Raw genomic sequence first — 71,651 nt, 5'->3', positions numbered from 1 at the left:
AACAAAAAGTCACGAAGCATACGGAGAAACGGGAAAATATGGCCCCTTCAGAAAACGTCCCTGAGAAAGACCAACCTCAACCAAAAGCTAGCAGAAGGAAGGAAATGATAAAGATTAGAGCAGAGATAAATAGAGGAGAGAAAACCAATAGAAAAAATCAACAAAGCCAAAAGTTGACTCTTTGAAAGATAGACAAAATTGGCAAACTTCTGCTAGATTGGCTGAGAGGAAAGGAGGGAAGTCTCAAATTACTAAAATCCGAAATGAAAGTGGGACATTACTATTGATTCTACAGAAATAAAATGGATTATAAGAGAGCGATATGACCTACTGTATACCGACAAATTGGATAACTTAGACGAGATGGACAAAGTCCTAGAAACACAGGGACTACTAACACTGACTCAGGAAGAAAAAGAAAACCTGAATAGATACATAACTAGCAAGGGGGTTGAATCAATAATCAAATGTCTCCCAATAAAGAAAATCCCTGATCTCGATGGCTTCACTAAACATTTCAAGAATTAATACCAATCCTTCCAAAACATTGCAGGAAACAGTTTGGCTGCTCCTCAAAATGCTAAACATAGAATTACTATTTGACCCAGCAATCCCACTCCTAGAAACGTACGAAAAAGAATTGAAAAGAGGGGTTTCCCTGGTGGCGCAGCGGTTGAGAATCTGCCTGCTAATGCAGGGGACACGGGTTCGAGCCCTGGTCTGGGAGGATCCCACATGCCGCGGAGCAACTAGGCCCGTGAGCCACAAGTACTGAGCCTGCGCTCCGCAACAAGAGAGGCCGCGATAGTGAGAGGCCTGCGCACCGCGATGAAGAGTGGCCCCCGCTTGCCACAGCTAGAGAAAGCCCTCGCACAGAAACGAAGACCCAACACAGCAAAAATAAATTAATTAATTAATAAACTCCTACCCCCAACATCTAAAAAAAGAAAAAAAGAATTGTTTAAAGAGCTGAAAAGATGGTCTCAGCTACTTGTATATCGATGTTCACAGAGGAATTATTCACAAGAGCCAAAAGGTGGAAAAACCCCATTTGTCCAAGTGTCTGTCAATAGATGAATGGATAAGGAAGATATTGTGTATACATACGATGCAATATTATTCAGCCACAGAAAGGAGTGAAGCCCTGACACTTGTTACAACACAGTTGAAACTTGAAAGTGTTATGCAAAGTGAAATAGATCAGACAATAGAGGGACAAATATTGTATGATTCCAAGGACATGAGGTACCTAAAATAGGCAAATTCTTAGAGACAGAAAGCAGAGTAGAGGTTATTGAGGCTGAGGGCAGGAAGGAATGAGCAATTCTTATTCACCAGGTACAGAGTTTCTGTCTGGGATTATGAAAAAGTTTTAGAAATGGATAGTGGTGATGATTGTACAACACTGTAACTATAACTAACCTCACTGAATTATACACTAAAAATGGTTAAAATGGAAAATTTCATTTTATATGTATGTTACTAGGATTAAAAAAGAGTAAAAAATAAAAGTAAAACAATAAAAAACAACCCTCTCCACACGCACAAAATAAATGATTAAAAATCTAGAAAAAAATAGCAGTGAATATTTGTCTGATCTCTGAATAGGAAAGGTCATTGAAAGGATAAATCCAATAAAAGACTCGTGAAGAGAAACAATCTTAGGTTGTCTAAATATAAATGAAGACTTCTTTAGTCCCCCAAAGGACATACAAACAAAATGGAAATGCTGATAGGAAGACATTGAAAATTCAATAACTATTTGACAAAGTGTTAATCCTTAAATCACAGTGTCACATAATTTAATAAAAATCACACCACACCCCACAAAATTCATGGGCAAAATAAGATAATTCACTAAAGAGAAATCAAAAGTATTTAATAAACATTTTATACGTTTTACACAAATAATAAATGAGATGATTGCCTGCTTTATCATGAGAACATCCAGGACTGGTAAAAGTTTGCCAGTTTCTCCAACAATTTTTGAATGCCTTTTGATTGTTGTGTACCAAAGAATGTCCATAAGTTTTAAAAACGTAATTTCGCTTCCAAGGAATGTACCCTAAGAAATGTTTTCCTAACTGCAGAAAATGTTTTATGAACAATTATATCCATGTCAGCACTATTTAAAATTGTGAAAAATGGGTAACAGATTGAACAATAGGGGAATATTTTTGGAAAACTCCAGGTCCTCATGTTCAGGAAAAAAGCTGGAAATAAAATTGGATATCACCTTTACTGAGTCCATACTGTGTGTCTTGGGCTGTTCACAGAGGGACAAGGGGAAGTTTATTAATAGCAGCTCCTACTTATTGAGTGGCCACATGCATGCTGGGGGTGTTACAACTCGACCAAGTGAGCACACGGTTGCCTCTGTACAAAGGAGGTAACTAAAGGCCAGAGAGGGATGTGATCCAGGTCCCAAAGGTACAGAGCAGTGAACTTGGTGGTCAACCCAAGAGTCTTTCAGACAGTACCACGCAGCCCTGTTTCCAAAGCAGTACCTAGTGATGGCATTCCATGTGGGAAAATAGATGCTCCACTCTGTGACTGTGGATTATGCCCCAGATGTGGCCGTGCTCTCTCCCGGGCGAACGTTTACCCTAATGCCCTTCCCACCCCTGTAGTACAAATATGCCAGCTTGACAAAACACCTAGATCCCCAAGCAGGCTTTTCTCGAGAGGCACGCTGGTCTGACAGGTTTCATTGGTGCCCAGATCCTATCTAGGTCTTGAACCCTCCTGAGGGAGGGGTGATGACAGAAAGGTGTGGAGGGATAATGTACTTGTCAGCAAAGTCACCCAGGGGCCAGGAGAATTTGCTGGCAGCCAGTTTCCTTGGCATGAAGACACACACACGTCTTCACTTGATTTGTACACAAAGTAACCAATGGGCCCAGCCTTTCTGGCCATGCATCGCCTTAATCAGACTGCAGATCACCAAGGTATTAAGACATTTTGGAGAAACTCAGACAACTCAGCCCTCAGGCATCTCATCTTGTAAAATTTGCGTGATGGGCCACAGCGGAATAATTTCTAAGGTTTCTCACAGCCCAGAGTGTTCAAGATCTTGCTTGCATAAGAGTTGGAAAAACATTTATAATTTAATGTTAAGTGAAAGCCAAGGATATAAACCTGGCTTCCCGGGATGGTCCCAAGTAGATTTAAAATAAACTATATTTGCATAGGAAATAGGATGGGAGAGAATTCTTATAAATATTTACAGTGTGTGATCACAGGAGATGTAAATTTTCTTCTTATTTCTCCCGTGGTTCTGCCTGAAGGGAAGACTGTGTAATAATGAACTTTCTCAACAGCAGCATCTTAGAGTAAAAAATGCTGAAGCAGCAACAAAGGGCAGTTTCTGATCCAGCTTACCAAGGAAGGCCATGGCGCCTGCGTGGACACTCATGATTTCCAAGATGCATTGGACCAAAGAGAAGGCGAGCTCTGGGCAGGCGATCAGGGTCTCCAGCAAGAATAACTCTCCAGCTTCTATCAAATATAATCAAATACGAAAGATATATTTGTATGAATAATTGTGGGAAAACATCCAACAGATATTCAGTGCAAAAACCAGATTGCAAAGCAGCATGCCTAGTATTACCTCACTTACGTAAAAATTATGCTAGTGTATTCTTGGAAAAAAATATCTAGAAAAATATATATACCCAAGAGTGATCATCTTTCACTTTCTAAGTCATGCATTTCTCCAATGCTTGATTCCTTAATGCATTATTTCCTAATCAGAAAAAGTGTATGAAATGAATATTTATTGTTTATGCTTTTCCTGTGCTTGTCTGATGGTGCTGCATCCCCATGCAGTGTATTGAACACTTTCCTCGTGCCGGGCATGGTATTAGGAGTTTTACCTGCATTAGCTCATTTCATCCTCACGGAAGAAGTAGGTAAATCGTCCTCATTTTAAAAATGAGGAACCTGGGACTTCCCTGGTGGCGCAGTGGTTGAGGGTCCGCCTGCCGATGCAAGGGACACGGGTTTGTGCCCCGGTCCGGGAAGATCCCACATGTCGTGGAGCGGCTGGGCCCGTGAGCCATGGCCGCTGAGCCTGCGCGTCCGGAGCCTGTGCTCCGCAACGGGAGAGGCCACGACAGTGAGAGGCCCGCGTATCGCAAAAAATAATAATAATAATAAAAAATAAATAAAAATGAGGAACATGAGGCTCAGACAGGTTACATAAAGATCCTAAGTTTTACCCATTTATTCACTCATTCTTTCATTTGGCGAGGATGTATTGATCCCCAGGTACTGTCGGGGGTTCTGGGTATACAGCAGTGAAAAGTTAGGCAAAGTCCCATTTTAGTGAGCGGACACACAATGAGCAACAGATAAATACAGATGGTGTTTCAGGTTATGATCAGAGCCGTGAGAAAAACAAAGCAGAGGATGGGGATAAAGAGTAATGGGGCCTGGGGTGGGTTCAGACACCATGGTTGCCTAATCTACATCCATTCTTTCTCAATTTATACAAATGAATTTTGTTAAGGTGGCAAAATGGCTCAGTGGAGGTGAATCCTCCTTCCCCCAAAGAAATGTGATTTGTTTAAGACAAGCATGAAAATTCCATCCTCCTTTGTAGTGATTGGTTTAGGGGTAGCTGACTAAGATTTAGCCGAAGAGATGTGAGAGGGAAGCCTCGTGTGCTAGCTTCTATGGAAGCTTCCCCCACCCCTATCCTTCGCTGATTAAAGAAAAGGGTCTGAGAAGTAGTTTCTGCCTTGATGATTCCTGCTTCCTGCCTTGAACCTGGTTGTAAAAGGATGTGAAGGCTGGAGCTATGGCAACCATCTTGGATCATGCATCACCACTTAGGAGGATAAAAAGCCAAACTATTGGGATGGCAGAACAGAGAGTTGAAAAGAGCCTGGTTCTTGAGGGCGTTGCGAAGCTACCAAATCAGACTTAGGACTGCCTACCTCTGGTCTTCTCGTTAATTGAGTTATTTAATGTCTGTATTGTTTAAGCTGTTACTTGCAGCTGAATGTAACCTAACTAATACAAGAAGTTATTTATTTTAGATAGAGTGTTGGAGGAGGGCTCTCTGAACAGGTGACATTTGAATGATGTGAAGAAGTGAGACAGGTTCTCAGCAGGTGGAACAGCAGGAACAGGTTGGTTTGTCCAGGATGGCAAGAAGGAAGGCCAGTGTGGCTGCAGCCCGTGGAGGTGAGGGGCAAGGCTGGCAAGGTGGATGGTGAGAGTGAGAGAGGTGAGAGCCAGGGTTGGAGAGGGAGGTGTGGACTGGACCCCAAAGGCCTTGGAGCCCTACTGTGGGTTTGGCTGTGATTCTAGGTGGCATAAGAAGCCGCTGGTGGGTTTTGAGTTCGGTGACGTGATGTGATTTATAGCTTAAAAAGCTAACTCCGATCACTGTATTAGGAAGACCAGTTAGGAGTGTTGCTGTGGTCCAGCTGTGGGACGATGTTGGTCCGGTCCAGGGTGGCAGCCGTGGAGGTAATGAGGAATGGTCAGATTCAGGATATGTTCCGAAGGTAGAGCCGCTTGGGTTTGTTGATGGATTGTATATGTGGACTGAGGAGAAGAGAGGAATCAAGAATGACTCCTAGGCTTTTTGCCAGAGCCATTGGGTGAATGGCGGTGCCAGATTCCAAGACGGTGAGACTGCAGGAGGGGCAGGTTTCGAAGTGTGGATCTGGGGTGATGCAAGAATAGCTCCAGAAAGGATGGGATTAGGGTCTGGCTCTACTTTTTTTTTTTTTTTTTTTTTGTGGTACGTGGGCCTCTCACCGCTGTGGCCTCTCCCATTGCGAAGCACAGGCTCCGGACGTGCAGGCTCAGCGGCCATGGCTCACGGGCCCAGCTGCTCCGCGGCATGTGGGATCTTCCCGGACCGGGGCACGAACCCATGTCCCCTGCATCGGCAGGCGGACTCTCAACCACTGCGCCACCAGGGAAGCCCTGGCTCTACTTTTTATACGAGATAATGTCACTGGTCTCCACAAACAGTGGGACTCATTTCAAACTCACATGCTCACGCCTGACCCTTTCTTTTTTTTTTTGTTTTGCAGTACACGGGCCTCTCACCGCTGTGGCCTCTCCCGTTGCGGAGCACAGGCTCCGGACGTGCAGGCTCAGCGGCCATGGCTCACAGGCCCAGCCGTTCTGCGGCATGTGGGATCCTCCCGGATCGGGGCACGAACCCGCGTCCCCTGCATTGGCAGGCAGACTCTCAACCACTGCGCCACCAGGGAAGCCCACGCCTGACCCTTTCTGTCATTTGTTTAGTGATCCTGTTTATCTCCATTGATTCAGATCTGGGTGTTTACCCTCTGAGCCAGGCCAGCAGCTTTGAAGAACTTGAGTTTCCTCTACTCTTCTTTTGATCAAAGCTCTTTTTTCTTTCTCCAAATGGTTGTCTCTGTATGGTTGGTGACACCTCCAGAGGATGAAACTGCTGGAATGGCCCAAATTCTAACCCGTTCAAAGATCAGTGGGCCAGCAGTCACAGGCTTCTCGATGTTTGTTTATACAGGGCTGAAGATACAACCTCTTCCAGAAAATCTCACCTGAGTCACCATCAGTTTCCTTTAAGAATCTGTAAGCTACTCCTGACCACAAGGAAACCCCAGTGCAGGCAAAGCATAAGAAAGTGAATATTTTTTTTCCAGAAAAAAGGAGGAAGCCCCAGTTTAGATCACTCAGACAAGAGAAGTTTTGTTTGTGTCAGAATGTTGTCTGTGGCCTCAAGTTTTCTCCATATAGGTTCTTAGGAGTGCAAGATGCCAGGGTATTTCATTTCTCTTTTCTCTCCTCTCTAACAAGCTCTCGGTCTGTAGGAACTAGCTAGCACACTATATATCTTTTCAATCACTGAGCTATAGGGAGCATTTTTCCAAGTTGATAAACACCTGTGGTACTGCTATTACATGACATTTGTTCTATGTCAAATCCCCTGCCAACTTTCTCTTGCACTGTCTCCTTGACTCCTTGCCAAAACCCCATGAAGATGTCATGGCTGTCTTCATCTTACGGATGAGGAAACTGAGGCAGAGAGCAATTAACCAACTCGCCAAGGTCACACAAGCTTGGGAGCAGAGGAGGTAGAATTTGAAGCCGGGCTGTGTGATCCTGGAGCCTGCACTTATTTTTTTTCTTGGCCATGCTGCGCAGCTTGCGGGGTCTTAGTTCCCCAGCCAGGGAGCGAACGTGGGCCCTCAGCCGTGAAAGCTCGGAGTCCTAACCACTGGACTGCCAGGGAACTCCTGAACCTGCATTTTTTTTTTTTTTTTTTTTTTTTGCGGTACACGGGCCTCTCCCGTTGTGGAGCACAGGCTCCGGACGCGCAGGCTCAGTGGCCATGGCTCATGGGCCCGGCCGCTCCGCGGCATGTGGGATCTTCCCAGACCAGGGCACGAATCCGTGTCCCGTGCATCGGCAGGCGGACTCTCAACCACTGCACCACCAGGGAAGCCCTGCTCTATGTTTTTTGATGAGGGGGGCTGGAGGGTTTAAAGGATCATGCCACCCTGCTGCCATCTTCCTATTCATCTCCTTTAATCTCTGGTATGCTCTGAAACCCCAGATAAAAAAGACGACGAAACACTGCACATTTCAGTGACGCTTTTATCTTATATTATAAAAGGCAAAAGGCTTGACTCTTCCTTGCTCACTTGTCTGCTGTGTGGCTACAGGCAAGCCTTTGAACCTCTCTGAGCCTTGGTTTCTTGGTCAGTAACAAGGATCACCCTTACTCGCTCACAGGAGGGCTGTGAAACAGAAATGAGACATTGTAGGGGAAATCTCATTTCAAGTTGTACAATTCACATCCTAAGGTATTGTTGTTATTATTATTACTGGAGATGTTGCAGTCTGAGTATCTGTGTATGTTGAAATTTGTGAATATATCAGCGGCTTTGGTCTCCGTGACTTCCGCCCAGGTCTGCAAGGGTCCATTAGCCTGAGGGAGGCTTCAAATTGTTACAGCAAGGATGTGAGACAAGAGTCAGTGTTTTGATGTGTGAGGGAAGATGTTCTGGAGTTCCCGACTCTGATGCTGAGAAGCAGGCTTTGGGGAGAGACAAAGGTAGATTCTAAGTTTCTTTAGCTGCGTTAGCACATCAGGATCCTAACTCTGTGGGCAACATCGTGAAGTTTTACTGTAAATCGGGGGCAGAGGGAATCCCGAGACTGGATACAAGGGAAGTCCATGCCACAGGGAAAGAAGATAAAGAGATGGTACATATGTCAGCCCGGGAATGATGGGTAGAGACAGGTCATCAGATGTGCACGTGTTCTGGCTTTCTACTTCTGAACCCAAATCCGGCAAGCATATTTGGATATTTGGATATTTGGAAGGGTTAAAGCTAACCTTTCCCCATAGTGCCGTGTATGCTGGATGCAGACCACCCTGTAGGGCGGCTTGGTGGCTGCATGAAAGGTGCAGCCATGGAACGCCCGGGTGGCCAAAAGATGGCCCAGAGTTCACTCTCCCGAACTTCCCGTGTGGCACAGAAGGAGCCACGGTCCTCACATGCCCGAGCGGGGGTGACAATTGTTCAAGTCAACTGCTGCTACCCTGCAAACCATCCCAAAACTTAGTGGCCCGAAACACTAACCATTGTATTATGCTCAAGGATTCTGTGGGTCAGGAGCTCAGAAGGGCACCGGGAGGATGACGTGTCTCTGTTCTATGACGTCTGAGGTCTCGGTTGGGAAGATTCAGATTTCTGGGGCCTGGAATCATCTCAAGGTGTCTCCACTCTCGTGTCTGCTGCCCGGAGTACCACGTGTGGCTTCTCCGTGTGGCTTGGACTTCCTCACAACACGCTACCTCAGGTGCACTTGACTTCTAACACCGCAGCACGTGGTTATAACAGGGAACATTCCGGTGAAACTAGGCGGAAGCTCGCGTGGTCTTTTATAACCTGGACTCAGAAGTCACATAACCTCACCTCAGCCGTAATCTATGGACCAAAGGAGCCACAAGTCTGCCCAGATTCAAGAGAGAAGGATAGAGACACCACCTCTCAATGGACAGAGTGTTAAAGAACTTGCAGCTTTGCTGTAGAACAGTCACAAGAATGTAGCTAAGAGTGTGGTGGGGAACTTACAGCACAGCAAGGTGAAAATGCCAGGGGAACCACAGGGCAAGGAACCAGGCTGAGGACCAACTAGGAGCCGGGGCCGGGGCTGCCCTGTACTGCTAGTAAGAGACAGGGGGTTCTTGAGTCAATGAGGGGAGAACCCCTGCCTCTTAGAGGCTAAGGGGAGGGGGACGAGGAAAATAAAAATATTTACTAATGTCTGTTTAGAGCGCTGTAAACTTCATAAGGGCAGGTACAGATATTTTAAAATGTGGTCACGGATTTTTAACCCTCCTCCCACAGAGTGGCGGGGTCTATGTCTTCTCTCCCTGAACCCAGGTGGGCTTGTGATCCAATGATCTCACCTGTGACCTACAGTAGGTGGGGGGATTGACACCACGGGACTCCTGAGATGAGGTCATCACAGGCCACACAGCTTCCCACTCGTCCACGGGGGCACAGAGCCTTGAGCCACATGTCGAACAGACAGACATTCTGAGGCCTCCACCCTGTGTGGAAGCCCAAGCCACATGGACAGTCATCCAGCCCAGCAACACACGACGGAGTGAAGACGCCTCCAGGGGACCCCAGCCTCCTGAGGCTGGCGTCACTCCTTAGACATGGAGGGGCAGACACCAGCCACCTGCTCTCGGCCCCGTCCAGGCTCCTGACACACAGAACCTCTGGGTAGGACCAAATGCACATTGCTTCACATCACTAAGTGTGGATGGTCAGTTACACTGCAACAGATAGCAGAACGGTGGGACACTTTGGCCAGCAAACCTGAGGTCCCGAATAGGGCTGTGACATGTCCGTGCCCAGGGGCCCTGCCTTCCGTCCAAAGCCAGCATCTTAGGTAGCACAGAGCACCCCTGCCTCAGAGGCGCCCTCCTCGGCGCCCCATTCCAGTGCTGGAGTGGGAGGAATGGTTCCCCCCAGGTGGGACCGTGTCCCGTGACATCCTTGAGTGCTTGCCTGGCCAGCTCTGTCTCCACGCCAGGTAAGATCAGCTTCCTGTCCACCCTGCAGCTAAAGCTTTGCGATTTTCCCCACCAGCCCTCTTACATGATAGACTTTACATTAAAAAGCTGCCTGAAGTCGGAGGCAAACTCTCCTCTCCTGACTTCTGGTGTTATTTTCACCATGACTGGATCCAGGCTTACGCGTCTGAAACGGAGTCATATGCGTGAAAAGAAGATTTCTTGACAGTACTGTACTAATGAAGATAATAGCTAACGTTTATTGACTGCCTACCATGTGTCTTAGTCCTTATTCAATCCTTACAATGCCGTTATGAGGCGGATGCAATTATAACCTATTTTACAGATGAGAAAACTGAGGCACAGGGAGGTTAAGCATTTTGTCCAAGGTTACACAGTGGCAACTAAGTTTAAACCCAGATAAATCATCAAATTGTATACATTAAATACATACAGTTTTTTTTTTTTTATAGCAGGTGTAGTTCAGTAAAGCTGAAAAAAGAAAAGAATAGAAAAGAAAAACTTGAGCCCAGGGAGTTTGGCTGTAGCATCCAGGCTCTGGTCAGCATCGGTGTAGCCCGACATCACCATCCAGCTGTGTGCAACATTTAAATTTTGAACTCATGTTGCAAAAGGACAATTTCGCTTGCTCACACAGCCTTTCCTCCACTCCATACCTTACTTAACTTCTTTCCCCGGAATCTACTTTGTTTCGTGAAGATAGTAAACATTCCACAAGACAGTACTTCAAAAGCTGTTTTTGAGCAAAAAAGTTCCACGACCTTCGTGTAGCCTCTGTTTCTCCAGGTACAAGATGAACTGAAGGAGACTATTCTAAAGAATCACTACATCCAGAGACTTGCCATGTTTATGAGTGTTCCCTGAAAGAAAAGAAGGGGCATCCTGATTAGGTTGTGGTTACATGACTGTGCATGTATCAAAATTCATACCACCGTATACCGAGAAAATTGGCTTTTACCATAAGTTAAAATGGTTAAAAATTTTAAATGAGAGGCTATAAGTATACGTACTGGTAAGTCAAAAGGAGACAAGGAATGTTCAGTCTTCTTAGAAGAGTCAGACCAGAAAATATGATGAATGTCCACTTCAGTCGTTCAGAAAAATGACAGCGTGTGCAAGTTATGTTTGTGTCTATGAGAGCCTTTGAGGACCTACCATTTCTCACCTGCTGAGGGTGTGGGACTCACCAAGCACCCTCAGGGATGGGTGGGCAGTCTGTGTGCATGGATTGCAGACATTTCCAAAATGCACCATTGAACAAGGAAAAAAATGATGCGGTAAGCTCTTTCAATCTATGTACAATCATGTCCCTTCTGGACCTCTTCATGGCACAACAGAGGAATGAATGGGCTGGTTTATGGTGCACGCTTACAGGGAAGAGAAAGGAAACACTATATATTTACTGAGAATGAAAGAAATATTGAATTTTGAAGAGCTTTAGGTCACTCAAATGGAATAGATATATCCGTATCACCATCACGAGAAAGATGCTCCTTTTAACTACATTTCAATGCCTTCCATTTATTTATCTTTCAAGAGTTTTGAGCTTCACTCTGAAAAAAATCCCGTGTTCTGTCAATAGACTAGGTCTATGATGACGATTTTAAAACCCACTGACCTGTAAATTCCTCATGGCTGGTGTTTCCCTGCATCCGTGGTCACTGTTGCTTGCATTTTGCAGGTGAGGGTTACTCTCATTTTGCTGGGTTGTTAACCATCTGTTCAGGGCTGGCTTAGGAGTGAGTGACAGGAGTGAGACTGGAAGGCTGCCTTCCTTCCACAGAACGTGGAGATTAAAATAAAAAGAGCCTGACAGAGGTTTCAGCCAGTTCCAGACCATTGCTTCTCCCTGCAGCGCCGGCTTTGAAGAGGGCCACCTCCACGGGAAAGAAATCATCGTGGGGGGCGAGTGAGAGGAATCCACGCAGCTTCCAGAGGAGCCAAGGTGAAGACACATTTTGCATTATAAGAATTTCTGCTTTCAAACCCCTCCTGGACACACTAAATAGCCCACCCAGTGAATGCACACAGGATGACCCTCATCTGTCCTGAAGATGAGATGTCACGGAGGGTGGAGAGAGAGGGCTGCAGCCCTTGGGCACTGGTGGCTGCAGACTCGGCCCCCAGGCCTCTCTCCCTTCCTTGAAAGCCGCGGAGATGGGCAGGGCTGCCTTCTCGGGCAGCCGGGCTGATCTCTGCTCACACATGCTTCTCTGAGGCCGGCAGCTGCCCCAGATGTGATGTCTAGGAACGGGTCCCAGGCAGCTGGTGGGACTCGCTCTCTGCCACTTCCATCTTCCTCGCTCTTGGATCCACGTCTGTTTCAGACACTTGGTCTTCTGCAGCTTCTCCAGAGCCAGACACCAGCCCTCGCCCGTTGGAAGCCGCCCCTGCCAAGAGTGAGGGCCTGGGCTGGGAGGGTGTGAAAACCTGGCCTCCCCCGAAGGCATCCCAGCTCCCCCCAGCAGTGACAGCCTCTTGGCCCGCTCCGCTGGCACGGCTGTCTTGGGGTCCCACCGGTTCATCGATTCATCACGTCTCAATGTGCCGTCGCTGCAGGCAGCACGATCTCTTGGCGCTCCACTGGGCTGCCGCATTTGGAAGTGATTTGGGACTCAGAAAGGCTGCAGATCGAGGGAACTCTGCATCGTTGTTCTCTTCTGTTTCTGGCCACCCACTTTCTGAGCCGAGAAAGTGGGATCCGGCCAAGCTGAGGCGAAGTGAAACGTTCTGAGGTCAATAAAGGTGGTAGCTAACAGGGTGGAGTGGTGGGTAAGAAACCTCTCCATCCTTCTCAGCTCACTGGGCTGTCAACCAGGACACGGGGTAGGTTTGGGGAGCCCTGCTAGCTCCCCCTCCCTGCCGCTCTGTCTGCCTGGCCTCGCATCTATCCTCCGTCTTGATGATGATTCGTCCTGAGCCCTGCAGGTGCCGGATGCATCTCCTGCTTCCGCAGACATCACCCTGATTTCTCGAGCTGGGACACCGATTTGATCTCCTCTCAGCCTAGAGACCAAGCCACGTTTCCCCTGCCCCTCCCACGAGCTCAAGCGTCCCTTTGCAGAATGTACAGGCCCTTTACACAGTTGAGGTCTCCCCTTAGGCCACTGTCCCCCTCCTCTGTTCTTCTCAAATCCAACCATCATGCATTTCCACTGCACCACACCAACTGCGTGTCAAATGCTGAGGTTAGCAATGACTTTCCCTAACGGTCCAGAAAAAACCCCATTTTTCACAGAGCTTTTCTCCACGACTTGGTTTTACATATGACTGTTGTTTGCTGTAGAGACCAAGTCTTTCGATCAATCATGCTTCCTCTCCGACTCCCCTCTCCCTGCGGTCCTGTCCCCCCTTCCATGTTCATCTGCCCACCCCTACCCCCCGCCCTTTGGTGGGCTGTGCTAACGGTGCAGCAGGAGGAATTTCTGGAAGGAGGCCAACTTTGGCTTCAGATCATTTCTCTTCAACACACACTGGCCTCTGAAAACCAGATTCTGTTTGTCATTTGGTTTGCTCTCCCAGCTTTGTGTCATTCCGATGGTAATGCTGATGGATTTCAAGCTTGCCTTGTAGAGGAACGCACAAGGTTTTCATAAGCACATTAATCGTAAAAGAAAAACTGTCAGATGCAAACAATACTCATATGACTGATGTTGTAAAGACACAAACTAACTCTTAACATCCATTCCCAAAGAATATTATCTTACAGGGGCCTTAGGTTGCTTTCAGCTCCCTTCAAACCTGTGTACCTGTATTACTAGGTTTCATGGCACCTAAGAAGCTTACTTTCCACACCAAAAGGTTGGGGATTAATGACATGTCTGCTCGTTTGCCAAGTCCAAATAATAGGTTTCTTATCACGTGGCCGTGTAAATAAGAGCATGATTACAAGAAACACGTAATTTCATTAGTTTTCACAAAATGTAATATAAGCAGTCCTTATTTAAGCCAAATTGGAAAATCATTATATTCCAAGACAAGGGACTCTGGTCTCCTTGACACACTAAACACTCATTAGCAGAATGAGATGTGCTGCCCAAGCTCTCTCTTTGGTGGACGCGTCCCCGGCTCACAAGCGCCTTTTCGGAAGGCATTTTCCCGTTTTGTTCCGAAGTTAGCAAAATGTGTGGTATGAATTAAATGTCTGATATTGCTGCAAACGTCATTGGGAAGGGTGCCAGGCCACAATCAAAAGTGAGCTGGTAGCTTGTTCTAATTTAATGGTGTTGAAGTGTTCCACTGTAATTAAGCATCTGAAAATGAAGTAGAAACAGTCATTAGGCTGGGCAATACAAAGCCACGAGACAAAAGAATATAAATTATTTCAGATAGAGGCCCCCAACGAGCATTCTGGGGTCTGAGAGAGGTCCTGCAACAGAGGCTTGAGTGATGACTGGAGTTCAGGGCCTTTGGAATCAATGAAGACAGACAGTTGATCTGGGGGTGCTGTGATCCCAGCCCAGTCGGTCAAGGTCAGTGTGGACCAGTACTTGAGCCGGAGTTGCGGCCATGCAAACCGACCCTATATGAGGATGAAGGGGGCCCTGAGGCTTTCACCTTCTCTGGCAGCCCTCCTGCAACCCAGGGCACTGCTCTCTGTGTAGCCCTAACCACGGTGCTGCGGCCGCTCAGGAGAGCAGGGTCTCTGTAGTATTTCCCCACTTTCAACCCAAGAACAGACTAGTGCGGGCCTTTCCCTTCATCTCCACGCCCATCCCTCACAGAGGGGAAAGGTCTAGAGTGGGCGTGGCCAGACAAGATGATGGCGTGTCCTCCAGATCACTCTCCAAAGCTCAGGAAAATACTGCAGACACTTTCCAGGGCTAAAGTACAAGGCCCAGACTCAATATTTTGTAGACCCACAACTGAACCATCGTGTTTAGCGGGCAAGGCAAACCTTGCTATGCTCCTTCTACAGATAAGCCAGCTGAGACTTTGAGAAATTCAAGACTTTCCTTGGGACACACAGCTGGTCAATGGCCGAGCTGGCAGGAGAACTTAGGTCCTCTGATTCCAAGTTCCACTAAACTTGTGTTTTATAAAATGCTAAGTTGACTCTTGGTAGTAAACAGTAAAATTTCTTGTGCTGCCCTCAGTGGTTTTTTGTTTGCCACCAAGTAACCTATTTCACAATAAACTGTCATTTATCCACAAGTTTGAGTAACAAAGACAGTGATGATTTGAGTTCTTTAGCTAAACTCTTTGAAAATATGATGAAAACAAAGGATACTCTCTTGGGAAAATATATATACAGAGACACAATGACACCATCCGTTTTAGGAGTTTGAGGACATGTAGCCAGGGACCTGGGACCAGGGATCTCCAGTTAAAAAGGAATGGATGGACAACTGAAGCCTTCAAGTTACCCCAAGTCTTCACTTTATAAATCACCTCCAAGAGTGTCCTCTACCAAATAGTTCTGAAACCAGGCTTAGCCAAATTTCCCAATTGCCTATCATCACCTCTCCTCCCACCAGCCACCTCCTCGGAGGGTGGGGGGGGGGGACACTGGTAAGCAGTCAACACTTCTCTAGGTGGTAAGTGAGAGGGGTCCAGGAGACCTTCAGGGCCTGGAGAGCCTACCGCCCAGAAGTCAGTTCTGGGAAATTCCGAGTTGGCTGAGTGTTAGGTCTCAGAGGAAGGATGAAGCCTCCTGAATTGAGGACAGTGTCTGTGCCCAGTGTGCACAGCCTAGGGGTAGGTGCGTACTCTGAAGGCAGATGCCAGGTTCAGATCCTGGCTTGGCCACTTTCTGGTTTGTGTGGCCAGGCACAAGCTGTCCTCTTTGTGCTTCAGTTTCCTCATCTGGACAACAGGGATGACGTGATGTCAGTTTAGCCTCATGCAAGATATATGTACAAATGCTTTGAACAATGCCTGGCCCGAGGAAGGCACACAGGAAGCTGCAGCTCTCACTATCAAGGCTAAGTAGGAGGAGCATGTCGGTTCTGGGTCATGTGGTACCGGAGTGGGACATTGTCACAACGAGGCAGCTGCCTTGATGCTTCAGCAGCCGGGGGAGGCTGACCTCAAGGTTTTGCTCATCAGTTGTGGTTCTTGTGTGGGCTAAACCTCCAAGTTGGCAATTCCTCCATGTTACTTGGTATATGTACCCCCAAATCCGCTCAGGTGAAGACTATTTCGGCAAAAAGGGCCTGTCTTCTTCGGAAGCACCCGTATCACCTTCTCTTAGCCCCCTGCAGCAGTTTATTTGCACTGTGTCTGTGTCTCCCAGTATTCAGTGCCACACCTGCCCCAAGGGCTGGGCACCTGGTTATAACTATCCTCACCTCAGAAGTTCAGCCCCCGAAGCAGCTTCTATTTCTAAGCATAGATGGAATGTTCCCTCTGAGCAGTTTTCTTTTGACTTAAAAGCACTTCATCTTCATTTTTTATTTTCTTTATAACACAGGAAGTCTTTCAACTCTTCTGAAATTCAGGGTTCCAGTTCTATTTTCAAGACCTGAATCATGAGTGTAATGCAATGCAGGTTATTCCTAGCTGGAAATATTAAATAACTTTGTTTTCTCAGCGCTCCAGAGACTGTTGGAGCCTCGTTTGTCATTGGGTACAGCCGACACCGTGACTTGGGCCGCTGTTTCTCGGGGGGGGGGCCCTTGTCTGGGGCAGCTCTGGTGTGGGAGTGGAGATGACTCAGGACAAGTCAAGTGCAAGCTGGTCTGACTGGTGGTGGGAGGACTCAGATCGCTCGAACTGCCGAGAGCCAGCTGTTCCAGGTAGTTCAGGAAGACGGACTTCTGCAGATGTCTCCATGGGGGCGCGTGCAGGTGAAGCCAAGATCAAGAAGGAGACCTGGGTATATAGAACAGATGGGGGTTGCCAAGGGGGAGGGGGTTGGGGGAGGGACGGAGCGGGAGGTTGGGGTCAGCAGACGTAAGCTATTATATATAGAATGGATAAACAACAAGGTCCTACTGTAGAGCACAGGGAACTATATTCAATATCCTGTGATAAACCATAATGGAAAAGAATGTTTAAAAAATGTATATATATGTCTAACTGAATCATTTTGCTGTACAGCAGAAATTAACCCAACATTATAAAGCAGCTATACTTCAATAAAACAAAACAAAGCAAAATGAAACAAAAGAAAGCAAAGTAGGACACCAAAGGGCGTGGTGCATGGTGTCGTTGCTGTATCTGAAACATCTGTTTCATTTTATATCAACATATCCTGTCCATAAGGTTGCATATCGATCAGACCAATAAGACGGGAAGGTCACGAAAGGATGGTGAAAGAGATACTCCAGCAATAATATACAATATAATTAGCTCAGCTGAACAGTAACATTTGGGGAAAACATGATAGGTTAAACAGTTTTGCATCGGACGAGAAAACAGACCAGTTCTTTAAGAAAGACAAATGGAGGGGAGGGTCCCGGAGAAATGCCCCCCAGGGATGTCATGCAGAGAAAACTGATGCACAAGGCTTCCGGGGTTCCTGTGGTGACTTGGTAATAAAGTCAAGAGTAGAAAAGTGTGCTTCATGTTACACGTACTTAGCCCTCCAATTTAGATACATATGTTGTACAAGAGCAGGAATTGTAGACCTGTGCATGATAGGTGAACAGGAAGTGGACGTTTAGGAAGAGAAGAGAATAGGTGGCTTTGGCTATTCTTTGGAGAGCCATCTGAGTTCAACCATGCCAGAGAACAAAACAATAAAAGGCTTAAGAACCATTCGAAGCGGACCACATTCATTTATTTTCCTGTCCCCCAGACCCTTAGGGGGGTTGAGAGCTATTGCTACCAACACCTCCTGCTTGTGGGAGGAGACGGGTGTTGAGGATGGGTTTGACAGTGTCTGCAATGAAAAACTAAGAATGCCAACTCTCACCAAACTACTGTTGTCTTATCAGATTCATGTGATGACCCAAGTTACCTCGAGGCAACCTTCAAACTGGGGGACATTTGGAAACCAAGCTAAGCTCCTGGGCTCAAGTGATTCCGTGCTCAGGAAATTCAGCAAATTCAGCAAATACCTCCTGGAAATGCTATGCTTTAAGGCCCAGTACGAAGGTGTAGAGCCTGCTCCCTGACCTTGAGCAGCTTGGGACCTAGCAGACAAGGGTAGGAAATGTACTGGAACACATCAAGTACGTTTGCTGGATTATGTTAAAGCCAATCCCAGATGCCATTTGATCAGTAAATATTTCAGTATGTAGAGTTAAGAGATGAGGATACTTTTAAAAAACAAAAACACAACACCATTACACACCTAAACAACTAACAATAATTTCTTAGCGTCTTCTAATATTTTGCCAGTGTTCACGTTTCCGTGATTGATCGATAAGTGAGTTTTTGCAGTTGTTTTGTTTGAATCACGATTCCAACAAAGTCAACCGTTTCCCCTGGTTGATAGATCTCTTAGGTCTCCTTTATTTAGTTTAATTTTATTTGTATCTATTATATACCCTTATTTCCCCCTTGCCATTTATTTATTGGATAAATGGAGTCCCTGCTTTGTAGAATTTCCCACATTTTAGGTTGGGCTAATTGCATCCCTGTGAGGTCATTTAAACAACCTTTATCTTTTATGCCCTGTAAGCTGGTGATGAGGTGATCCGATTCCGGTTCACTGCTTGGGCCCTGGGCCTCCGACTGCCCCCCAGGGAGGCACACAGGTCTGGCTGTTCCTCTTCTGTGATGTGAAGATTGATCACTGGGTTCAGATGTTGCCAGTCTTATTAATGGACAATTTTTCATTAGAGCCATAAATTTTTGAATTCTAATTCAAAAGACAATTTTTGAAGACAATTTGAAGAGTTTTTTTTGACAATTTTTGAATTCTAATGTGTTAGAAAGAGAGAGCTAATAGACTAGTATCAAAAATAGAGACCTCATAGAAGGATAAAAGGCAAGAGAGAGCCGGACGTGTAGATGATGTTTTTCGAACACACACAGCCCGGGCCCTGTGCTGAACGCTGTGGATGCGTGCAAGGTGCTGAGAGCAGTGTCTTGGGCATAACAAGGTTGCATAATAAATGATATTACTGCTGTTGTTCATTTGAACCACTTTACTCTGCTCCCTCCCTGTCTCCCTAAAAGGGTCTGGTGATCCAGGGAGAGGGAGGACCACCCGGAGGACACCCCCTGGGCAGAATGACCTGGGTGGCCAGAACTGTGAAAGGGTGACACTGAGCAGGGCCATTTGTGGAAGGGACAGGTAGGTTGAGCTCAGGGGCTAGACAACAGTACGGCCAAGCAGGTATTTTAGAATGAGTCTCTGGGCAATCGCTTGTCCACAGGGGGTGACAAGAGGCCAAGAGTGCAGGTAAAAGGCTTCAGTAATTGACAAGCTAGGAGTTGTCAGGGTTCCTATGAGGGGTTCCTTTACCAGGTGACCCTCTGAAGAAAGACAGACCCACACCTTCCACCATACACTTGGGTTAATGCCCATGGATCACAGTTTAAGTAGAAGAAAATGAAGCTAGGAAAGTAGCAGATGGAAGCATGGGGGAGTTCTTTATGTCATGGAGGAAGGAAAGCTTTTCTAAGGGTGCCACAAAGTCCAGAAGATTAAAAAAAACCAACAAAACACAACAGAGTAATCTGACTCCTAAGAGTCAAGAGCTTCTACATGAAAAAAAATCACCATAAGCAAAGTCAAAAGACAAGTGAGAATCTGGGAAAAAAAACATATTATACCATGTGGCGTGTGGGATCTTAGTTCCCCGAACCTGCACCCCCTGCATTGGAAGCGGGGAGTCTTAACCACTGGACCACCAGGGAAGTCCCTCTGCTCAATATTCTGTAGCAACCTAAATGGGAAAAAGCATTTGAAAAAGAATAGATACATGTATATGTATAACTGAATCACTTTGCTGTACACCTGGAACTAACACAACATTGTTAATCAACTCTACTCCAAAATAAAATTAAAAAATTTTAAAGTAAAAACAAACAAAAGAACCCATATTACAGATAAAGTGTGAATCTTCCCAAGATGTGAAGATTTCCTGGAAACTGAGAAAAGGGCCAATAGAAAAGACTTTTCACAGAAAAAGAACCACTAAAGGCCTGAAACATGAAAAGATGTTCCATTTCATTCCTACGAAGAGAAATGCCAACAATAACTGTAATAATACCCCAGCCAGCCCCTAACAGATGGGCTGAAAAAGTTGCCCTTGGGAGTGCAAAATGGTAGGACTCCTGTAGAGGACCATTTGGCAACATTTATCAGGGTTACAAATGTATGTATCCTTTGGCACAGAAATTCCACTTCTGGAATTGATCCCACAGATGCATATCTGTGTGCCCACAAAATAGCAAAAGACTGGACACAATTAAGAGGCTGAATAAGCACAGTACTGAGACGGTGGAAGCCTACTCGGCTGTTAAAAGAAGGGCGTGAGGCCCTCCCTGTGCCGATATGGAAAGTTTTCCAGGGTGAGTGAAAACAGTGACGTGCAGAACAGCGAGCCTGGCACGCTGCCTTCTGTGTAAGAAAGTGGGGTAAGACCAGGTGTTCTTGTTCGTGTTTATTTGCATAAAAGAACACAAAAACACCAGATAAAAGTGGGTCCCTGTATATTTCAGGGGGGGGGGAACAGGGCAGGATGTGAGTGGGAACAAGAGTACTTAAAGGGGACCGCTTTAAACCTTTTGGGAACTCGAGTCATGTGACTGTGTTTTTGTCAATAGATAAAAAGATAGAATGAAATTTTAAAAAGAGTGGTCCGCCTGAGTCACTGCTCACTTTGCAGCTGACACCCCCTTCCCCTATACCTGCTCCCCTCCCACTGCAGACCTGGACACAGCACACTTGTGCCTTGCCTCCCATTCCTTCTGCAAGCTCACCCCACTGGTTCCTGATCACCTGCACTCCAGAGGAGACTGAAGAACAGTTGTGGCCAGAGCAAACCAGCAAGCTTCTCTGCTATCCAATGGGCTGAATTACACCTTCTCCAATAAGATCTGAACCAGCCTTGGGGAGGGGGACCCTTCTAAGTTTGTCCTTCTTTGGGTATTCTCCCTTAGCCCTAGAATACCGTACACAGTTTCCTTCTAGTCATTCTTTTATCAGAACTTGATAATTCTTTATATTAAACTTAACCTACTGTGTGGTTCCTATTCTTGATTGGACCCAGACCGATACAAGCACGGTATACATTTTATATCAGTTTTAGTTGACATACTGGATATGACCCAATCAAACTGACAGCAAAAAAAGAAAAAAAAAAGAAAAAATGTTAAGAAGAAAATAAAGGGAAAAATTGTTAAGAAGGAAATAATGGAGACAACATAAAGTGCAAAATATACAAGTTAAAATAAGAAAGATGTTCTGCCATATGTGGGGCAGAAGAGAATTAGAAAGATTAAATAATCGGGTTGACTTTTCTAGCCAGGTTAAATGCAAATAACTTTAGAGGGCTGATTCTTTTTTGCTTTACTTATTAATACAGTTGAGTGATAAAAATAGTATTGTATAATGTCAATTTCATGAAAATAAAGTAATAATTAAAAAAATAAATAAAAAGAGTGGTCCATGGTGTCAAAGGTCCATGGTCACCTCTGGGAAGAGAAGGCCTGTTACTGGCAGGTGTGGCAGGCAGTCAAGACCCCATAGACCTTTTCCATCAATCCCAGGATCCCAGGGAGGTCCTGGATGGTATGTTTTTCCTTCCCTCTTGGCCCCAGGCCCCAGGAGGTGAAGCTCAAATCTGCTCTTTTCTTTGTTTTAAAAAATTTTTTTATTGCAGTATAGTTGATTTACAATGCTATGTTAGTTTCAGGTGTACAAAAATGTGACTCAGTTATACATATACATATATCCACTCCTTTTTATTTTTTTTTTTATTTATTTATTTTTTTTTTTGCTGTACGCGGGCCTCTCACTGTTGTGGCCTCTCCCGTTGCGGAGCACAGGCTCCAGATGCGCAGGCTCAGCCACTTTGAGGCATGTGGGATCTTCCCGGACCGGGGCACGAACCCGTGTCCCCTGGATCGGCAGGCAGACTCTCAACCACTGTGCCACCAGGGAAGCCCATCCACTCCTTTTTAGATTCTTTTCCCATATAGGTCATCACAGAGTATTGGGGAAGGGGGGAGGGATAAACTGGGAGACTGGGATTGACATATACACGCTGCCCTCTGTTTTCCAGTGGCTGCTCCCAGTACTGAGATGATTGGGTGGGAATGGGGGAGGGGGTGGGGGAGGAGAACTCTGGGAAAACACACCTGACTCCGAGGAGTCTGTAGGAATGAGGTTCTGTTGTTCTCCAGGGAAAAATATATCGGAAGCCAGCAGGCTGTGGCTTGCAGAAATTCTGCCTTTGTGCATAGCTAAGATCGTTTTACGATTAGCAGAGCAAAACGCCTGTCTGGGCGTCTTTCCCCTTCAGCATTGCCAGGTCACAGCTCACCTGGCTTCTTCTTGATTTCTCACTATTTCACTGATTTGTCTGGAGACCCACGATAACAAGTATATATTATAATAAAATTGTTATATGTGATTATAATCATTAATGAGTATTATTCTAACAACAATCATTTATCGAGCACTTGCTATGTGGCTGGCACTGTCCCAAGAGCATGCCTTAGCTTCCTGATCTCATTTAAGTCTCTTCATGTCAAGAAATGCATTCTCTTGTGACCCCATTCTCCAGATGGAAAAACTGAGGTTTGATGACTTGCCCCAGTACGACAGTGGTCGAGCAGGAGTTGCCTTCAGTCTGCACAGCCTGTGTTCTGAAGTCCAAGCTCTCCCCCCAGAACTGGGGCCTGAGCTCCCCAGCCTCCCCACTCTGACACCTCCACTTTAACTGTCCTTTAACTTCCAGGCTCAACACTGCACGGCCTTAACCCTCCTCCCTGCTTTCTCTGCCCCCACTTTCCTCCCAGGGCCCTGCTTCCCTCCCAGCCAAACTATTTACTTTTCACCCCTGCCTTCCTGTGACCTTCCTTTGCTCACCTTCTCTTTGCTGGAAGGGCTCTTCCTGCCCCTTGTCCGCCCTCTGGGCCTCCACCTGTCAAAATCCACTCTTCAAGGTACATCTCAGATGCCGACTCCTTCCTGAAACGCCCAGTGGCCCCCCGGCCATTCGTGACCTCTTCTGCCTTGGAACTGTGGCTTTACCTCTGCTTGCTCTGCCTTCAGTGGGGCTCCAAGGTTTTCCCCACAGTACCCCTCTAATGCCCCAGGTGAATGCCCCGTCTGATCATCGGCTCCAGGGAGCCAGGGTGGCATTTCTGACATCTGTCTTGCCCTTAAAAAGGGTAACAAACTTGTCTCCTATGCCATGAACAACGCGTGCTTGTTTGGCTATCAAAATCATGTTATTTTCCAAAATCATGAGGTGAGATGAACGTTTCAGGAGGATGTGCTTTTGCATGGCTGGGAGCTCCGTCTCTCTCACTGCCAGCCCCAGCAGGGGAGGCACACCCAAATTTCAGAAATTGTAACCAGAACATAAAGACCATAAAGACTGAAAACTGCATCTTGTTCCTAATCCCTGCATCACCACCCGTGTGTTGATTGTAGAAAGAACTTTATATTTGCTCAAATGAATTACATGTTAACATAAGCTCCTAAAAGTCTGAAAATCATTTCTTTCTCAGTAGATATGTTTCCCTTGTAATTGAAGCTACTTGATTAATTTGCTGAATGAAGCTATTTTTTAGAGCTGGCATAAGCCCACCAGCATGGTTCATGTTCCCAAGTTCTAATTTGTGGCGTCCTTAGGAGGTTCTGTTGTATTTCCATTCCAGAAATGTACATATGTTGGAAACAGAGCCAGACCACATTTTATTTTATTTTATGTTTTTTTTGAACACTAGTGGGATGTTCTTTTTATTTTTTAAAATAAATTTATTTATTTGGCTGTGTTGGGTCTTCGTTGCTGCACACAGGCTTTCTCTAGTTGCGACGAGCAGGGGCTACTCTTCGTTGCGGTGCGCGGGCTTCTCATTGCGGTGGCTTCTCTTGTTGCGGAGCACGGGCTCTAGGTGTGTGGGCTTCAGTAGTTGTGGCATGTGGACTCAGTAGTTGTGGTTTGTGGGCTCTAGAGCTCAGGCTCAGTAGTTGTGGCCCACAGGCTTAGTTGGTCCGCAGTATGTGGGATCTTCCTGGACCAGGGCTCGAACCCATGTGCCCTGTATTGGCAGGCGGATTCTTAACCACTGCGCCACCAGGGAAGTCCAGACCACGTTTTAAAATCACTGCATTTGAAGGTGGAAGGGAAGGAGCACTCCCACCTTCATATTTGTTGCCTTCTTTTGCTTTTCAGATTCTCAATCCCTGATGCTAATCTGAGATGGTCCTGCTGCAGCCCAGACAGCCCCCTCCTGGCCCCCGGTGGGCCAGAGCCCAATCACTTCTCTCCGGGGAGAAGTCCCACCCACTCGGAGCAGCCCCCTCAGCTGGGCAGGAGGATGGCGGGGCAGCCACCCTGGCTTCCCTCCCCGTGTGATTTGGTGGCCATGATTTTATCTCCATGCCTCTTCCCTTCATCTGTGGAGCAAGGAAATGGCTATAACGAGCCCACATGGTTGGCAAAGGAGGGAACGTCTGTCACAGGCTGGTCTCCCAGGGAACTGGGCCGAGGCAGGATTTGTGGCAGGAGGTTTACCGAGAGGTGTTCTTGGATCAACATCTTGAGGGGTGAGGGGTCAGGACTGAACAGGAGAAGTGGCAGTGCTGGGAAGGCCTCTGCTGACCCCACACCGAGCCCTGGCCCTGGGACGGCCCTTCACAGTTGTCCCTGTGGAGGTTTCTGGGTCCCCACGTCTGCAGTCATGGGATGTAAGCTGCCCCAGGAAGGGGAGAATCCTTGAGTGTGATGGCTGTCGTCAGCTGAAGCAGTGGGGGGGCCGGCTGGGAGCTGTCAGCATCGACACCCCCCAGCAGCCGGGGATGAGGGGCTCAGACCTGGGGTGGAAGTGGGTCGGGGCAGCGCCCCATAGTGGCCACTGCTCTACGGGAGGCGCCGGCCCCAGAATAAACAGAGGCTATCAGATCACTAAAGCATTCTGCCCAAATGAATAAGGTACAGCCTGGTTATCTCAAGGGTGTGACCTTTTTAAGAATCAAAGTTGCCACTTCACCAAATCCTTGGAGTTGAGGCACTTCAGGGAATGGGGAAAAGTTAAAATGGGGGGCAACCCAAGAGAGATGCAAATTTGCAAGGGGACGGTAACTTGTGGTAGGCACGGAAGTCAAACCTCACTCTGGCTCCATCAGGGGCAACCCGTCACTGTGGAGGCCTCGGAGAGACAGCCCCCTGACAGCCAAGCCCAAGCCTTGGTTCACAAGGGACGGGTCCCATTCCCTGAGGGAGTCCCCAGCACTTCCTCAAGCAGAAAGAACATGTTCAGAAGGCAAACAAGGAAAGGAAAAACCTCCACTTAAGACAAAAAAAGCAAGAAAGCAAACACAGACATAAGATCTTCTTATTTCTGACAAAGGAAGAGTTTGGTGTTCCAGCGGGTAAAGCCAGAACAGGCCCGGGAGTCCTGTTAGTGCGGGCATCCTCGCATCACAGGAAGAAGTGGCCTGGTAAGAATCACTGTCCTCCCAGGACATCGGAAAACTCTGGGCCATCCATGGATTTCCTTCTTCCTCAGCTTTCTCAGACTCGAGCGTTCACAGCTGCCACTCACCACCTCTTCACTGTGGACCCTGTCTCCCCAGGAGTGGCCCTTCCCCAGAAGGAACCACGAAAGAATGTGGCAAACAAACAGAAACTCAGAAAAATACCTTAAAGCTGTTTCCTTCCCAAGACCTGATTTAAGACAGCTTGATTTATAAACATTTCTATAAGCAAATCACCCACTGCATGTCTAACAGATGTCCTATCAAAGAGACAAAGAATTAAAATGCATGAGTTTCTTAAAACTATAGAAAACCAATGTAGAGGATAAAGACCACAGATTAACCACCTGCTGTGGTGAAGCATTTTCCACAGCCAGGCCACGAATCCTTACTATGACCCTATCCCAGAGAGACCGAGGCTCAGAGTACAGGTCTCAGTAAGTGGCAGAGCCTGGATTCCCAACTGAGACTTCAGAGTGAATAAAAAGCCTCGACTCAGCTATACTAAGCTTTTCTGTAGCCAGGTCCTTTGCTGAGTTTGAGATGCATGTACATTTTGGACCCATGGATGCGTCCTCTTTAAAGAGGGTGCGTCGACCTCTGTGTGCCAGCTCCACGATGGTGCTCACACACGTGTTCCCACTGTGGGTAGCAGCTCGGCTCGGCTCCCATCTGATCATAAATCCCTCCAGCCTCCCTGCAGCTTAAATACTAGAGACACAAAGAGAAGCTCTAAAGGCATAATGAGAACAGAAGGCCCTCAGCTGAACTCCCATGCCCTCGGTAATGAGGGGCAGCATGAATCCAGCCTAAAAAGACAGGAGGACCTGGGGCCCAAAGGGGAAGCAAACCACCATCAAACCTCATGGAGTGCCATTTGTCTAGATTGAACCTCTGCTGTGTCCTGAGCCCCAGTCGACCCCACCGGCCCCCTTGCAGTTACCTACACCCCAGCTTAAAGAGAAATGAAGATGGAAGTGCCAGATTCGTTCTGCCCACATCAGTTGGCTGACATCGAGAATACAAACACATGTCCCGCACATGCAAAGACCAGGCCCTCGCATCACGGCCTGGCTTGTATTTTGTGAGACATAATTACAGAAGGAGATTAGACCCGGCAGAGTCTTGGCTCAACCTGAGGTGTTATTACGGAAAGCGAAATGGACAGCACCTCTATGCTGTCCCGACATGGGGTAGCCAAACTTCCCCTGGATGGCCTGTCAAGAGGAGTATTCCCAACGCTGAGTATTTCCCAGTTGGATGAATGTTAATTCATGTATCCCCTTTGCCAACGTCTCGATGCTTAAAAACCCTGTCAAAACACATTTTCTCAGCACATCCATTTGGAAGGCCAGTGTCCTGCCACTGAGTTCTGAATCTGGTATTGCCTTGGGTACAACCTTCTAAATCTTAAGTTTCCAGTTGTTGCTGAGAAATGCCGAACCATTCTAAGGGCATTTTAATTTTTACTGTTGTTATTGTTATGATTAATTTCCCTGTACCTTTAAATTATTTTACCATTGTCTTAGAACATAACAGAAACAGTATCATCTTATTAAAGTAGGTGAACACAAAGAATTTTTTATAAGACACTTTAAAAAATTGATGTGGCTCCTAAAATAGATAGTTTAAGATCTCCTCAAGAGGTGCCCATGTAAGATTTTAAAAAATGAACGAGACCTAAAAGCCCCACAAGAATTAGTGTATTTGTTCTCTTGATCCTATAGTGATTGAGAAACAAAATGTTATAGCTAAACAGGATCTTAAAAATCTGCACCTTAGAAGTCAAAGGACATAAAGGCACTGCAGCAACAGAGTTAACCTCAGATTTTCTTGGAATTTGTTTAAAAATGAAATGCAGTTCATATTCTGGAATACGCCTAAGCTTAGAAAACAGTCCAAATCAAATAGAGCAATCTAAATCTTCACGTTTATTACCAAGGCGAGACTAATTAAAAATGAAAAGGAGTTTTCCTTTTAATGACTTCTGAGACTTTAAAGAGGATAAGTCAAGCATTTTTCTTTCTTTCTCTTTCCGCCCCCCCCTTACCCTCCCCCCATGAATTGACACTTCTGTCCTTATTACAGCAAACCAGCGATCTGGGGGGCAAGCAACTCTGAGATCTAAAATGCAACACTGCCGCAGCCCTGTGATAAAGTTTCCGTCTTCCAATGTGCATGGCAATTAAATAATGTTAACAGCAGAAACAGTCATAAAAATACTAAGCTACACTTAGCCCTAAAGAAGATTCAGTCTTTCTTAGATGCTATGAGAAGCTTGAGGGTTATGCCTGCCCTGCTACCTTACATGGCAAGAGGGCAGGGTCATTTAACCCTGTTAAAAAGGCCAGTTCATTTCTCTCCTCCTTGGACAATGCAGTTACTCTGACTCCCCGATGGGCAGCGTTTATGATTCGTTGCCACTTCTCCCCAAGTCCATCTTCATCAGCACCAATAGCTGAGTCAATCTCCGTCTCCATGATCCCCCCCACCTTCCGACCCCAGCTCCTTGTGAAGATGGCTTCACTTAACTGGGAGGCTGTGATCACCTGTGTGAGGGCAGGGATACAAGGTTCCTTCTTTTAAAGACATCAAACCTAGGGCAGCCGAGCGAGCTTGAGAAGGCAGCCTTCTCCCTCTTCAGCTGATTCGAGAGGGGCCAAAGTGACAGTGTAAAAACGCACAGGAAGGACGTTTGCTCCATGGAGTTAAACATGTTTTCATGTGTCACGTTAAGGTGTCCACAGAGGTGAATGAGGCAGGTCAGTCGCCAGCCGGTCTCGGGCATCCTGGAACACCGCTGCAAAGCGGGAGGCATCAAGTTACATCACCCCCTCCCTAAAGCAGCTCTTCAAAACCCCAGGCTGCACCCCGAAAAATTCAGCCAAAATCTCTGTGGGTGGGACCCGGGCATTCGAAGTCTCCTCCGATGATTCCAAAGTGCAGCCACTGGGAGAATCAGTGTCTTCAAGAAGCTTTGCTTCAGCAGGACTGGCTGAGATGGTCTCTATCCAAGGCACAAAAACCGAGCATTGATTCCAATGGCCGCACATTCGGCTTATTGGGGAGCTGGTGACGAGCACTCGGCCCACAGTGGTGATGTGGGTCTTTTCCGGCATGCAATCTGCAGACCCTGTCTAATATTTTCCATACCGGGCAGTGAGATCACAAACTCCAAAACACTAAATCAAAACCGGAGGCATTACGGGTCTTCAATAAAACTCCATGGCCCATACATGTGGGGAGGGGGGTGGAGAAAATTAAAACCATCACCGAGCTGCGAACATGTTATATATATGTATATGTAGCAGGCATTGAGGTATTGCAGCAATTACAGAGAAAAAGATATCAAGCGGTAACTGCTTAAAAGTGACCAAGTAGCCCAGCAGTAAAAAGTTACTCACAAGTAAAAATCCCATTTGTGCCCGAAAGAAAGCTCCTCATAAAAGACACTTGATTTCTGACAAGAAAATGATTTGAGCAGCATTGCAGGGAGAAATAACATAGGGATCTATATGAAAAGTTAAATGAACATGGAGGAGATCCTACTTTGATGAGAACATACAATTCCAGAGGCCTTTAAGACTTCTGAGCTTACACTAAACCAACCAACCCACAAGCCTGGAACAAAGCCTTTATTCCCAAACAGCAAGGTTTCCAAATAGTATGCTGGATTCAAAAAGCAAAATCATTACCATCTAGTTATGAATGATAATTTTAAGCTTGCAAGAAATGGATAACAGAAAATGGGGGTAGGATGCCTGCTTCACTGTTGGTCTGAGGGGAAGTTGGAAACCCTCTACCAGCAGGTTTCAGAGTTCTTTAGTGCAAACCTCCTAACCACCCTGTTCTAGCACTTGCACTATGAGGTTGGAGAGGACTGATCTTTAATGAGAAATCAGACAGATCCATGTAAATCACAACTGGATGGGCATTTCTTTAGTTCAAGGAAAAGGGCTCTACATGTGTCCTTCAGTTGCCATGTCCTCCATCCATTCTCCAGGTCCTATGTCCATGGAGGATCAGAAATTTCCAAAGCATTCAAGGGCAGCACACTTCAAGCTGGTTCCAATTAGGCTGGCCGGTGTGGATGTCTCACACATGTCAATATTTGCAGCAGAGCAAGTCTGATCCACAGGGGCATCCACTAGGCAGTGGGAGACCCTCGCCCACTGCAGCCTGTGCGAGTCATCCTGTAGGCAGACATGCCATCACTCTCTTGGTCTCCTTTGAAAATGTCCCTTCTGTCCTCTGTACCCCTGTTAGATCTTTCCTTTTCCAAGTGCCCAGACCATGTACAGGAGATATGCCCCATGGACATTTTAAGTTTCCCAAATATTTCCATTTTAATATTGCTGTTTAGACTCTTAGCACTGTCATATAAACACTTCTGAGAGCTCACTGCATAGGTGGAATTTTGACCAGTGCTTGGAGAGCCCTTTGGAGGCTTTTAGTTGATGGAATGAAATGAAATAGATCTAATTACACAGTGTAGGTCATTTTATATAAGGGGAAATTGAAGCTTATCTGATATGCCCATTGCCAGGGAGAGGAGGGAAACTGTGGATTTTGCCCCCGTGAGAATAACCACGAAAGAATTGCAGGGACGCCAGCTGGTCCTTCAGAAAAACTCAAAGAAACCATTTCTTCCTACTTGGCACCAGCTTCCTCTAGTTAATTTTTATCACCCAAATGCGACATTTAAAACGTTTCTACTCCAAAAGAAATGTTACAAATGTAGTAGTCATATCCCTGCATTGCAGGGTAGGAAGTATCTCAGATCCTCGTTTGCTGTGTTCAATTTCCCTCTATTTCTAGTGGGGGTTTCAGGGCAGATTTCTGTTTGCTGATTTTCCCCCCATCCCTCTGAATGGAACCCGGAAACTGTTATTCACACGGACAATACTCATCTATTCTTGTTTGTCCATTTCATTTTAGGAAAATGAAAAAAAACATTTCCTTGCTTCTCTCCCCTTGCATTTCCAAGGACATGCCCCGGTCAGCGCCCAGGGGAACGGCCCCCAGGGGAACAGCCCCCAGGGGAACGGCGTTCCTTCCCATCACTGCCTACTCGACCCGTTTCCAGGCTGGCAACTAAAAGGCGAGGCTAGGCAACCAACTTCAAGGCCAGCGTGGCCACCAGCAGGCCAAGTGGAAACAAGCCTCGGGAATCTGTCTGAGAAGCCTACGGTATTTCTTGTGCCTGGGGCTCTATTTTCATGCTAACTGGCATCATCTTCAACATCTTCCATTCGGGGTCTGGGGAGTCTCTGTGTCCCAATCTGGAGCGGCAGGTGCAGGGCGTGACGCACCCACCCTCTTCCCTGTGAGTCCACTCCGCCGCCTGCAACAGGGCCGGTTCAACCGCGAGTCCTCTTCCCTCCTCCCCTCCCCTCAGGCCCCCAACGCCGCGGTCACTCCGGGTGGGGTTCCGTTGCTTTATCTCACAGTCCCGTTTCCGGCGAGCTAGTTCTCGGTTCGCGCATTCCGTGGGGTTTGCAATTCCCTGATCTGGGCCAGCTCTTCCTCCCTTACGTCTCTGAGCAGCTGTCCACTCCGTACTTACTTCTTACGAGTTTGCGCGGGATCACCTTTGCAAAACTGTGTGAGTGCGGTGGGTGAGGGCACAACATAACCTGGTGCACAAAGCGCTTTCCGTAGCTTGCCCTATTTTATTTTTTAAAGCTAATTTAAAAAGAAAGTGAAGAGACTCGGTTTGACTTTGCTTTCCAACCACACGACTCACGGCACAGTGCACTTCAAATCACAGCAAAATTGCGGGGTGTGGGGCTTCCCTGGTGGCGCAGTGGCTGAGAGTCCGCCTGCCGCTGCAGGGGACGTGGGTTCGTGCCCCGGTCCGGGTAGATCCCACATGCCGCGGAGCGTCTGGGCCCGTGAGCCATGGCCACTGAGCCTGCGCGTCCGGAGCCTGTGCTCCGCAACGGGAGGGGCCACAGCAGTGAGAGGCCCGCGTACCGCAAAAAAAAAAAAAAAAAAAAAAGTGCGGGGTGTGCGCGGAGCCAGGACTCCCCCGGAGCGCGTGCAGGCCCGCAGGCCTGGGGCTCGCGGGCCGGAGGGAGGCCCCGGCATCCCGTCCCCGCTTCCTCGGAGCCCGCGCTGGTCCAGCGTGCCCGGCGGAGGTGGCTGGGTACCGGCGTTCGCCGTTAGTCAGCGGGCTCGGCCCAGGGTCCTCCCGGGATGCTGCCTCTGTTTTCTGCGCTCGGGTCCTTCCAGGTCGCCGAAGCGAAGGGCGCCCGGCCCGACGGTTGCTCCTTCAGCCCCGCGGGACCCGAGCGGGACTTCCTGCTGCTGGTTTAGGTTTCTCCTGAAGCCTTTGCGATGCACGGGCTCCGGGAACACCGCGGTCTATCGCGACTGGCACATTTCGTTTGCGCCCAAATAACTCCCCGATACAGTCCCACCAAAAAACAAAGCGACGCAGGAGACGTGAAGTGGGGTGACTGTCGCTCCAAGGATGACCTTGTCACCGAACCTTTATCTCACAGCCTTAACTTTCGGGTTCTGGGCCCAGGCGGCAAACCGCAGGAGTACTCACCCGTAACCCATCCTGCCTTCCGGGAGGACCGACACCCTCTTCCTGCCTCCTCTTTGCCGCTCGCTTTTGGCACGTAGTTGCTACTCCTTTTTCTGTCCTGGGAAACCCGCGTCAGTCTCCGAAGCCACTCAGGGACCCTCGAATCTGTCCTTCGCCCTCCGGGCTTCCAGCCCCAGCGGGACGCGTTGTCTCCCGGGTCCCGGCGGGCGTCCTTAGCTCCTCTGCCCTGCGTCCCCGGGAGCCGCTCTTCACTTTGTTCCACGCTGCGCCGAGGCGCTCGAAACAACGGAGCCAAACCCAGCCCAGCAGAGACGTGGAACCCGCGAGCTTTTTACCTCTGCGCGCTCAGCACCGACCACGTCGCCGCCCCCTGCCATGGAGGAGACCAAGCTGTATCCCGGGGAGGTGGAAGAGTCTTTTCCTTTCCTTCTGCAAGCCCACTTTTGGGCCACCTCGCTTCCAGCCCAGCCCGCCGCGCGGGAGCCGGTGGAGCCGAGCCGCGGGCCGACAGGGGGCGACAAACTGTAAGCTTTTTGGCGGCGGGCTGGGAGCAGGCTGTCGCGAGCGCTGTGTGGTCCAGCAGCGGGCAGCCGGCGGCTGGAGGGGTGGTGGTGCGAGGGATGTGGGCTGTGAAATGAGGGCCGGCGGGCTCCGACACCCCAGGGAGCCGCCGGCGCAATCCTCCTAGCGTCTCCTCCAGCCCTGGAAGATCTCCACCAAGGGGAGTGGGGAGAAGATGCCGTCCTGGGACCTGGGCTCACCTCCTTGCCCGCGCCCCGCGGTTTACTGGCATAGGTGGGGTGATGCTCCCCTGACAGGGAGATTGGGGCGAACCACCTCTCACCCAGACACCCCAGCTCTATTTGTTCTTCTCCGAGCGCGCCTACGGGGTGGGCGGGGGGGTGGGTAGAAACGGCTTTAGCTGCTTCACCTTATTTTGAGGGCGCACAGGGTTATGGATGCTGCGTTTCCCGGAATAAAACTTTTTGGTCTTCGGCGCCCGACTTGAAATTCAGACAACGAAAGTCTAGATCAGGGGCTAACAGGTTGCAAACCACCTGGAGAGAACTGAGCGGGGCGTATCCCACTGCCCGCAGCCTCGGAGGGCCCCACGTCCATCGGGCACTCAGTGCTCTGCTTGGGGCCTTTGCAGAGTTCCTGGCTTTGCCCACCTTAATCCAAACCACCTTTTCCCCTCTCTGAAACCCGACGCTGCACGGTCGTGGACGGGCCTTATCTTCCAAAGAGTCCCACCCCCAACTCTCGCCAGTGTACTGACTAACCTCTACCGGTCCCTGTGGCCTCCCTGAAGTCCCTGGAGCCCGAGTCTGCACTATGTTTTCTGTGCTGCAGGAAGGGAGAGTCCTTGCTTCTTTTGAACCCGGTTTTTCTTTTTCCGAGGATAATTCTCGGAATTATCTGCCGGGGCCTGTGCACTCCCTCCCGAGAGCAGAGGAGGGAAAGGAGTCAGGGACTTGGTCTCCACTAGTCCCTGCTGCGTTGGTGGAGTCTGTCTGTGCTTCCAGCAGCATCACCGTCCAGGAGCTGCGTGCAGCTTTCTGCCAGCCCCCAAGCGCTTGGACTTTTGGGGCGATGGTGGTGGGGATCACTTCCTTCCTTCTGAGGAGAGCTGGGAGCATACAGGAATCCTAGGAACCAGGGCTTTTCCTAGGCTCCCTCCAAGGCCCCCCTTTCTGCTCCTACACATTCAGTTAAATGCCCTTGGCAATTACTGGCCCCAAGCTCAGAACTCCCAGGTCCCAGTCTTCTGTCAAAACCAGGAGCTTTCTCCCTTTACCTGCTCTCTCCTGAACCCCACCTCAAGGCTCCCTTTGGGACTACCACAGTTAGTGACACAGGCTGGGAAATCTACAACTCGATGTTGATGCAGGATAGAAGTAGAGAAAAGTGTTGATGGTTAATGCTAAGTCCAAAGAGTTCAGGGCTGTGCAAACCCCACTTACAGGAAGGGGAAAGGACCATTCAGTGGTTTAACAAAGACCTCTCGGAAGCCACAGGTGCTGGGTGAAAGATGAGGCCACGCCCCCCCCCCCCCCGCATGGACAGATGCAGGCTTCCAGCTTGGAAGACAAGGAACTGGAACGACCTAGAGCAGGAGCTATAGCGTTTGCCCTCTGGCAGGCCACCAGGACGCCCCTGGGGTCCGGACAGTGTGGGGTCCCTGTTCTGGGGGCAGCAGGTCAGGATCCCTTTCTGACCTGAGTCCTGGGTCACCTCTCTGAGAGAAATGAGTTCAAGTGGGTGGGCCTGTCCACAGGGAGACAGAATCTAGAATGTGCCCCCCTCACATCACTGAAATCACACTACTATCCCAAGGAGTGGGTAGCTGTTAAACATTGTAAAGATCTTCTGAAAGCGAAATTGGGGTGTCAGCCAGAAGTGGGGGCACTCTGGAGTCACTCCATCGCAAACACTTTGGACCCGGCTGGCCAGGCGCCCTGCATTACCCTGGGCTCTCACTGCGACACCAGCACGCTGCCCGCCCGCCCGGAGTTGGGGCGCTGGCACCGCTCTTCCCCTGACTCTGCCCAGGGAGAGGGACGGGAGAGGTAGCCCCACACTGACCACCGTGCCATAACCGACTTTAATCCTCGGATATCTTAGTAGTAATGGCAGCGGAGGTTAGTGATACAACTAAAACCCAAACTAGTACTAGTACTAATAAGTACTCATCAATTTGAAATGACTAGCCCATCATTCTCAAAACCCGAGGGGTGAGGGGCTTCGAGGGAAGCGGAGCAAGTGGAAGGTCCCAGGCCCGGCTGGGGTTAGGACTGTGTGTGTGTGTGTGTGTGTGTGTGTAGGGGGCTGGGTTCCGAAGGAGGGCTGAGGGGAGAGCACAGAAGGAGGGGGTAGAGTTTCAGCGCGGGGAGGGGGGCGCCGGGGCGCAGTGACGGGAACCAATGAGCTGCCAACTCGCGCGTCTCCGGCGTGACTGCCTAGATTGACGTGGAGGACACGTCAAATTGATCCCCGCACTCCGCAGCCTCCCGGTCAGACGAATTTCTCCTAATCGGATGAAGTTCACCCTAGGCCTGGGGTCGCGGGCGTGGAGAGTGTCCTGGGAGCGGGCGGCGGCGGCGGCGGGCGGCGGCGCGCTCGGCAGCGGCTCACGGCGCTCTTCCAGCCCGCGGCCCGGCCGCCGCGGCTCTCGGCTCGCGCGCGCCCTCCCTCTATGCCTCTCCCGCGGCGGCGGCGCCCCAGCTCTCCCGGACCGCGCCGGGCCCAGCCCCGGCCGCCTCGGCGCCAGGCAGCCGGCCGGCCCGCGCGCCATGGGTAAGGGGAGGGCGGACGAGGCGGGGGGTGTCCCGGCGCCTCCCTTCCCTCGCGCCCTCGGTCCCTGGGAGACCAGGTCCCGGGTCCCGGACTGGCCGCGTTCTCCGCACGCCCCCAGCCCCGGGCGTGGGTGGGGGGCGCTCGGCGTGTCGCCGGAGGGGATGTCCCAAGTAGACGCGTCGGAAGTCGCGAAAGGGCACGGAGGGCTGAAGTGCGCGGCTCCCCCCTCCGTGGTCCCTGCGCGCGTGCCAACTCCCGGGACCGGACCGGGTCCGTTTGCTCGGATTCCGAGGACCCGCCGGTCACCTTCGGAGGTGCCCCGGGTGCAGCCCCTGTCCCTGCGCGGCCCCCCTCGGCTAACTCGCCGGTGTTCTTTCCCCTCCCCTCACTCTCGTCGGGCGCGTCCGCAGAGCAGACGTACGGCGAGGTGAACCAGCTGGGCGGCGTGTTCGTCAACGGCCGCCCCCTGCCCAACGCCATCCGCCTGCGCATCGTGGAGCTGGCGCAGCTGGGCATCCGACCCTGTGACATCAGCCGGCAGCTTCGCGTATCCCACGGCTGCGTGAGCAAAATCCTGGCGCGCTACAATGAGACGGGCTCCATCCTGCCCGGGGCCATTGGGGGCAGCAAACCCCGCGTCACTACCCCCAACGTGGTCAAGCACATCCGGGACTACAAGCAGGGCGACCCCGGCATCTTTGCCTGGGAGATCCGCGACCGGCTGCTAGCCGACGGCGTCTGCGACAAGTACAACGTGCCCTCTGTGAGTTCCATCAGCCGCATCCTGCGCAATAAGATTGGCAGCCTGGCGCAGCCCGGCCCGTACGAGGCGAGCAAGCAGCCGCCGCCGCAGCCGGCGCTGCCCTATAACCACATCTACCAGTATCCCTACCCCAGCCCCGTGTCGCCCACGGGCGCCAAGATGGGCAGCCACCACGGGGTCCCGGGCACAGCGGGCCACGTCAGCATTCCCCGTTCATGGCCCTCGGCTCACTCGGTCAGCAATATCCTGGGCATCCGGACGTTTATGGAGCAAACAGGTCAGTGGCGCCGGCCTTCTGTAGCCTTCCTGGAAGGGGCAGAAGTGGAGGGGGGCGAGGCATGCGGGTGAGGGGTCACTCTCGCGGGCCTCCTCCAACCGGTTTTGGCTCAGGGGAGGGCTCCGGGTTGGCCAGGGAGACTGAGGGTCCCGGGCCTTCTGTGGGAGTCCTCGGACATCTTGAACTTTTTATGACAAATATGGAAAATATTTCCCAAATAGAAGAGCAATCACCGACCACAAATTCGGAGGCTTGAAATTGCGCTTTTTCATTCTTGCAAAAAGTATGCAAACCCCTATCGCCAGATCTAAGCCAAACAAACCGCAAAGTCAATTCTGCGACCCTTTCTTAAGATCCCGATCTTTCGGGATCCCTCACCATTCCCCAAAGGGCTCTGTCCCTCCCAGGCCCAAAGGCTCTTTGAGTAAAAGGCGAAGGGACTGGCTGGCCGGTCTTGCTGTGTGGCCTGAATCTCCAGCAGGCCCCGTGGCCTGGCGGGTGACAGGCGCCTGCAGGCTGCAGCCATCCTCAGGGTGAAAGCTCCCACGGATTTGCCCTTTGCTTGCAATCTCTGGGTGTGGAGGGAAGGGACGGGGAGAGGGGGGAAGGTTAGGGGCAGTTTTGGTGAGGGGCTCGGAAGAATGGATGGGGGCCGGGACCGGGTCCGTAGTCTCTTTGCACTGTCCCCTGCCCCCAGCAGCCGGCCAGAGAGTGGCGTGTTCTTAGGTGCGCAGACTCAGACTCAGCGGGAGCATAAGAGGCAAAATTCACCGTAGCCCAAGAGACAGGAGGGGCGTCCAGAAAGAAACTGAAGGCTTAGCTCCAGCGGCTGTGGGCCGCGCCTCCAGGCCGTGCACAGGCTTCATTTCTCCTTGTGGCTCAAACCCAGCCTGGGCCGCAGGCTTGGGCCAAAGCTTCCCATGGAGCGTCCGGTGGGGAGCTAGCGGGGAGGTGACCTCTCCAGGCCTGAGCTCAGATCTGGAGCTTTCTCTTGGTTTTCTGCACACACACGTGTGCGAGGAGCAGACCTGTGCCGGCGACGCTCACGGGCGGCTGGGTTGATGCCTCTTTCTGGAGGCCCGGGATGTCTCTGGAGGGAGTTGTGAGTAGAAACGGCTTCCAGCCCTCCAGACGCTTATTGAGACATTGAGAAGCCCATATAGTTCTCTTGAGCCTGCTGTGGATTTGAACTCGGACCTTTCGGGGCACCGTCTCTGCAAAGTGGAAAAGCCGCCTGGGCGGAGGGTGCCCAGATCTGGCCGTCAGCCTCTCCCTGTCAGAAACTTCCTGTTTCGTGGGAAGCGGGTGGAGACCTGGGAGGAGCGAGGGGCAGGTCCCCAGCACCCTCCCTCTGCCCCGTTGGGAGCAACAGCGAAATCTGGGGTCCCCGCTGCCCTGAGCATCTGCCGCCGGGTGTTCAGAGGAGCCTGGGTCGTGCCTTCGGATCCGGGCTGGGCGCTTGTAGGCACGTGTTTAGATGTCCGGGCCGGAGGGCTGCCCGTGTGCCCAGCGCGGACTCAGATGCCTCTTCTAATCCTCCTGTGTCCCCGCAGGGGCCCTGGGGGGGAGCGAAGGCGCCGCCTACTCCCCGAAGATGGAAGACTGGGCCGGCGTGAACCGCACGGCCTTCCCCGCCAGCCCAGCCGTGAACGGGCTCGAGAAACCTGCCTTGGAGGCAGACATTAAATACACGCAGGTAACTGAGCGCGGGGAAGGAGGTGTCCTTAATCAGGGGAGAGGGAGAGGGAGGGGGGTAGGGAGAAAGAGAAGAGACCCCCTCCACCCCCAGGGGAGGCGAGTTGGGCTGAAGGTTGAGGTCTGGTCTGCGGGCATATTTCTCTCCTTTCCTAGGAGGGGATTGACTTGCCTTTTGCCAAGACACTTTTGCTAAAAAACCTGGGCCCCGTTAACACAAAAGGTTGAGGACTGACTCCCTTTCTGTAAGTCCCGGACGGTGAATATGATGACCCCCTTCACCTTCTGTTATTATTTCTAACAATTTGAGTGGACATCGCTTTGCCACAGTCCTTGCCAGGACAATTAGAGGCCAGACTTCGCATGGGGAATCATTGTGGGGACAGCAGGGAGAATGGGACTCCCCCCACCCCGGTAACTGCCGGTGCTGGAGAAGCCGGCGGGATTGCCCGCTGCCGACGGTCTGTCGCTCCCTCTCCCCGCAGTCGGCCTCCGGCCTCCCCGCGGTGGGCGGCTTCCTCCCGGCCTGCGCCTACCCGGCCTCCAACCAGCACGGTGTGTACAGCTCGCCGGCCGGCGGCTACCTCGCCCCGGGCCCGCCGTGGCCGCCGGCGCAAGGGCCCCCGCTGGCGCCCCCCGGGGCCGGCGTCACCGTACACGGCGGGGAGCTTGCCGCAGCCGTGACCTTCAAGCATCCCAGCCGAGAAGGTGAGGGGCGCGGGCCGGCGGGAGGGGTTCAGACGAATGCTGGAGGATTAGGAAGGGTGCAAAGGAGCAAAGGAGAGAGACAGACAGAGACAGAGACAGAGACAGGAGACAGAAGCTGGAGTGGGTACCGGCATAGATTCTTCCTCTGGGTTACACTTTAAGCCAGAGCAGATTAATTTCTAATAGGTATAAGCTGTGTCCCTAGAAAGGCAGGCAGAGATTGAGAGAGGCCCCAAGACTGTCCCCTAACTTGTATGGATTAAGAAGACCCCCTCTCTGGGTCTCATTTCTCTGTCCGTAGAAGGGTCTAGAAGGCACCCTCCAGGGGCACCTTCCTGTGGCCTGTGGAGCTGTACCTTCTGTGGAGGACCTGCTGTGGCACCTGAACCCCGCAGGTGGGGTTGGACCTGCCCTGGCCTGGACCCCTTCCACGCACTGCCCATCTCTTTCTTCCATGTCCGAGTTTTTTTTTTTTTTTTTTTTTTCCCAAGCAGGCCCTGTTTTCCCCTTGCATTCATCTTCTTCAACACATCCTTTGGGAGAGGAGACAGCATTTCAATCATGTGTCTCTAAGTCTAGACTCTTCTCCTCCTCCTCCATAAATCTGCTCTCTGATAAGCCAACTAACAGATTTGAGGTATTTAATTCATGGTCCACAGTGAGAGGGGCATCTTCTTACACTGACCTTTGGGTTCTAGTTTTTCCTGTAACTTGGGAAAAGCTCACCTGCCCTTGACTCTGCATTTTCCTCACGGTGAAAGGAATGACTGGATTTGCCAATTTCCAACCTGCCTGCTTTTAGGTTCCGAGCGCCAGGAATTTGCAACTTCAACTCTAGGAAAAGGCAGGAGTCACTCCGGGGTGGAGGTGGGGCCTCTCGGCCTCAGTAGCAAAGGTGGCTGAGCACGAACCTGGGGGCTGCGTGGGGCACAAGGATGTTCCAGATTCCCGAAGGGTCTTTGCAGCTGATCTGCCTTATACCCACCCAGGCAGAAGTGGGGGCAGGTGGCACTGGGTAGGCAGAGGAAAGGAGGGGCTTCCTCTTTGGTGATACCCAGGCAAAAACTTTATTTCCAAGTAGTTTCATTGAGACATAATAGCGTGATCTATGAAAGAGAGAGAGAGACAGAAAGAAAGTGAGAGAGAGAGAGGATTAAGATGCCAACATTAACAGTCAAGCGGAGGAACAAAAGTTAAAAATTTTTTTGTCACTTTTTTAGAGCACGAAAATTCTGGAATATCAATTTACAAATATTGAGACTTAGAACTCCTTCAAGCTTTAAATTTAATTTAAATAATAGGAAAATTCCACTTGTTCATTTACAGGAAAATCTAAGTAAAGGGAATTTTAAAAGTCGAGACTCAGAGCTCCTTCGATCTTTCCCTTTAAGGACAGATAAGGGGTCTTAGGGGAAGTGTTTTGCTCAGAGCCTTGTCCTCGGACTTGGACCTACTCGTTTTCTTGACACCTGAGGTTATCTGTTGAATTAGAAATTAAAATGGAATTTACCAAATTATACTCATTAGACTAATCGTTTAACTAAGCAGGTTAATTTGATTTAGAAAAGTGTATCCACAAATTTAAACGATTCCCCCTGGGCTGACCCCAAGTAGCAGGAAGACTTAGAAAAAGGACTCGCTATCTTCAGAGTGATGCGGTCCTTTCCTAACAGAGCCATTCTGTCCCAGGGTATTTCAAGCGCTACCTTAGAAACAAATTATGAAATGTAGGTAATAATCCAAAGGAGAAACACACAGTTCTGAGTTCTAGGCTAACTCTAGTTAATTTGATGGGCAGGGGGTACCCACTGGTGGTTAATTTTCTTTGGAAGATACTTTCCTTTCAGAAATACAGAGCCATTGAATGACACTGGCATTCCTGTCCATTTCACCATTATTTTCACTTCCTATTATGAAACATCCCACCCATTTCCAAAATCTGCAGCAGTAATTAGCTACATTCATTGTTAAATTAATAACAATGTTCTGATCCTGACAGTTCTTTAAAGATCCAAGTAAAGGGTCATCGAATAAATCAGGTCGATCATTGAAAATGATTTCTCCAGCTGCCATACAAATGTTTGTGTTTGAACAGGAACATATAAATAATGAGAATTGCATATCTACTTGGGTTACGGATTTTTACTCTTCTCATTGGCAGAGAAACGGAATTGAAAGATTGCCCCCACCCACAAGTGGTCTTTGAAAAATTACAAAGCAAAGTAATGTGAATCACTGCCTTTAATTTTCGAATCATTGCTTAAGAAATTATCTTCAAAGAAACCTATCCCATAAGACAATTTACTATCATTAATTGTTCATAAGAGTAGTAGGAATAGTGTCTATTGAACTTCTTCAGTAAGAAAAGTTTCTTTACTGAAAGCAGTTTAATATCACGATGGTTCAGTATAAAACAAATACTTCTGATCACCTAGTCCATACACGGACAATATACACATAATAATATATATTATATTTTGTATATGCATATACATATATTTCAATATGTCCTCCACATCAGGTGCAAATGAACATTATTATCCTAAGATAAGCTTAGATGTCAAATTATTCATTACAATTTATTAACTTTATCTTGGTAGAGGGTTGTGAGTCTGGGTTCCCTATTATTTAGGCAAGACCGTGTGATTTACATTTCCCCACGGTGAAAGGAAACTTTAATTCTTAAGGCCTGAGAGCATAGGAAAGTTCCACTTCATCTACAAGTGGAGGGGGGCCCGTGTTCTAGGAATTCCGACCCCTATCCAGACAAGACCATCTCCCTCCCCTTCCCCTTCCAGACAGGTGACAGACCCCATCAGGCATTCCCTCAAGACAAATGGTATTTACAGAGTGTTTTCAGAAACCTCAAAACCTCCCGGCTCTGAGGTCCCTCCCAGCCGGCTTTTGGAAAAACTAAAGATTTGAAAATCAAATTTATAAGATATTGCATAGGCTCAAAGAAGATGTGTCTTTTATATTTGTTAGAGATAACTCGCGGCTTGTTCCAGTCACCCCTGCTCCGGATTAGTTCTTGAAGGATCCTAAAACCGAACTTTGCCAGGAACACTAGGGCGCAAGCGTTGGCCTGAGAGCCCGCCGCCGCCAACCTCGGTCTCCTTTGACACAGCCTTGGGAGACCCCTTTCCAGGACTCCGCTTACATCTCCCCCATCCCCGCCCCGCCCCACCCCAGGGTCCAATATTTTTTAAAAAGCTTGTCCCCATTTCTGCCCATTAAGTTTAAATAGGCTTGCAGAGCGCCTAACGCCGGCCCGAGCCTTCGTGGGGGCCCCGCGACGTACCCACAACGTTGCCCAGATTCCTGCAGGTGGGAAAGGAGGGGCAGAGGGGTCCTATGGGGAGGGACTGGGGCGGGGGAAGAGTTACAAACGCAGCAGCAGGCTCGCCCCCATAGAGTGGAGTGAAATCTGTCTCTGGTCTCCCTGGTGTTTATTTTTCAGGAGTTCATTTTCTCGCCTGTCTCTCAGGCAACCGGCCCTTGGCTGAGAAACCTCCAACTCCGGAGTTGTTTTCTAAACAGGGCCTCACCTCCAAGTGTGTGTACTGGGTGGAATGAAAAGGTCTGAAAACCTCGTCGGCTGAGCGGCCACAACTGTGTTTAGGAAAGAGAGCTGAGAGGCAAGGGAGAGCGAGGGGTCGGTCCTGGAAAGGTCTCCAGACCCCTTCGCCACCTCTGCGAAACCAGATGTGCGCGCGCGCGTCCCTGGCGCAGAGGTGTGGGCCCGGCTCCGCGCGGCCCCGGGGCCGTGCGCCAGAGCCGGGGCGAGGGCAGCTGCAGGAGGAAACAGCCGGGAGCTCCCCCTCACCCCAAACTGAGACGCCTCCAAGCTCCCCCTTTAAAGGAGGACGTGTGGAGGAGAAAAGAAAGTTGAAAATAGGCGCTTTTAGGTATAAATAAGCCTGTGCTTTCCAGCGCAGGAGAAGCCGAGGGGCCGGGCGTCGGGAAAGGGAAAAACAGGGGTTGCACAATCGTGGCGTCAATTTTCTGGCTTCCAGTAGCAAAACTTGGGCCCCTTCCCAAAACCCTAAATAATAGAGCAACTCGCTGAATGCTGCCTAATATGGCAAGTCCACTGTCACTAAATCCGGAGGCCCACAGGCCCCAGGACGTGCTGTGCCCACAGTGATGAGCGCATCTGGATCCCCGGGCCGCGGGGGCAGAACGAAGTCTGCCGCCCGCCTAACGCGCGACCGCCTCCCACGTCGGGGGTGATCCTGGCCACCCTGGGCCCTCCCCGCGGGGCATTTTGGTGACCCACCCCCACTCGATTCCCCCCCGGCCCATCACGGGCCCTGAGCTGCTTTGAGGACCGTGACCTGACGCGCTGGCAGCCTCTTGGGCCGGTGCGCCAGCTGGGTCTGGCGTGGGTGGGGGCTCGGGAGGCGGGGTGCGCGGATCTCAGCTCCCCGCTCCCTCCCCGGTCTGCGATCGGACCACAGCCCCGCCCGTGGCCGCCTGGCTCTGCAGCGCCTCCCTGCGCCCAGCGCCCGCTTTACTGAGCGGCGCGGGGCCCGCGGCGCGGGGCGTCTGCAGGCGGGCCCTGCGCGGAGAGCCGCGACCCAGGCTGGGAGGGCGAGAGGCTTCCGCGGGGCCGCGAAGGGTGGGTGCCGAGGGCTCCGGGGAGCGCGGTCTCGCTGCCTCCTTGCAACCCCGAGATGTGGAGCGCGCGCTGCCCCTTCTCCCCGGGACCCTGCGCTGTCGGCCGTGTTCCCGGGTATCGCGGTCCCCGGGTCTCCCGCTCTGCGCAGCTCCCGGCAGTGACCCCACGCCGTGTGCTTCCTCCCGCAGTGGCCGACCGGAAGCCGCCCAGCCCCGGCGGCAAGGCCCCCGACGGCCTCGGGAGCTTACACGGACTGCCCGTCCCGGCCTCGACCTCCTAGGGCCGCGCGTCCGTGAGCCGAGCCCAAGCCCGAGCCCGGAGGCGGCGGCGGAGCGGCGGGCGCAGTGGGGCGCGGACCCGAGGACTCGCCGCGGCCGAAGTGCCCATCAGCCCCGGCCTCGCCCGGCCCCGCGCCCGGCAGCCGCGCTTCCTCCATCGGCCGGGGTTTTCGGCTTCTCTGAACTTTGGCTTCAGACTGTTGCATCTTCGTCGCCGCGACCTTTGCTCTGACGTGGCCTCCCTCGTCCAGCGGGCCTCCAGCGTCTTTTCCTAGTTCTCCCCGGGCTGTTTGGCGCCGCCCCTCCCTCCCTTTCTCTCCCTTCCCCTCTCTCCCTCTTTCCCGCTCTGCCTCGCTTCCCTTCTTCCTCCCTTTCTTCCCTCCTTCCTCCTGAGCCTCCTTTCCTTCCCCACCTTCGCCCTCTTCATTTTCCTCTCTATCTCGCTTCCTTTCCTCCCTCCGTCTCCCCGTCTACGTGGGCTCCCTTTCCTGTGGTCCAGCCGGGTCCGCCGTCTTCTCTCCTTGGCCTTTACAAGTCACGACTCTGCCTCTCCTTATTGGCACTGCCCGGACCCTCACCCCCTTGCCGAGAGCACCAGACCAGTCTCCATGACAGGCCCTCCTCTCTTTAGCCTCCACCCCATCCGGGGGCCCCAGCCCTCACCGAGGGGCTCCAACCTGGGAAATGGAGAAGCCACAGTTTTTATTTCATATTTTTATAACCATGAACCCAGACAAAACCTTGGTGAACTGTCCCTTCTTCTCCCCCCCCCCAAGGATATTATCAGGAAATATTCTTCTTTGGATGTTTTCTCAGTGCCCAGCGGCTGGGCTTCTCTTTGCTTCCTCTGAGATGATGTCACCCCAAAGAAGACTGGGGTAGGAGTAGGGGCACTGGGGCCACTGTGTTTTCTGTAGTTAGAAAACCATGCGTGCCCTGGGGGTGCCCCCTCCTACCCCTCCACACCCAACAGGAGGGAATCTGGCATATGGCAGACGCATCAGCACTGTTTTTTGGTGCTCAGGGGTCAGCACATGTGTTAATTTAAACGACAAACTGCTTCCGGGTACAAAGGTGCAATCTGGCTTCTGGCTTGCAAAGGGATGGGGGTCAGGAAAATCCAGAAAGTGTCTTCTAGAGCAGGACACAAGCTCCGTTCACTGCTCCCAAGTTCAGGAGCACTGGTGGCAGGACCCTGGACATAAAACTTCAATCTCTGTAGTCAGAAAAATGTCACTGGTGAGAGTCTGACATCACCTGTTAACCATGGCTACCTTTGAATAAAGGAAAGCATCTGTATGTGTGCTTTGTAAGGGTAAGCAAGTCTGTGTCCAGACTGGAGTGTTGTATAGGTATGTCTCAATGACTTAGCCCCTGGGTTTCCAGCATAAACACTATTGAGAGGGAATTGTTCTGGGACTTCCCTGGCAGTCCAGTGGTTAAGATCCCATGCTTCCAACGCAGGGGGCACGGGTTCGATCCCTGGTTGGGGGAACTAAGATCCTGCAAAGAGGGATTTGTTTTATTGGTTTACTCCTTAACACTTTGTAACCCAGGTTGAGGTGGAAGAGAAAATGAGAGGGGAGGAACATTTTCAGGGATGGTCCCTGGAAACTCGAGGTAGAGAGACAGAATGCAGAAACCATCCTAAAATGAAGTTAATTCTTAGAGAGAAAAAATGGGCAGAAGGCAGTGAGGAACAATGGAGGACTTTCCCAGAACATTTTTTAACATTCTAAAGCTAAAGAAAACGATCACAGGCTACCAAATAACCTAGGGATTTCTCACTACAGAGGAGTCTCTGGCTACTTGTTTTGTTTTTCCTCCCACTGTTTGCTTTTCTAAAACTGAGAGCAGAGATTTTCGAATTGAAGATTTTGCTTGTAAGTGGAGCTGTCGGCTTGGAGGGAACCGGTGGGGGAATTATTCTCATTGCATCTCACTGCAATAGTACCTGCTGGAGGCATTCATCAAAACTAATGAAAAGAATACCTGCTTCTTTTCATATAGAGGCTTTTCTTCCCAGGTCTTCAAAGTCTCTGCTTATACAAAACGTTCCATTTTATAAACAGGAATATTGAGGGTTAGAGACCTAGTTTATTTCTCTGGACCACATACAGCAAGCTTTGGATCACAGGGTTTGGACATGGAAACTGGGTGATACCATCTCATTAGAGAGCCAGGATTGGGGCTCAGACTTTGAGCCTGGGGTCCTCAGCCTTCTGTGCCAGCATTTCCTGCAGAGAGGCTGCCCATAATGATAACAGGAATAAAGTATTTAGATGAGCTTGACGTGCTCAGTCGTCCACAGCATCTCACACATCCATCCTTGCTGCCTGGAGGACTGGCTGGCTTGGGCCAGGAAGAAAGCACCTCACCTTTTCGGAAGAAATGAGAAGAATCCATCTCTCATTGCTGTCATCCTTTTTTTCTCTGCCATTGTTGTGCTCTGTGTATGGGCTGACTGGGATCAGGGGTGAGAAGAGCTGGAAAATGCAGTCCAGGAAGGATGGAGGCTGCCACCTGCAAAGGGAGGCACTTTCCAAGTCTGTCCCCCGCAGCTCCCCGTGTGCTGTGGCTGGAGGAGGGCCTTCCAGGGTCGCCGGCGCTGAGGGCGCATTCACAGAGGATGGACAGCATCTGGTCAGAGGGCCAGCACGCTTTGTCATGTCCTGAGGGATACGCAGGGCTCTCCCTCCTCCCTGGAGGCTGCGGGCCCTGGAAAGTCCCAGTGAGCTTAGGTGAAATCCCTGTTCCATTCAGTGGGGAGGAGGCCTGTGACTTCGCCAAGCCTCGGTGTCCTGTCTGTGAAATGCACCCTCCCATGCGGTGACACCACTGGCCTGCTGGAAGCCCAGCCCTGGTGTTGCTTCACCTGTCTGGAGATGATTCTTTTTTCGCATTTAACAAAGGGCAGGGGAGTCGTTTTTATGGTTGATGGAAGGACTCAGAATTGAAACACTTTTCAAAAGAGCCCATTAAGGATTGCATTTTTGTTCTCCCTGCATGTTGGTCTGTCTGTTCTGGGGACTCATGATAAGGTTACAAAGTACCATGTCGGGTAGAATAATTTGAGAAAGAATCACTCTCTAGAGGCAATTTGCACTAGTACCTGCCTTTTATTATTTTTTAATTTAAGAATAAATTTTTAAAAATAAAGTACCAAAAATAAAATAAACAGAAAATGACATGTAACCACTCAAATAACCCTTGGATTTGTTAAAAGAATGAAAGTAATATATGTACATCGTTAGAAAATTCTAGCAGCACAGAAACATTGAAATGAAAAGTGAAAGTTTCTTCCTGTCCTCATCTCTGTCCTTAAAGGTGGACGCTGTTACAGTTTTTTAATGATTCCTTCCAGGAAAAAAAATGCAGACAGCAGAACTCTGTTTCTGTGTTTGTGCTTTAAAGGTACATACAGCGCTGTGCTGGGTGCACACAGATGGGGTCTGGAGATCTGATCTTTGCACACCGCCAGCTCTAGCATATTCACTTTATTCTCTTGAATGGATGCATATCAACAAGGGTTTATTAGAAACAGAGTATTTGTAAAGAGGGCCAGCTTCGTGCTTTAAATGAATAAAGACTGGGTTTTGTGGCATTCATGATTGGAGAAAGGGCTTAGAATGGATTGTAAAAACTTCCCTAGGAAAGGTGGCAGCTTTGGGGCAAGGAGGAAAGAAAGCAAACCAAAGGACAGGAGACACAGAGGTTTGTCCTTCCTGAAGACATCCTGGCTTGTCCTACAGATCACCCAACGATGCTCAAAGCTGCCAGGGGCTGAAGAATGCAGTTTTCCTTTCTTTGAAAGGACACCATCTCTCTAGGTCAGGAAAGAGAGACAGAGACAAAGTGGTGGGGAAGACCCTCGTTTGAAGAAATACTGGATAGGAATAAAATGTAAACATCCAACAATGGCACGAGCATTCTTTTTACTTATCCCCAATTCACTTGAAAACCATGTGGCGTTAATCTCCTGTTGGGTGGACCCCACTCATTGACAACTGTGTTTCCCTGTTTGCTTGTTTCTTGACTTCTGTCAAGGAGGACGGGATTTATTTAATGGAGCGATGGTCTGGGTTAAAGCCCACTGGCATCAGTTCCTCTAGGTAGAATTATACTGGCCAGGGTTTCTTTTCAAAAGAAACTCTACCTGCTCCACGTTAGGCCAGGTAATATGAATTTAGAATCTTGCGAAAATGTGCCCGAGGAACTCAGCTCAAAGGGTTGTGCATCCAGGCAGGCTATGTAATGAGAAACATTTGATTCTCTTCTTTTAATGGGCGGGAATTACGTACAAAATGGTATTTGGTCTTCACCTTGACCTTGCTGTTTGAACTATAGCCTCACTCACTGTGGCTGAGATATTTCTAGCCAAACTATTAGATCTCAAACTTAAAAAAGAACAGAGTAAGAAGGAATCACACTGTCTTCTTTTTTCAAGGCAATAACAGGGAAACCACACATTTAGTAACAATCCAACTTGGGAATTCTAAACACTTGGAACAATTATACTCAATTTAGTCTAGTCTCTTCTTTGGAGTTGAAACCAGTTGAAACCCCTGTTTCACTCTAAAGAGCTCTTCTCCAGGAGAGCAGTCTGCGATCCTCGTTGGAACACACATCTGTTTCTGGGCTGGCCAAGTCCAAAAGTGGAATCCCAATTACAGTTTTCATGGGTGATGGAATTTCAACTGCATTACAATTTAACCACCTGGGTTGCCTTCACCCTTTTTCTTCTTGAGGATGAAATAAGCTGATCAAGTGTTCACTCAGCTATTAAATTACATTTCCATCCTGTAACATTCTATTTCCTTTTACTCTAGTGAGATATATGGACTGGATGGATTATCTCCAGTGTCTTATATTGACCATACAACTTTCACTTTTGGGACATTCTTCCGGTCACTGGTGGATGTGGTCTTAGCTTTATAAGATTTAATTTTACCCCAAACAGACAAAAAAAATTCTTTAATTAGATGTTTTTAATTTCACAACAAACCTCTTGGATGAAAAAATGAGAAAGATATTTGAATGAATTGAAGGAAATTGATCTTTTAAAAAGAGTTGAAATTGGGACTGGAAGCTTGTGAAACATAAACAAAACAAAAACAAAAAAACAAACAAATTCTCCTTTGGCAAACAAGCCGTGATATGATTAACTAGATCTGAGAAGCGACGGTATCATTCTGGCCACCAGGGGGAGCACACATTGTTCCACCAAGATAAAGATGAATACAAAGATAACACTAAATATACAAAAAATTCGTCATTCTGTTCAAGTGGTAACCTGTCCAGTTGTGAACAACACCTGTTTACAAGAGGAGTTCTCTTCCTGTTGTGATTATTATTGTATTTGATAATCAGTTGCTTTGATTCTGGAACAAACAGGACAGGCTCGGCATATATAGTGAAAAACAGGTTTTCTAGGCTCATCCACGTGGGAATTATTAAATAAGTTAGATGAGAATCAAGATCACTTTAGAAATAAGTTTCACCTCTAAATTTGACTCTAAGAGATACATATATTCAATGCTTTGAATCTAGAACAAATAGGAGTTTTAAAGAGCAACCTGTCAAAACTGATGTCTTCAGGAAATGAATTTTATCTGTATTCGTGCAATTTTGATACTTTTGATTAATTTGGGTTCGACTCTTCCCAATTTTAAGCATTTTTAGCAATCTTTTTGAGGTTCTTAATCATTTAAAATCATGATTCACATTTAAAGTAAGGGGCGACCTTTTGTAGAGAGGTAGAAAATGACTATTTCTTCCCTTTTGTATTTGTTTTAGGATAAAGTCCTTAAAGATCACTTACAGTTGGGGTAAAGAGAATTTCCTCCTTAGCTTAAAAAGCGGGGGAGCTCTCTGATTGTCTTTCACCTGCACTTTTACATGTATTAGACTCAGACTACCAGCTGTGGAACCCCCCTGCCCCCCACCCCACCCGAGGGACGTAACCTGGGAAGAGATGGGTAAGGGGTGACTAAAAGGTGGCACAGTTGTCTGGGTTCAAATCTCGGTTTTACTGTTTAGCAGCTGTGTCACTTTGGTCAAGTTTTGACAAAACTTGACAGCCTTGGTTTTCTTGTCTGTTTAATGGGACTAATAGCTCCCTCCCTGGGCAGTTGTGAGGATTAAATTTGATAATATGTAAAGAGCAGAGACTCGGTTTGGGTTCTGCTCATTTGTTATTAGTATTGTTATTATCATTTTCTCCCTTTTCTCAGGCACATCAACATTTTAGGGTGAATTCAATCATGTCCCACCCTGCAGACCATATTTGCTGTCTATCAGATTTGTGAAAGGTACAGAGGCCATCGAGACTGCCAGTGCTAGTCTCTGAATTGACTGGAACTTTCCACAGCATCAGAGGGAGCTGCCACTGTCAGCTACTTATCAAATCTGATAGCCCTGAGACGTTCACCAAGACCTTAGGAGTGCTTGATGAATCTATGGCTAGCCCTGTGGGGATCAGTGATGGCCCAGGAGCCACCATGACTGCACTGAAGTAGATTTTGTGTGGCTAGTCCACTTACATCAATGTTATGTGACCATGTTTCCTGTCATGTCAGGAGGCTGGAAACTGATGTACAGAGACCTCAACCTACTCCGTTGCCCTCAAGGGGGTTAAACAGCTTGTTGCCTCTGCTGCTTACCTTAGCGCGCTGATTATGGGAGCTGCTTGGGCTCCGGCTGTGTCTTCCTGTTCTTTGCTGAGTAAATGAATTTTGAGTCAAAGTCATCTCATTCCTGACTCCATCCCTCTGGCCATGACGTAAAGAGGTAGCTCCGAAAGCCTTCAACTTGGTACCTTCAGGAAGAATTGCACTGATGGTCTCCTCCCTTGGAAGACCGAGTCAGACTTTTAGGAGAGGAAAAGACCTATCCGCTTCAGGTGTCCATTTTGGAGTTGGAAGTGTAGGTGAAATCTTCATCTATTGCTGAAATTTAATTAGAGGGAATCCACAAATGCTCAAAGCTTTAAGAAAACACACACCAAATCCGTGTGACAAAATAACATTTAAAAGGTAGCTGTAGGATCAAGTATTTTAGTGATATGCACCTCCATCCATCCAGATCTTCTTACCTAACAATGCTTCTTTGCTCTAGAGGGTGACCTCGGATTTATTCTGAATGTTTGTAGCCTTATCAGTTGTGGAAAGTGCATGTTAACTGAATATGGCAGTTGGGTTCTGACATGAATTTGTTTGGAGTTTTTTCTCGCAAACCGGATGTTTTCCAAAGCAAACAAAGACATTAAAAGATTTATAAAAAGACTCTGTCACACATTGTGAAGTGCAAAGTGTAAATGAATTTTTATAAGCATATGGATTTCATCTTTTAAGTAATATGCATGAATTTAAAAATTAAAAGAAATTGTGCTGGCTACAATGTGTTTTTAGTTCTCATTTAGACTTGAAAAATAATCAGAGGTGCCTAAAATATTCAAAAGCCAGCAGACTCCTGCATCTTATGATGTCATTTGAACCATGGGATGATTAATATGGCCGCCCAAGGAATGCTTTTTTGAACGACGCTTCAGAGTGGCACTTGCCATTTGAATTCATTGGACTCATTTCTTCTTGTACCTCCTTCCAGGTTGCTCTGCCCAGCGTACTATCACTCTCTTTTAAATTTGGATAACACCATCGTCAAGTCAAACACCTGAGGCATTTTGATAATATTTACACTGAGGCAGAAGAAGCCTGAGAGAGGAAAAAAGCGCAGGGAAAACAATGTTTGGGTCCTTATGGTCCCACAGAATGGATTCTTTCAAGAATGTAAATAACGCTTATACCTTAGAATCAAAGATCTATCAGTTCCGTCAGGAAGGTAGCCAACAGTTTATTTTGAATTGTCATGATAACATCGCCTTTGAGAATTATTCAGGTTGTACTAGGCTCAGCATCAGAAGAAATTTTGGCTGCAAGAATTTCATTCCATTGAGTTAAATGAAAACAAATTAGCATAGGTTTTTTTCTTGCGAGCTCCACTTTTGGTTGTGATGTTATCAGTGGCTGTAACTGTGGTGAGTATTGGTCCCGTAAGAGATTTCTTTTGAAAGTTTACTACACATGAAAACAATAAATGGTCTAGTTAGCTTCCATCTGTTTTTATCAGCGTGGAGCCTTTAAACTCAGGATTCCTTGGATAAAAATAAAATTCCCAGACCCTCACACATGTAAAGTATTCCTGTTTCAAAATAAGTATTATGGCTGAAAAAAAAGAGGTAGTATTGGGCGAAAAAGTTTTAGTCTTGAAAGAGCCATCATTTTTCTTATGGGGCACCCTGGTATAGGTAGAAATGTTAGTCCCGTGTTTGTCCCAAGCTGTTCTAGCAGAGATAGAAAGACACAGCATCAATGTGACTCCCTCCACCCCCGATAGGAAAAGCTAATATTTATTATGCACTTACTAGGCACCATGTATGCTTTAAAGTACTTTGTGAATATGTCCTAATTCAGTCCTCGCTTGGGGGAGGTGCTACCTCTGTTCTCATCAGCAGATGAAGAAGTTGAGGAACAGGACAGAGATGTAACATGACTTGCCTGAGGGCACCCGACTAGTCATGGCAGGTCCAGAACCTGAGTCCATACCCTTTGGCCTCAGAGCCTGCACTTAATCCTTGCAAAACCAGGATATTCTGATAATCCCCTCCTTTCCCTGCCTGAGTGGAGAGTCTCTGCTCTTGATGTCTTACCTGCTTCTGATGTCTGTATGATGTTACACTTGTAGAGTCCCTACCCTTGGGATTGGCTTCAAGGAAAGGCAGATTTATCATACGTACCTGACATTTGCAACATTACAGTATAGATGTATCAGCTATCTATTGCTGTGTAACAAACCATTCCAAAATATAGTGGCTTAAAGCAAAAACAATGTATTATTTCTCATGATTCTGTTGGTTGGCTGGTCTCCCCTGGGCTCACTTACGAAGCTGCATTCAGCTGGAGTTGGCTGGGCTGGCAGGTGCAAGGTGGCTTCATTTCCATGACTGACAGTTGGTGCTAACTGTTGACTGTATCTCCTTAGGTCTGCTCTGCACGGTCCCCTCTCAGGCAGTGAGCTAGACCAGCTTCCCAACCTAGCAATCCCAGGGCAATAGCCCAAGAGGGCAAAAGTGGAAACTGCAAGGTCTCTCAAAGTCTAGCCTTGAAAGTCCCCAGCCTTCTATTGGTCAAAGCAAGTCACAAGGCCAACTCAGACACTAGAGGTGATCAAATAGTCTCCACCTCTTTATTTGAGAACAGCAAAGTCAATTGCAAAGGGGCCTGCATACTCGGTTGGGAGGAATTTATGATCAATTTTTGCAACCTACTACAGTAGACACCATTTATATACATATACTTAGGTATGTAGATATTGCACATACAATATATATTACATATATGTTTATGTAATGTATATATTATATATAATGCATATGTTATTGTATGTTATATATAACAGTACATACATGTAATATATATTAAAATAATGTATATAATATATATGTTATATATATTAATATATGTAATATATTAAAAGGATTACCAATTCCTTTTTTTTTTATTACGGTATAGTTGTTTTACAATGTTGTGTTAGTATCTACTGTACAGCAAAGTGGAGTTCCCTGTGCTATACAGCAGATTCTCTTTAGTTATCTACTTTATACATATTAGTGTATATATGTCAACCCCAATCTCCCAATTCATCCCACCTCCCCTCCCCCCTTTGGTGTCCATACGTTTGTTCTCTACATCTGTGTCTCTATTTCTGCCTTGCAAACCTGTTCATCTGTACTATTTTCTAGTTTTCACATATATGCGTTAATATATTTCTAAGTAATCATAAAAAAATACAGGTTTTACAATATTGTATTGACAATGTCATCTTTAATCACTTGGAAGTCACCTTGGCGTCTTGTTTCAGGGTTCTTATTAAGAACATTGACAATCATTGTCTAAAACAAACATGAGGTATGGAATCGGGGGCACACCCGGATTTTTATCAAATTAGATCTGACTGAGAAGAATGAATACATTTTTTTTAAACTTCTATCCAGTTGTCTGTATCCTGAAGGGAACATGGGAAGTATGAAAAGTTATGGTTGTTCGGTGTTTTATTTTAGTATCTATACATAGACAGTAAACTGGAGAGATGAGGAAGTCATATATGTATATGGCTATATACACATATACCTCTCGATTTTGGCTTTAATCACGTAGTCAGTTCAATTCTTGCTTTCAGACTTTGCCCTGGGCCTGGAGGCAGCTGTGAAAGCAGATAAGTAACACACAGTACTATGAACAGGTCATTTTAGCTTTATTTCTAGTAGGATCGAAAGTAGAGGGTTAACTAAATGCCAAAGCCCTTAATTCCAGCCTTGAAACACTGTCGGGAGGAGGCCGGGCTTAAGTACGTACCCGAAATGCTGGCTGTGTCCACGGAGCCTGAACACTTATGTTTTTGAGATTCATGTTGCTGAATCCTTAATGTTCTATGCAAGAATTTCTTTTTTCTTTTATTTTTTATTGAGGCCTGGCATTCAGCTAAGAACTAGGAAAACAACCTGCTGTTTATACAGAGAAGGGGAAAAAAATCCTTGTCCTTAGCTGAAAACAGAGTAGTTGTACTTCCCTCAGCCCTGAAGTATGGGCTTTTGCAAGTTCAGTTATATTTGGGAGTCCTGGGTCTTTTACAAGCAGGAGGCCCATTTTAAGGGCGAGGGAAGTGCCAGACCACCATGTGAGCCTCCGCACGGCCTTCCCAAATCCAGATTTTCTCTCGTAATATCTGTAGAAGGTGAGGCCTGGGATCGCGGTGCTAGAACAATGTGGAGGTCAAGCAGGGGGCTGGGGATTCAGACCTGACTTTAGCCCTCGTTCACTGCTAACAGACTGTGTTACCTGGAGAATTGACTCCGTCTCTCCCTCAGGACTCTGGTTCCTCATCTGTAAGTTGGGTCTGTACAATGCCTGTCCCATGGGGTTGCCATGAGAGCCACAACTAACCTTCCCTGTAAGTGCCCTTAGCCCAGCATCTTAAGAGGATGGCCATCATTAGTGGTTGGCGGTTAGTATTTAAATTTGGAGCTATGTCTTTGGGATCTTCAAAGACAACAGACTTCAGATATCACCCTCAAGTTGTTTGCAGAACTTTCAGCCTGATAATCTCCTTCCGCCCGCGACCCTCCCCCCATCCCAGTAGATTCAGCAAATTTAGTTAAAAAGAACACCGTCACGACCATTTAGCAACTCAAGTGAAAAACTCATGAAACATTTTTGGATGGACTTGATTGACCTAACTGGTCAAAGGTATTGATCTGGAAGAACTGGGCTCTATGTTCTGGGTGGGGTGTTCATGGGCTTTTGACCTGTGTAGTCACACAGGGTTCCATGCTTAGAAGGACCCCATACTTGGTTCGGTGCTCTGTTGTTGGTCTCTTGAAATTCTTAATAATGTTTTTCAAGGTAGATGAATGCATTAATTTTTTAAAATTAATTTCGTATTGAAGTATAGATGACTTGCAATGCTGTGTTAGTTTCTGTTCTACAGCAAAGTGAATCAGTTATACATATACAGATATCCACTCTTTTTTAGATTCTATTCCCATTTAAGTCATTACAGAGTATTGAATAGGGTTCCCTGTGCTATACGGTAGGTTCTTATTAGTTATCTATTTTATGTATAGTAGTGTGTATAAGTCAGTCCCAATCTCCCAATTTATCCCTCCCCCACCTTTCCCCCTCGGTAACCGTAAGTTTGTTTTCTACGTCTGTGACTCTATTTCTGTTTTGTACATAGGTTCATTTGTACCATTTTTTTAGATTCCACATATAAGCAATATCATATGACATTTGTCTTTCTCTGTCTGACTTACTTCACTCAGTATGACAATCTCTAGGTCCATCCATGTTGCTGCAAATGGCATTCTGAAAGTCTTAATAATTTTTGAACAAGGGGCCCCAATTTTCTTTTTGTACAGGACCCTGAAATTATGGAACTGGTCCCAGTCCCAGGAAAGACATTTTAAAAGGCAGTGAAGGCTGAGCTAGTCCTGGAGAAGGTTGACCAAGACCTTGACTGGCCCCTGGACATGACTGTGACTTAAGAGCCTGTGGGAGGACAGACTTTTCTGGATGTCAGAGTGGCTGGCTTTTACTTTCTATCCTGACAAAATAATTTTTTTAAACACTGATGGAACAAATAAGACTCTAACAGAGTTTTCCCAATCTGTAAAGACAATTTTGTACTCTTTGAGATAGTTACAAATACCTCTTTCCCTCTGAGGTAGGACTTTCTATATAAGATATTAAAAACACAAGTCACAAAGGAAAAGCCTGAGAGATTTGACTACATACAAATGAAAACATCAGCTTATTTAAAAGTATTGTAAATCAAGTTCAAAGACAAAGGATAGTTTTGGGAAAATAGCAATCAGTAGGGGAAAGATGATCACTGCCTTAGAAAATGGACCACTGAAAATAACAGGAGTTAGACAGCAGTCACACAGGATAAGAGCAAATGTGCAATAAGCAAGTGAGACAAAATCACACTTCAGTAGGAACCAAAGGAAGGCAAAATAAAACTGGTTATCAGTGTTCCTTTGTTCACTGAATACACAAAGATTCTTTTAAAACACGGAGGGGCTGGGAGCAGGGGGGCTGCTGGGCCGAGGGAGGAGAGGTTGCTGCTGCTGTTTGCGGAGCCCAGTCTGATGACAGTCTCTCAGGGTGGGGTCCTCAGAAGTGGACTCCGATGGAGATTAGCATGAGGGGTGCCTATCTGGGAGGGCTGTTGGCATCACAGGCCCGGAAGGGAGGCAAGGATGCAGGACAGGCTGCGGGAGAGCTGCCTGGGTGAGAGCTCTGAGGATGGAATGGCCCTCCAGGGCTGTCCCAGACTGTGGGAGAGGGTCAGGATGTTCCATCCCTGAAGTGGGTCACCTTGGGACAAGGGGGCAGGCTGCTCTCTGCAGCTAAGTCACTCGTAAAGGCTGCACGGACTTCATGCCCGTTGCACTGTTAGCCCGACGTGGTGGGCCCTGCGCTCTGCACACTCCACGCCATCAGGGTCGGAGAACGGAGGAGCTACGAGGTCGAGGACACTTGGGGGTGCCTTCCGAGCTTCTCGAGGGCAAGTCAGTGCCTGTGGCAATCGCGAGCTGGGGACCGGGGCCAGCAAGTGCAGAACTGGGTGTGACACGTCCATCCGTTGTTGGGCAGCAGCTAAGTCCCCCTGCGCCTGCCCAGAGGCCACGCTGGCTGCTCCCGGTTGAGATTTCCCTGATGGATTTCTTGCAGCTTTTCTAGGCCTACCCGCAAATATCAATTCACTGTATGCTTACATTTTTGCAAAATAAGTATTTACAGGGGCTAAGCAAAGAGCTGGAAGTAGATAGAACATAGAGCATTGAAAATGCTGTGCGAAGCGATAGCCTAGGAGTTTTAAAAAACAATCTACTCGTAGTTTGAAAATTTTCCAGTAAAGGTCATGTTCATTTACTAAGACAAAGTATATTTTTTATTTCTACTAAAAGTGGTATAAGAGGGAATAAAGAAAAACTGCCAAAATCAAATAACTTAAGTATAAGATACTTAAAAATTTGGGCTAATGACATTAGGAATAAAGAAGGTTTACAATAAAAAGGAATTAAAAATTCAAGAAACTTAACCATAATAGAAGAGAACAGCAAAAGAATAAAATAGGGAGGATATAAAAAAAAGTGAGAAAGGAAGGTACATAGAGAATCATGTCAAGAAGAATGTAGAAGAATAACTTTATTAATGCAATTTTTCTTCTGTGAAACAGGAAGTTATCTTAGAAGGCTAAAGTTTATTGTGAAAACATTCAGAATGAGAAAAAAAGTGAATTCAAAAGATTTCATCCATCAGTGGTAGTAATAACATTTTAAATCAACACTGGAATTTGAATTTTTAAAAGTGAATTATTGATTTTTTAAAGAAAAATATTTTAGAATTTTTTAAGAAAAATCAAGGCAAAATGTTCTAGTCTTCTACTATTCAAACTTTACCATCAGTGGGACTTAGGACAGTAGCATTTTCTTCACACAGGAGCAGAAAAACAATGGAATGGAAAATATAATTTAGAAAATAAATGGATCCACTTAATTTTATTAGGAAAACAGAGGGAAGAAAAACATTACCAGTAGGAATGAAATTTACAAATTTAGCTATGTTGAAAAATTTCCCAGCAATCTAAACTTTTGGTTTTCAAATGTTTCAAGTTGGAGAACTGCTTTTGTTTTAGTTTTCCCCAAAGGGAATCTTTCTGCAGAGGCCCACTGTGTGGAGCAGGTAACAATGAAATGATGGCAGGGGTGGAGACTGGACCATCCACCCTATCAGTTATAGAATCTCCTTTCTCCTTTTCTCTCTTTCCAGCAGCCTCCCTTTCCAATCTAAAGCATATATATTTGTACTTCTGTGATAACAGATCTGAAAGCCCTTGAGATCCCCACATGGCACCCCCCTCAAATGGCCTTTTACAGTCCACATAATTGGGCAAGTATTACATTTAAACTTCCTCCACAGGCCCAGAAATATGCCCCTCAAATCATAAAAAGTCTCATTTATATCATGGAAATCAAACCTAAAAACACACCAATGTTGTCTTCTCTTAGGAAGATTTAAGTTTCCAGAGGAAATGACCAGAGTTGTTTACTGAAACCTGCATGTCATGTGTTGAATTGTGTCATCCCAAGAGATAAGCTGAAATCTTTAGCCCCAGTACTTGTGAAGGTGATCCTATTTGGAGACAGGGTCTTTGCAGATGTAATCAAGTTAAGATGAGGTCGTTTAGGTGGGTCATAATCCAACATGACTGGCATTCTGATAAGGAGAGGAAAAAGCCATATGAAGACAAAGACATGCAAGGAGGATGCTATATGATGAGAGACGCAGAGATTGGATTGATGCAGCTACAAGCCAGGGAGTACCCAGGATGACATCCACCCTCAGAGTTGGGAAGAGGCAAGGAGGGATTCTACCCAAACTCTCAGAGGGAGCCCAGCCCTGCTGATACCTTTCTTTTGAACTTCTAGATTCCAGAACTATGAGAGAATAAATTTCTGTTGTTTGAAGCCACCCAGTTCATGGCTGTTTGTTAGGACAGCTCTAGGATATGAATACAGTACTCAAGATTTTAATCCCCAATAATTCCAGTTTTCATAATAATCTTAAAAAAGAAGGGAAAAGAGATATGGAAGCAACCTAAGTGTCCATCAACAGATGAATAGATCAATAAAAAGAATGAAATTTTGCCATATGCAGCAATATGGATGGACTTGGAGGGCATTACGCTAAGTTAAATAAGTCAGACAGAGAAAGACAAATACTGTATGATGTCACTTATATGTGGAATCCAAAAAATATAACAAACTAGTGAATATAACAAAAAAGAAGCAGACTCACAGATCTAGAGAACAAGCTAGTGGTTACCAGTGTGGAGAGCAGAGAGGAGAGGGACAAAATAGGGGTAGGGGAGGAATAGGTACAAACTATTATGGATAAAATAAGCTACAAGGATGTATTGTGCAACATGGGGAATATAGCCAAAATTTTATAATAATTATAAGTGGAATATAACCTTTAAAAATTATGAATCACTATATTGTATACCTGTAACTCATATAATATTGTACTTCAACTATACTTCAATAAAACTTTTTAAATAAAAGAAGGGAAAACACTTATTCGCAACATCTTAAGTAAAGGTGAGCTTGTCAAAGACAAGTACTCTGCCTTATTTATCTTTCCATTCATTCAACTTGTAGCACTGTGCCTGGTACACACTGGGCACTCAATGATAGCTGGGTGACTAAATAAGGAATGAACGAAGAGGAAGATTCCTGAGTAGAGTCCTAATTGGGCGAGGGTCATAACTTGGATCTATGCTGAAATAATTATCTGGGAATGGGACGTTCCTGTCAGTTGTCTAAATTTGGGGGCTTGTGTGATGGTAGCCATGTTTTCAGAGGTGACACCTGGCGAAACAGGGCACAGGAAGCTCACCTGTGTTTTCACCTGGTTTTATTTAAGTTAAATCTATGTGACACTGCTGATGTTCTAATAATGGTTCATGCTCTTTAGAGTTTACTTTTTTTTTAAGATTTTTTTTGATATGGACCATTTTAAAGTCTTTATTGAATTTGTTACAATATTGCTTGTTTTATGTTTTGGTTTTTTGGCTGTGAGGCATGTGGGATCTTAGCTCCCTGACCAGGGATCAGGATGAAGGTGAAGTCTTAACCACTGGCCTGCCAGGGAAGTCCCTAGAGTTTACTTTTAAGCAGAATTTGAGCTGAGCTATATTAACAGTTGAGGAGCCCAAGAGGAAGATCTCTGGGGAAGTCCTCCTCCTTCCCCCACCCCATTTAAATCTGTGAGTTAATCTGATTCCCAGAAGGTGCATGTTCAGGAACACTTTGCTGTTGGTTTCAACTTATTACATCATTCATTCCCATTCATTTGAAAATGCACGAATGTGCCAGTGGAACATCACTGGTCTTCTTAGGCACCTGGATGGGTGCTTGGTGATCATCACACATATCCTGATGTAATTTTTCCAATTGTGGGGTTTTAATTTTTTTGCTTGTTTTCTTCTGTTACTTTTCCTCCCTCCCTCCCTTCCTTCCTTCCTTCCTTCCTTCCTCCCTCCCTTCCTTCCTTCCTTCCTCCCTCCCCCGCTTCCTTCCCCCCTTCCTTCCTTTGACCACACCACATGCCTTGTGGGATCTTAGTTCCCCGACCAGGGACTGAACCCTGGTCCTTGGCAGTGAAAGCATGGAGTCCTAACCAGTGGACTGCCAGAGAATTCCCTGTTAACTTCTAAATTTTGAAATAATTCTAGACTTCCAAAACAATTACAAAAATAATATAAGGGATTTCTATAAACTCTTCACCCAGATTCCTCTGATTTTTGTCCAAACACTCCCACGTGTATTTCCTAAAAAATAAGAGCATTTTCTTCTTCTCCCACAGTACGATGACTGAAACCAGGAAATTAGCATTATACTATTAGCTAACTGGTGGACGTTATTCAAGTTTGGCCAGTTATTCCCTTTCTCTGGCCCAAGAACCAAGCTGGCATCAGAGGTTGCATTTAGTTGTGTATATGTTTCGCCTCCTTTAATCTTTCATAACCTTTAGACTCCTGAATGTATGTTGGTAATTTTGTAGGATGTCCTTCAATTTGTGTTTTCCTGATGCTTTGTCATGGTGATATTCAGGTTACGGATTTTTGGCAAGAATGTCACAAAAGTGATGCTGTGTTCATTCCAATTTATTGTATCATGAGGCACAAGCTGTCTAATTGTCCCATTATTGGTACATGTTGTTGTAGGCTGAATTGTGTCTTCTTCTCAAATTTACATGTTAAAGTCTTCACTCCCAGTATTTCATAATGTGACTATATTTGAAGACAGGGAATTTACAGAGGAAATAAGTTAAAATGAGGTCATTCGGGTGGTCCCTAATTCAATATGACTGGCATTCTTATAAGAAGAGGAAATTTGGACACAGACACGTACAGAGGAAGATAATGTGAGGACACAGGGAGAGGATGACCATCTACAAGCCAAGGAGGGAGGCTTCAGAAGGAACCCACCCTGCAGACACCTTGATCTTGGACTTCCAGCCTCCAGGACTGACTTTCCCTGTCATGTGTGCCATTGTTGCAATAGTTTTATTTCTACATACATGATAAACCTCACCTTACAATGTTGTATTTTATTTTGTGTAGTCAGTTGTGTTTTAAGGAAATTTTGAGAAGAAAAAACCTTCCATGCTATTTTATACTTACTCATTTACCATTCCTTCCTGTGGATCGAAGTTTCTATCTGCTACCAATTCCTTTCAGCTTGCAGAATATTCTTTAATATTTCTTGCCACACTGGTGTGTTAGAGATAGAGTTTTCTCCGTGTTAATTTTGTCTGAAAATGTCTTTAGTTGACCCTCATTTTTGAAGGGTATTTTTGCTGGATGTTGGATTCTGGGTGGATAGTTTCCTCCGTCCCCTCCACCTAGCATCTTAAATACTGTCAGGCTTCTGCATCCCTGGGTTCCATGTCTGCAAATTCAACCAACCACAGATTGGAAACATTTGGAAAAAAGTTCCAGAAAGTTCCTAAAAGCAAAACTCGAATTTGCTGCTGCTGGCAACTGTTTACATAGCATTTACGTTGTACTTAAAACTATTTACATACACTTACATTTTATTAGGAATTATAAGTAATCTAGAGATGATTTAAAGTATATGGGAGGATGTGCGTCGGTTATATGCAAACACAACACCATTTTATATGAGGAACTTGAGCATCTGCAGATTTTGGTATCCTTGGGGGGTCATGGAACCAATCCTGGGGGACGATGTATATTGTTCTATTGTCTTTGGCCCCTATTGTCTATAAGGTGAGGTCAGCTGTTTGTATTTTTTATTCCTCCATGTAACGTGTCTTTCCCCACTCCTCTTTCCTGATTTTGAGACTTTTTTTCTTTATCTTTGTTTTTTAGAAGCTTATGATATATCTAGGTACACTTTCTTTGTATTTTCTTCTGTTTTGGGTTTGATGAATTTCTTGGATCTAAGAATTGGTTAAAAAATCATATTTAGGAATACTTTGGCCATTAGTCTTCATATTTTTTTTTCTGACTCATTCTCAGTCTCCAGTTACACACACGTTAGACTGTTTGATAATGTCCTGCAGGTCTCTGAGACTCTATTCATTTTCCTTCAATACTTTTGTTTTCTGCTCTTTGAATTAGATAACTTTTCTTGAAGTGTCTTCAGAAAAAGGAAGTCCAGATGCAGTTGATATCTGGTGTTGTAAATCTTTCAGCTTTTTCCTTAAGATTATCTTGGCTATTTTGGCCCTTTGCATTTACATATAATTTCAAAATTTTCCACAAAAGCCTGCTGGAATGTTAATTGGGATTTTGTTGGATCTAGAGAGTAAATTGGTGATAATTGATGTTATTACAATCTTGAGTCTTTTAATCCCCAAGCATGATATATCCATCCAGTCATTTTTCTCAATGATGTTCTATAGTTTTATGTGTAGAGATCTTGTACATTTTTGTTAGGCTTATTTCTGAGAATTTGATTCTATAATTAGCATCTGTAGTATCAGCAGTATCTGTTTAAAGTTTTTATTTTCTAGATGTTTACTGCTGTATATTAATTCCACACCCATTGACTTGGCTAAATTCATTTATTAATTTTAATAGTTTATAAGTATAGTTTTGCATATTTTATATGTATGCATTCATGTATCCTGTGAATAATGACTTTCTGTTCTTTCTTTTCAGCCTTTATCTTTACATTTCTTTGTCTGCTTCATTGCATTTTAGAATAGGCATCGGATCTCAAGTGAAGATGTTCAGTATTTCAACATTATGAATCATGTTTGTTCTAGATTTTCACATATACTGGTTTTTATATTATATTAAGGAAGTTTTATTATATTTCCAATGTGCAAACCATTTTTGTTTTCTATCACAAGTGTATTGAATTTTTTCTGCATCTATTGTATAGTCATATGATTCTATCTTTATTCTCACAATGTGATGAATTATTTACTAATTTCTGAATGTTAATCAGTGTTGCATTTCAGAAATAAATTCAAGTTTGTCATGTTAGTATTTTTACGTGTAACTTGATTCGGTTTTCTAAAATTTTGTTTAAAAATTTGCACCAACATTTACACGTAACATTGGCCTGCAAATTTCATTCTTTGTAATGGATTTTTCAAATTTTGGTATCAAGGTTATGCTGGCCTCATAAAATTATTAGGAACAAAGTCTCTTTATCTGTATACTGGAAACGTTTGTGTAAGATTGATATTATCTCTTTATTCAGTACTTGGTAGATTTCACCAGTGAAGCTGTACTTTCCCTGAGGGAATTTGTTTTTACATATTCAGTTTATTTATGTAAAAGAAATTTGTTTTTACATATTCAGTTTATTTAATACTTTCTTTAATTGTTATAAAACTATTCAGATTTTTATTTTCCTCTTGTATGATGTTGGCAAGTTGTTTTTAAATGACTTGTTTATATTATTCTCTCATTTAAAAAGAAGTTCTAAGATCTGCAGTGATGCTCTCCTTTTCATTCCTGATATTGGTACTCTGTGTCCTCCTTCCCTCTTCCTTTCTAGGAACAACTTCTGGATTTCTAGATTTTTGTATTATATGTTAGTTTTCTGTATCACCAATTTCTGTTATCACCTTTATTATTCCCAGCTTTGGGTTTAATTTGCTCTTTTTTTCCCCACCTTCTGGAGTTGCTCATTAATTTTATCCTTCTTTTTTTTTTTTTTTTCTAAAATATTCTTTTGAGGCTGTACATTTTCCCCCAACTATGACTTTTGCTGTATCCCACAACTTTCAATATGTTATATTTTATGACTATCCGGTTCTACATAATTTCTAATTTCCACTGTGACCTCTTCTTTTGTCTATAAGGAATTTAGGAGTGTATTACTTAATTTGCAAACATTAGGGGATTTTGTGAGTTATCTTTTCTGTACTGATTATTAGCTTAATTCCACTCTTCTTAGAATATACCCCTCTCTGATTTAAAACCTCTGAAGTTCCTTAAAACTTTAAAGACCTCACACTTACTTTAATATTTACATTTACTTTTCTACTTTCCACAAGAGCTCAAAAAGAGTGTATATCCTGCAATGTTCTGTATATACTGAATACGTCAAGTTTGATAATTTTCTCATTTAAAACTTCTATATTCTCTGATACTTTTTCCTGTTTGCTCTGTTAAACAGCACTATGATGGGCCTAAATGTGGTTTTCTTTGTACGATTTTCTGCCTAGGGTGTATAGCCCTTCCTAAATCTAAGATTTGATGTCTTGCATCACTTTTGGAGAGTTTTTGGTCATTATTTTTTTAAAGTAATGTTTCTGCCACATTCTCTCGTGCCTCTACTTCTGCGATTCCAATTATATGATATGTTACACTTCTTCACCATGTCCCATATGTTCTTTTCTGTATTTTCCATCTTTTTCCTCTCTGTGTCTCAGTTAATTTCTACTAATCTTTCTTCCAACACATCAGTTCTTACCTGCTTTTGAACCTATCTATTTAGCGTTTCTTTTCAGTTTATTTTTCAGTATAGAATCTGCATTTAATTCTTCCTTAAATTATTTTAATTATCTACTGAAATTCTCCCTCTTCTGTTTTTCTGGAACATTAAATTTATCCCAGCTGTTTTAAAGTCCTTTGCTGGCAATTCTGTTGCCTGTTTTCTCTGGGTCTGTTTTTTTAAACTTGTGTCCTGTCGTGTTGTCTGGTCTCTTGGTATGCTAAGTAATTTTTCTTAAATACCAGACATTGTTTGATAAACGTCAGAGACACTTTGAGGCTCTGGACAGTCTTATCTTCCTCTCTGTAGACTTTACTTGTGCTTCCTGCAGGCTGCTGAAGAAGGGGGAGACCATCCATGTCCAGGCAGCAGCAGAGCCCAGGCTTTGTCCTGGCTGGTCTGTGTCTGGCTTGCCTTTACTTCCGGGCTGTGTCCCTGACATGGTCGATCCCACAGCCCATGCCTTTGTCCAGGGCTTCTCCTCTTTGCTGGGATCTGTTTTCTCCACCCAGCTTCGTGAGACCGTGACACCACTTAAACTTCCACCTAGCATGCCTCAGTGACTTCTGACTGCCACTTTCTGCTGTTTCCCCCCACCCACCCACCCAGTTTCTAGGCTTCCAAGCCCTTAAGGCTGCTGCTTTGGAAACCAGAAATCTCTCAAGGAGAAAGGCTGGACCAAATGCAGGCTCACTTCTGTTCTTCTTCTGTCTTGGATCATGGCCCCTCAAATTCTTGCTGCCTTCTCAACTCTTTGATGCCTCTGAACAGGTATTTTAAATATTCTATCCAACGTTTTTAGTTGTTCCGTATGGGAGGTTTGGTTTGTCATGAGCTAGTCTACCATAGCTGGAATCACATATAAAATTTTTAGAAAAAGTTCTCACTTATCCTCATCTTGTAGGTCATGAATCCAGGACTAAGAGGATGGAACGATTTCCCAAGGTGAACTGTCTAGTTAAGAGCAGAACCAGAGTCTGGACCAGGTCTTTGTCCAGTCTGCTCTCAAGATGCCACCGCTCCCTATAGCAATCACATCTAAGAGCTGATGCCTCAGCCCAGGCAACAGAGAGAGTGTTTGTACCTGTCAGGAGGGGAGGAGTGAGCTGAGGGATGGCCTGAAGGGGTCAGCCAGCTTGTCTGCTCACCTTGTTTGCCATTGCTCTCATTCTGAGCTTGGCTGAAGCCACACTTCTGATGAAGCCACATTCACCACCCGTTCATGGACACAACGTAAGACTTGCAGCCATACGTGTGACCAGGCCCACTGGATCCGAAGAGGCACATACAGTAAGAAGGCTTCCCAGGCAATATTAGCCACCTGTGGTCAGTTGATTTAGGAAACTGGTCAAGGATCTTTATTACTTTTAGGACACATATGCCGTGAGGCCAATCACACCTTGGGCCTGAAGGACAATTGGTTTGGCCTCAAAGGAACTGAGCACATAAGAGCTTTAGTCATAACACCAGGAAGTTCTAGCCACAGACCTCCACAGTTACCATTTCTCCTTCTGGAGGAAAAGAGCCAACGCATTTCTCCAAGAGGCTTGAAGTCTGACCCTAACTGGAGGCTAAGTAGAGAATGCTGCCCAGGGCTGGTATGGACGGGGAGGGGGCCGAAGGGGAAGCCAGTCTGCTATTCTGTGAAGGAGCTCAAACCGTAAGACTGCTTTTTAGTGGCCCCCCAACAGCTGGGGATGACACAGTAATGGTTATTTTCCTCATTTCTCCCCCAAAGTCATGGAAGTTGACTCATGGTGTCAAAATGGAGGTCAGGGTGAGACTCTTGCCCAAATCCTTTCCCTCTACAGCCTCAAGAATAAGGAGGATTAGCAACGTCCAAAATCAGAACAGTCTCTTCAACGAACCCGTCTTCTGGCCAATGCACGTGAGATGGGCACCTACTTCCTTTCTCACATTTTATCTCCACTTTTCAAGGGGAGTAACATGGAACAGAAACTTTCAGCCTTTCTCTTGCTTCCTTGCCCCAAAGGTAGGAGCTAACACGACTGGTGACAGCTTGCTGGTAGTTTAGGTCTGCATGTCCAAGGGTGGGGTGACTGGGCCTCAAAGGCAAAAACTAAACAAAACAACAAGAAAACAGGGCCCAGTCCCCACCTCCTCCTTTCTTGTGCTGCCTCTCACGAATCAGGAAAATGTGTCTGGACCCCCAGGCTCCCATGCCGTGAGCAGCCCAGGACAAGTGCTTCTCCTCCTTCCACTCTGCTGAAGCCCTGTGCAGGGGACCCAGCTCCCCACCTGGAGCTGATGGCAGAGCCATGGAGCAGTGGGTTTCCCCAGTTTAGGGCAGGCCTGGAGCCCGCCATGGCCTCACATCCAAGCTACATCCTCCCATTTGACTACTGCCAAATCTCCTACTAAAGCTATTATTTTGATCCCCCGTGGGTCACATGCCATCCTCTGGGGAGAATCACCTTGAACTTAATCCTTCACAGGAAGAACATCTGTCCCTACTTTTGCAGGCACTTTGCTCCCCGTGGCTGGATGTGCATTTACTGGCACTTTGACAAAAGCAGGACACGCTGTTAATATTTCTTAGCGTGTCAATGCATTTATTCACCATGTAATATATAAAAGCCTGGATCGACATGTTGCGATCGTAAAAACTATTCTATTTTTAAGCATGTCGTTTCGGTATTCTAGATTTCTAAAACAGAAGTCTCAGGTCACTTAAGTAAATGGATAAACCAGAACATTACAACCGTGAGAGGCAATGAGAGAAAGAAAGGAAAAAAAGTAACCACAGCAGAAGCCGGACTGGACAATCTAAGAAAATGTGTGAACAGAAGCACCATATATAATGTTGACTAGTATTCAAGCAGCCCCCAGGGCTCCTTGGAGAAAGGGTCTACCTGAAATAGAAATAAAATAGAAAATTTCCCCACATTCCTCATATCCTTTTTCCGGTGTTGGTCACAAAATATATAGCGCTTTATATTACTGTTCAACCAAAATTATATTATGGGAGGCCTCAGAATAGTTCCTCTGGGGGAACTCTGGGCTGATCCACTGGTACCTCCTAAGACCACCTTGTTTTTCCATCAGGCCCAATGCCTGAGACTTTGGGGAGTGAGGACTCTGGGATTTTGGAAGAGGAACTTCAAGATGACATGCCAGATTGCATCCTTGTCAAACGGCCTCACTCGGGACAGGGACTTGAACCATTACCTTATTCCAGAACACGCCTCTGCAGCCATGGTGATGGAGACGACTTACTCTTGGAAAACTGGACTGCATTCCTCTAATTTAAATTGTAGATGGTCAAGTGGACTCTGCATTGATGAGGCTAAGAGTTCTGAAGTTCTGCCCACAGATGACACCTGCTACCTGTTCTCCTGGGCACGTGTCTGTCTCAGTGTTAAGTTCTCGGCACCTAGCAGGTAGCGGACACTCGATTCCTCTCGCTGAATGAAGGCATGAGCAATTTACCTGCCAGATGCCACCAAGGCTGATACACAGGAGAGGAATTTACAGCCTGAAGGGGAAAAGGGTCAGTTGGCCACAGGGGTGTTTTTCCCTGGGAAGAGGCACTGCCAACTTGGTATCTCCAGGCCTTACACATATATGTGTTTGTTGGATCCACAGCACCACCAGGTCTCCAACATCCTCAAGCAAGGGGAGAATTTGTTCTTCAGTCTCTGAAGGAACGACTCTCCAATGGGTAGCCAAAAATCCAACAGAAGACATTCAGCAACAGTCTCTGGCTTGGTCTTTGGTTCCCCAGTGAAGCCCCAGGAAGCATCTTGGGCAGCTTGCCCTTCCTGAAGACCCAGAAGGGGCTCCACTGACTCTCTGCTCCTGGTGTGGTGTCCATCTCTTCTGTAGCCCTTCCCACCCTGAACAGGGCTGACCTGTGTTACCCACAGGATACGATGGAAATTATGGCACGTGACTTCTGAGGTTGGGTCACAAAAGACACTGCGGCTCCTGCCCTGCTGCTCTCACATCACCTGCCCTGGGGGAAGCCAGCTGCCGTGTCTTGAGGACACTCAAGCAGTTCTATGGAGAGGTCCGAATGGCGAGGAGCTGAGACCCCTGCCAGTAACCATGCTGAGGGGTTTCTTCTCTGTAAAATGTGAGTGAGAAGAATACACATCCCTTAGGGTTTGATGAGGAGTAGATGGAATAATGCATGACAGGTGCTTCATGCAGTCTTCAAATGCACAAGTGCTACCGGTTGTATAATGTTCCACCATAGGGACATTACAGTTATTTAATCAGTTTCCTTTAGGTGGACATGTAGCTTGTTTTCCAAATTTTGCTACAAATCACTTTACAAAACACATTTTCTTGAACAGGACTGTTCATATGAAGTTTATGAAGTACTGTATGTGAGCCAGTGTTTCTCCTCCTTCCTTCTTATCTTTATCTCCCCAGGTACCATCATCAAACGCTGAAAAGTGGGCAAGAGACCATGCTGTTGTGTGTGAGTCTGTAGGACCCTGTGGGAACTCCACTTCCAGCAAGAGGGTTTGAGAAGAGGATGATTTTGTCACAAAATAGAAAAGGGACAGTAACAGATACACCTCCCTTGAGTAGCCTCTGAACCCATGGGAGAGGAAGACCTGTGGATATTTCAGTACGGGCTTCTGACAACACCACAAATTTGTATTTCTTTTAACATGTTCCTGGCTAACTCTGTGTTCATGGCCTATATTTATTTCACCTTTTCTGAAAATGCTTATCTTTCCTAGTAATCAGATTTCCTAAGACTTCCAGGCTTTTTGGCCCTTTAGGGAATGCATCTGGTTTCACATTGGGAAGGTAATCCAGGATTTAACCAATTATATCGAATATTTTCCCCCATCCTTATTCACGTTTGCTAACTATTTTATAATATATTAAATTAAATGTGCTAGTTTCTGGGTTGTCTATTTTACTCTCTTAGCTTGCCTACGTATTTTGCACTGTTGCCACAGTGATTGGATTTTTGTGCTTTTCTAGTGTGTTTTGATACATGATCAACGGGCCACTTATTCCCCCCCTCCTCCTCCTTCTCCTTCTTCTTTTCATTGCAAAAATTCTAGCTCTTCTTACCAATTTATTCTTCTTGATGAGGAAATAAAAGATTAAAAGGTAGGTGTGAAGAAACTGTAGATCACACAGGCTCCCGCAGAGTTGTTAAGCACAGAGTTAATTTCTTTCTTGTCCTTCACTCAAAATTAGTGTTTTTTTTTCCTGCTCCCACTCCTTTTCCTTCTTTCCTGTTTTCCTTCTCTCTTCCTCTTTTCTCCATTTATATTCCCAAGTTTTTATTTCCCTGTGAGTGATTTGCTTGTTTCCTGTTGGATCTTTTCTACAGTTACTCTCTTTGATTTCAGAGTTATTTACAGTTGCTTGACTTTCGCTTTAGGGAGCTTTAAAATTGAGGATCAGCATAGACCAGTGAAGTGTGTATTGTACGTTAGTCTTACGTATGCACTTTGGTGAATTTTTCTAAACGTAGAGACCCATGTTAACTACCACCAAGATCAGGAACCCATGGGGTTCTCTCACTCCTTCTCCCAGTCTATCTCCATCTCTACCTGGAATTAACCACCACCCCGACTTCCATCACCATATATTAGTTTGCTTGTCCTTCAACTTCATGTAAATGGATTCATACTGTTAGTACTCTTGTGTCTGGCTCAGCATTGTGAGATTCACCCATATTTTAAGGGTACCAGTAGTTTGTTCTTTTTTTATTGTTGTGTAGTATTATACTGTAAAAATAAACCACATTTTATTTATCCATTCTCTTGTTGATGGGACAGGCATATTCTTTATTTTTATTTATTTTTGGCGGTACTGCACGGCTTGTGGGATCTTAGCAGTGAAGGTGTGTAGTCTTAACCACTGGACCACCAGGGAGTTGGGACAGGCATATTCTTGAATAACGTTTTAGTAAACCTAATTACCTACAAATAGTGTCCCATAATTAAAATAGAGGTCTTTGCACAGTATAAGAAAAGACTTTCTAGATTCTTCCATCATTTTCCAGATCTAGCTCATCAAATTTGGACTATCCTTTGAAATAAATGGTCAAAGAATTTGACCTAAGTATGTACCTTCTCACTTGTGAGATCAGGATCTTTTTTTTCCTTCTTTTTCTTCTAAGTATTTTCTGAAATACTGAGGCTTAATTATATTATCCTCAAAGTCCCACGGACAACTAGGGAAGGCTTGTCCTCTGAAAAGGCAGAGAAGTCAGTCAAAAGCTGGTTTGAACGTCTTCTACATTTGCTTTTGTATTACACTTCAACGTTCGTCTCCTCTTGTATATAGAGTTTGAGGTGATGTGAAACACTTGAAATGAAGGGGTCTATCTACATTTCAGGACAGTAGGTAATTCATGATCGTTTCCCATGATCACTTGCAACAGGTAGAAAGGAGGCCAAAGGTTTGACAGCCGGCAAAACAGGTTACAGACAGCAGGAGTGGGCAGACTCTGCCGTTTACTTTGGAAGCCGTTTGTCACTGTCAAACACACAGTGGCGTCTCTTTTAGCTCTGTTTAAACAAGGATATAGTTTGCATCCTGACATTTCCCTGAAAACGGCAAGTTTCTTTTTATCACTAGGTTAGTTTTCAAGCTTCATATCCCCTGTCGTAAAGGTGAGCTGAGTTTTTTAGGAGTGGTTCTGTTGAGCACTGTAACTTCCTCGTGAAAACCCATAATTCCACTTTTCAGACTAACATCCCTTCACATCCTCTGGCTGTTTCAAT

The 71,651-nt window shown here is 46.7% G+C and overlaps 1 protein-coding gene across 1 annotated transcript; it reads left to right on the top strand.

Moving 5' to 3' along the window:
- The first annotated feature begins 35,216 nt into the window (after positions 1–35,216).
- On the top strand, positions 35,217–43,819 carry PAX1 (paired box 1). The gene is made up of 5 exons (XM_029221921.1): positions 35,217–35,475; positions 35,886–36,515; positions 38,069–38,211; positions 38,696–38,918; positions 43,728–43,819. The coding sequence occupies exons 1-5, from the start codon at positions 35,217–35,219 to the stop codon at positions 43,817–43,819; spliced, it is 1,347 nt and encodes a 448-aa protein (XP_029077754.1).
- Positions 43,820–71,651: the final 27,832 nt, after the last annotated feature.

This window comes from Monodon monoceros, unplaced genomic scaffold, assembly GCF_005190385.1.
Source record: "Monodon monoceros isolate NGI ecotype Baffin Bay Population unplaced genomic scaffold, NGI_Narwhal_1 Super_Scaffold_13, whole genome shotgun sequence".
NCBI lineage: Eukaryota > Metazoa > Chordata > Mammalia > Artiodactyla > Monodontidae > Monodon > Monodon monoceros.
The sequence above is the reverse complement of the archived record's forward strand: the minus strand, read 5'-3'. Positions and strand labels throughout refer to the sequence as shown.

Bases quoted from the DNA above. Each gene is read 5' to 3' on its own strand.
- PAX1 (XM_029221921.1), top strand. From the start codon at position 35,217: ATGAAGTTCACCCTAGGCCTGGGGTCGCGGGCGTGGAGAGTGTCCTGG. The intron at 35,476-35,885 runs GTAAGGGGAGGG...GCGCGTCCGCAG, and splicing joins GGCCGGCCCGCGCGCCATGG to AGCAGACGTACGGCGAGGTG. The intron at 38,919-43,727 runs GTGAGGGGCGCG...TTCCTCCCGCAG, and splicing joins CAAGCATCCCAGCCGAGAAG to TGGCCGACCGGAAGCCGCCC.